General features: G+C 38.9%; 1 protein-coding gene and 2 pseudogenes across 1 annotated transcript; 2 read left to right on the plus strand and 1 right to left on the minus strand.

Annotated features, from left to right (window-relative positions):
- The first annotated feature begins 19116 nt into the window (after positions 1 to 19116).
- On the plus strand, positions 19117 to 24249 carry LOC121760453 (tRNAse Z TRZ4, mitochondrial-like). The gene is made up of 9 exons (XM_042156114.1): positions 19117 to 19233; positions 19278 to 19517; positions 20387 to 20610; positions 20707 to 20851; positions 21793 to 21882; positions 22360 to 22383; positions 22520 to 22884; positions 23053 to 23572; positions 23953 to 24249. Exons 1-9 carry the CDS (start codon positions 19117 to 19119, stop codon positions 24247 to 24249), a joined length of 2022 nt encoding a protein of 673 aa, XP_042012048.1.
- A 5097-nt stretch (positions 24250 to 29346) lies between these two features.
- Positions 29347 to 38690, minus strand: LOC121760454 (annotated as a pseudogene).
- A 3639-nt stretch (positions 38691 to 42329) lies between these two features.
- On the plus strand, positions 42330 to 54444 carry LOC121761598 (annotated as a pseudogene).
- Positions 54445 to 65805: the final 11361 nt, after the last annotated feature.

Raw genomic sequence — 65805 nt, forward strand, 5'->3', positions numbered from 1 at the left:
GGGCTAAGTGGGAGAAGACAATTATAAACGCAAGCAAATATATACAGAGCATGCCGGAAAAAAAACACACAACACAAAACAACAAACAAACACACATAAGAAAGAAAGAAAATAAAAGAAAAAAAATGAGAGTAAAGTTACTTGGTCAAGAAGGGTTTATTTCGGGGTTTGGCTCCCATGGGAGCCACACTGCGGTGGAACGTAAGGGCGGGTTACTTTTGCTTTTTTCCTCGCCGGCGACTCCGGCTTATCTGTCTCCGTCTCACTTGGTCTAGACACAGTCTTCTTAACTGAAACGGGCTTGGATGCAAATGGGGCCATTAGGGGCTTTGACGATAGTGGGGGATACTGGGGAGGGGAACTTCCTGGCCCTGGCTGGGTTGGCATGTGGCTGAGTTCAGCAGGCAATTTAATTTGTGGCTAGGGAAATTTCTCCCTCAGCCACTTTGTCATCATCATCATCAGGTTGACGGATTCCGCCATATGATCGTTCTGTGTAGATGACTTTCCCACCAAGATAGTGATGCGCCCCTTGAGGGCCTGCATCTCATCCCTGACGCCGCATATTTCCTGACGTCGGATGGGTGATGAACTACCACGCAGATTGTGGTTTGAAACCAGGAGTGAATTTCGGCGCCCCTACCATCCGATTGTTCTAAATCCCCTCGTCATCCTCCGCACGAGTGAAAAGTCCCATTCGGAGAGACCATTCCCGGATACTCATCTCATATTCTTCATTAAACAGACGGAAAGTGATCGCATCTGTATCTAAATCTGTGGTTGGCTTCAGCCGGAAGATGGAGAAAAACTCACGTGCCAGAGCAGTCGGTACTTCCGCATTGCTATGCCTTAACAGCCAGTCAAAACCTTTGGCCTCGCTGTATTTCCGAAATTCCTCATCACAAGCTATCTCCTTCAGCTCCTCAGAAGCATAACGTTTTCCAGACTTTGCAAGCTTACCTGTGCTACACCGTTCCTTGTAAGTCGCCGCCCGCTTGGGATCATCGAACTTCTTCATTACGTCTAGTAGTCCTTTAGTGATCCAGACTTCTGCAGGCTCAAAATTTAATTCCTCCTCTGGTTCTTCAAACTCGACCTCTTCAGATTCACTGGACTGGGCAGGGTTAACCGGTTCCTTCTCGTAAGGTACTTTCGCGGGTGGAGGAAGTGAGGCGCAATAGACTTGCCCTCAGCGGCCTTCTTCGACTTCTTGACCAAGGAAGTAGCTGTATGTTTACCCTTCCTTTTCCTCTCCGCCTCCTGGCGGCGCTCCTCCTCGTCGCTAGGTCCAGGAGAATCTACCTTCTCCGTTCCCGTAGCCGCTGGATCCAGTATTTCTCTATAAGTAGGTGGGGCTGTTTCTTCAATCTCGTCCAACAGGCTCCGGCGAGCCTGCCTCCTCGTTTCCCTTTTGTCCACTGGCGAAACTATTTCGTCTGAAACATTAGTCAGATCTACCACTAGATTTACCACCCCATAGATGGGTTCTAGTGTTTCTTCAGTAACGAGGCCCACTGCCTCCTCAGACAATTCGGGGGTTGCCCCCTCAATGTAAATAGGGGTTTCCCCCTCCACTAACTGTTCCTCCTCTTGGGCTTCACCGCCCGCAATCTTCACAAGGGTTTCTCCCTCATCAGCATTACTGTCAAGAACAGGGGTTTCCCCCTCCAAAGTTTCAACAAGGGTTTCCCCTTCGGTATATCTCTGATCAGAAACTAGGGTATCACCGCCCTCGAACCTTCCTGGGGTTTCCCCCTCAACTAATTTCTCAGAACTAAGGGTTTCCCTTCCGAAACACCGACAGAAACAGGGATTTCCCCCTCCAAAAAACATCACCAGAAATAACAGGGGCTTCCCCCTCAATCTTTGCAACAGGGGTTCCCCCCCAATATCCGTCATCTGTTCCAACCCCTCAGCGAGATCCACCTCTTGGCCCTGCTCTTCGCCTTCCGTGGTGGCTTTCTCCGGTACGGTTGCGGACTGTTCGACTACTGCATGTACAATAGAAGGTTGGGTAGCAGAATCTTCTGCAATCGGTAATGGTAGGGGTGTGGTGGTTGTGGTGGATGTCGACGCGGCAGGTGTGGCTTTCTCCACCATCGTCATGAACAGAGCGAAGGCTTTCATTGCCTTTTCTGGACCGCCAAACTTTTTCATTAACTCTGCCATAAATGTCGCCGCGTTGGAATCGACAGATCCGATGGGGTTCCCTGCATTTGGTGCGTTCTCCATGGTCTGATTCTGAAAATTTCACAAAGATCTTGGAAGAAAATTTTCTGGTTATGGCTAGAAAAAAGGTGGAGTCGCAAGAGAGAAGTTTGGGGTTTTTAGTGAGAGAGAGAATTCAGTTTTAGGAAATAAAGAATAAGGAGGGAAAAGAGATATTTAGGTAGGAATGGGAACGGTTTGCAGGTATGATGTAAGCAACCGTACCCCTTCCCATAAAGTGAACCTTATCTCTTCCCTCCCAAACTAACATCTCTCTGCCCATGTAAACGCTTCTTTCTCGCAATACCACACTTAGGCTAAAACAACGAAAATGAAACGCCAAATTCCTAGGTCAAGGATTCAAAGGTGACAAAGCAATTTCCCAAAAGAAATCTGGCATTCTGAAAATATTTTTGTAAGATTAGAATTTTTTCTTTGTTTGGAATTCTTAATTTAGGAAATCAATTAAACTATTCACACATTCGATTGGGTGCTCTTCCAGATCCCCTGGTTCAGTGTTATAGGTTCAAAAATGCATTTCCATTTACCTGACCCAGGAATTCGTCGAAAGCACTTACTCATCAGACCGATTAGGCGATAACAGAGAGTGCGCGTAGTGGCACTTCCTCCACTACGCACAACTCAGAATTATCCCTTAAAACTTTTACCCTATGACCATTTACAAGAAAAGGAGTAGAGTTTGAGGTACTGCCCTGAATTTCCACAGCTCCGTTTGCTCGAAGGCCAACAATAGTGTATGGCCCGACCCATTTGGACTTTAGCTTCCCAGGCATCAGTTTGAGCCTGGATTGGAAAAGGGGCACTCTCTGCCCTACTTGGAGTTCCTTGACCCGGAGATTTTTGTCATGCCAGAGCCTTGTTTTCTCTTTGTACCACATCGCGGACTCGTATGACTCCATTCTCAACTCTTCTAGATCTTGAAGTTGCAATTTCCTCTCTTCCTCACAAGACTGGGTCTCATGTTAATCTCCTTGACCACCCAGTATGCTCTGTGCTCCACTCCTACGGGAAGATGGAACATCTTGCCAAAAACCAACCTGTAGGGTGACATTCCAATTGGCATTTTGTATGCTGTCCGGTAGGCCCACAATGCATCTCCTAGTCTCTTACTCCAGTCCTTCCTTGACGGATTCACCGTCTTCTCCAATATCACCTTTATCTCCCCGTTGGAGATCTCGGCATGCCCATTAGACTGAAGATGATACGGCGTAGAAAGCCTATGGTGGACCTCATATTTCCTCATCATAGATTCTATTGTCCTGTTACGGAAGTGCGTCCCTTGGTCAGAAATAATTGCACGCGGCACTCCGTATCTATTGAAGATATTGGCTCTAAGGAACTTGGCCACTTCTTTGGCTTCACAAGACGTGGTGGCCCTTGCTTCTATCTACTTCGAAACATAATCTACAGCCACAAGTATGTAAGTATTTCCATACGAAGATGGAAATGGACCCATGAAATCCATCCCCCAAACGTCGAAAATCTCACAGACAATTACTGGGACCTGCGGCATTTAATCCCTCTTAGAAATTCCCCCGGTTTGCTGACATCTCTCACAGTTTTGGCAGAATTCGAAGGCATCCTTGTGTAACGTAGGCCAATAGAATCCACTATCGAGTACTTTTCTCGCAGTCTTCCTTGGTCCAAAGTGACCTCCACAAGCTAGGGCATGGCAATGATTCAACATATTCCTCTGTTCCCATTCTGGAATACACCTCCTTATTACTTGGTTGGCTCCCATTCTCCATAAATATGGGTCGTCCCAATAATAGTACTTGGCTTTTCTTTTCAGTTTCATCTTCTGGGCCCGGGTGATTTCTTGAGAACTGGGTACTTCTCCAGTGACCAAATAGTTTGCTAGGTCTGCGAACCAAGGTTCAGCGTTCAGTTGATACTTCCCTTTTGCAGAATCCCCTGGACCTGTTACTGCCATTATCTCTTCCCATCTGATGGGTCTAGCAAAATTTTCCATGTTATACAGATGTTCCTCCGCGAATGAATCAGGTATTGCTTCGTCTGTCTCTCCCTGGAAAATCCGACTCAGGTGGTCTGCTACCTTATTCTCCGTTCCTTTCTTGTCTCTTACTTTCCAATCAAATTCTTGCAAGAGTAGCACCCAACGGATTAACCTTTGCTTGGATTCTTTCTTCGCCAGTAAGTACTTAATAGCTGTGTGATCAGTGAACACTATCACCCTCGACCCCAGTAAGTATGGTCGGAACTTTTCAAAGGAATACACGACCGCCAGCATTTCCTTCTCTGTGGTATCATAGTTTTTCTGAGCTTGATTGGGCGTTTTCGATGCATAAAAAATCACATAGCTTTTCCCATCAATTCTTTGACCTAGCACTGCCCTTACTACGTAATCACTTGCGTCACACATTATTTCAAACGGTAGACTCCAGTCGGGCACTCTAATAATAGGCGCAGAGACTAGTTTATCTTTCGATAGCTGAAAAGCTTCATTGCACTCCTCATTGAAAACGAAATCAACATCATTATGCAACAGATGGGTGAGCGGCTGAGCAATCTTCGCAAAATCCTTTATGAATCTTCTGTAAAACCCTGCATGCCCTAGGAATCCCCTAACTTCTTTCTGATTAGTAGGGTAAGGCAATTTCGAAATCACATCGTCTTTTGCTGGGTCCACCTATATGCCCTTCTCTGAGACTACATGCCCCAGAACGATTCCCTTGGGTACCATGAAGTGACATTTTTCAAAATTGAGGACTAAATTCTTTTCCCGATATCTCCTCAACACTGTATCCAAACTTGCTAAACAGGAATCGAAAGAGTTCCCATATACGGTGAAATCATCCATGAAAATCTCGATACAATCCTCCAGCAGATCCGAGAAGATGCTCATCATGCAGCGTTGAAAAGTGCCTGGCGCAATTCACAGCCCAAACAACATCCTTCTATAAGCGTACGTGCCAAAATGGCAAGTAAATGTAGTCTTCTTTTGATCTTCGGGATCTACATAGATCTGGAAGTATCCACTATACCCATCAAGGAAACAGAAATATTGCTTACCTGCCAACCTTTCCAGCATCTGATCAATGAAAGGTAGGGGAAAATGGTCCTTCCTGGTCGCTTTATTCAACTTCCTATAATCGATGCACATGCTACACCCAGTAACTAGTCGAGTGGGCACCAATTCGTTCTTGTCATTCTGAACTACCTGTATCCCTGACTTTTTAGGTACCGTATGAACCGGACTAACCCATTCACTGTCTGGTATAGAGTAGATGATTCCCAGTGAAAGCAGCTTCAGAACTTCCTCTCTCATGTTCGGATTTAGCTTGCGTTGGGGATCTCTACATGCCTTCGCACCTTCCTCCAGCCTAATGTGGTGCATGCTAAGATCAGGACTGATCCCCACTAGATCTGAGAGAGTCCTTCCTATTGCCTTCTTATTCCTTCTAATTACCTCCAGTAACTCCTTTTCTTGTTCCTAAGTCAAGCTGTTGTTGATGATTACTGGAAATGTCTCATTTGCTTCTAGGTATGCATACTTGAGTTCCGATGGAAGCGTTTTCAATTCCTTCTTGGGAACACTTGTTTCCTGGGGCAAGGGATCATTTCATTTATCAGTTTTCATTCCCTTCCCAGACCTGGGAGTATTTTCCATACTAGCCACATGAGCTGATCCTCTTAACCTAGCTGACTTCGGATTCGTGCAGAACTCTGAAATAGCTTCGGCCAGCTCCTCATCTGTCAAATCTCTTGTGTTCATTGCCTCGCACCATCCAGCTACCTCTCTGTCAATAGAGTGACTTAATTCTGAATTAACCACCTACTCCTGCATCAACTCAGTCTCAAGATATTCCGGGACCAGGGGGTTAATAACATCGATAGCATGCAAATTTTTAACATCTAAAGGTTTCTTCATTGCTTCATCGATGCCAAATGTATATTTCTCCCCATTATAATCCAGGCATATGGTCCCATCAAAAACATCAATTATGGTCTTAGCGGTACAGAGAAAAGGTCTTCCTAGGAGAACACCGCTAGACTCAGCAGATTCATTATCACTCATTTTGATAACATGGAAGTCGGCCGGATACAGAAAATCATGCACTTTGACAATAACATTTTCTAAAACTCCTTCTGGAAAAATGCACGACCTATCCGTCAATTGGATTACCACCTTTGTATCTACCATCCCTACTCCTACCAGCTTCTTATAAATGGAAAGCGGTAAAACATTTATCAATGCCCCTAAATCACACATGGCATGCTCAATTCTGACATCACCGATTGAAATGGGTAAGGTGAACATACCTGGGTCAGTGCATTTTGATGGCATCCTTCGCTTCTGAATTACTGCTGACACACTTTCTCCAATCAGAATCTTCCCACTGGGTCTGGTCTTCCCAGCTATGAACTTCTTAATGAACTTACTGAATACCGACAATTTCAGAGCCTGCAAGAATGGTAAGTTGATCTCCAACCTTCCAAAGATATCCATAAAATCCACCGGTTCATCCTTCTTCTTCTTAGCCTCTCCTCGGTGTTGGAATGGTTTCACTTGTTTCCCTGGTCTGGTAGATCCTTCAGCCGGAAATTTGCCCGATTCCTTTCTCAGTACTTCATTTTCTACTTCTGGCTCTGGGCCTAGGAAAAATGGCTCAGCCACACTTGGTAAAGGCTTCTCCAAATCACCTTTTGGAAGGTCATCTATATTCCTAGAACCCCCTGCTTCCAAATTCTCGGACTCAGGAGTTAGATCCTTTCTTACATTGCCCTTCACGGAAGGCGTTTCTTCCTCCTTCCTCATCGCTGGACCTTCATAACCTCGCCCAGATCGTAAAGTGATTTGAATGATGTTAGCTCTGTCTGGCGGCCTTACTGAGGCAGGAATCTTCCCTTCGTTTTCTCGCATCTCGCTCAAGGATGTAGCGATCTGGGACATTTGTTTGGCCAACATATCCATTGCTGCCTTTTGTTCCAATTGAGCATCCTGGAGCTTATGCACCACGTCATTATTGGACTGCATATTGTTTTGTATATGCTGTTGAGAACAGACTAGGTCATGTACCGGTTCATCTAGATTCCTTGGTGGTTTAGAATTAGGCTGGCCAGAACTTGGTTCTGGACCCAGATGTGGACCAGTTCATTGATTCTGGCGGAAGTTTCCTTGACCTCCTGAACTGTTGTTATACTGATTTCCCTGCCCTTGGTAAGTGGTTTGGAAATTCCTTTGGTGTGGTGGTACATAAGAGTTCGATGGTTTTGGTTCCTGTTCCCCCAATTCGAATGATCTCCCTGGTTCCGATTGCTCCAGTTGCCCTGCCCTTCATGATTCCTTCCAGACCAGTTAGTCTGTCATTCTGGTTGATGTGTCAACTGAGTGTTCTGTTGTGGAGGTGGCTGGTTCGGATCGTTGTTAGACCATCTAAAATTTAGATGGTTCCTCCAGGGTGCGTCTCTCTGTCTTCCTGGGTTCCAAATCTCATTGGGATTCCAACTTCTCATCGCATTAACCTAGGCCTGGTACTCTTTCTCCTGGGGACCGTAACATTGCTGAAGTTGGGTATCTCCTAGTCCCGGAGGCTTATCTTTCACCTGTGCAGCTGGCGGAGTGGTTTTCTCTATTGCATTCAACAATGCTTTCTCGAGCCTATCTATTCTTGCCTCGACTCTCTCGTCATCCTGCTCCCTCAAGGCATTTGCTGTTCCTCTCCTTATAGCATTCCGCGGGCTGTCATATGCCTTTTTAGCCTCTATCAACTTTCCCAAAATCTTTTTTGCCTCGCTACCCCTCTTCTTCGTAAAATTTCCCCCGCTCGAGGAGTTCATCAAATCCTTCGACTCGGGGTTTGTTCCTTTATAGAACAAATAATAAATCTCTACCTCGATCATTCTGTGATTCGGGTAGGCATCCAGCAACCCCTTTAATCGTGACCAATATTGGCTCAACGACTCGTCGTAGTCCTGCTTGCACTCCACAATCTCCTTCTTCAGAGCATTTGTCTTGTTGGAGGGGAAAAAGTAATCTAGGAACTCCAATTTAAAGTCCCTCCATGTGCGGATAGAATCTGGGGGTAACCTTAATAACCACATGTTGGCTTCCCCCTTCAAGGCAAAAGGAATCGCGCGCAGGCGATAGTCCTCCTCCGTTGCATCATTTGGCCTCTTCTGAATGCTACACAATTTGCTGAATTCATTTAAGAACTCATACGGGCACTCATTCTTACGCCCAGAGAATGTTGGTAGGATGCCAAGCACGTTCGTCTTGATCTCAATGGCTCTGTGGCGCGGATTCATCACTATAGCTTGGGCTGGCTCGTAATCTAGATGGGCAGTGAGCGAACCAATCTCCGGATCTGGATATACTATGTGTGTCATGTCTCCGATTTCTGTCTCATCGGTATCTGTCTCTGAAGATGATTTGGGATCCTCCCTTCCTGACGAATTCCAATCCTTTTCACTTTCTGAACCAAACAGAAATGGATCTCCCATAGATAACCCCGATCTGGTGGTAACTGTAGATGCAGTGTCCTTGACTTTCCAGATAAACTGATCGTTCCTCCACCCAGACGAGTTACCTGTTAGGAATTCTTGTATTCATCTAATGAGCGCAGCGGAAATTGCAGACAAGAATAACAGATCTAGATTCATAATTACATTGTAAGTTGAGCACGTAACACACAACGAACTAAATCTTACTTGTTGTGTTGTTCTTCTTCTACGATTGTATCCTGCAAGTTGAATCCACTACTATCGAGGTCCACGCGTATTCTGATCCGATGCACGAACAATTCCTCGGTACAATCGTTCTATAGAGAAAGCTAGGAAATCTCTGTTGAACGTAGCGCCGCTTTTCTCTCTTAGAGAATTAGGTTTTTCTATATTGTGTTCTCTACAATAGAGGATATATATAATAGAATAATTGTAACATTGGACCAAGCCCAATAGAATTATTTCCTATTAATCTAATCTAGCCCATTAATCTTTCAATCTCCCACTTGGACTAGCATTAGATGTAATACACAACTATAACATTGTACCCTTGAGCGGATCATAATACACATATAGTGTGACCCTTTAGGCCCCCATTATCGACGACGATCTAATCGAAGTCTGCACAAAACTCCTAGACTGCGTTGGCAGCGTAGCTCGATATATGACGGACGTTTACGTGAATTCGGTAAACAAGCCTTTACACAAAGTTTATAGTAATATCCTTTCATTCACGAACCACCCGATTGAGCCTTAGATTTGTCATGTGTCATCCAAATAGCTCAATCACTTTATCTCATCTTTATTAAATGACCCATTCGATCATATTCAATTACTTTAATTGAATATATCTTTGCATTGGCCAATGACTTAATGGTCAAGTAATATAGAGAATTTGAGTGTTCTCTCGAAATTCTAATCGATGAATGAATCTCATTCTTGGCTCAACTACCATTTCCATTTATCTTATGATGTACCCAACACAAGTCCGTGTCTCAATCCTCCTTTGGGAGGCAAAGCATTGGACAAGATCAAAGCACACCACTCAACAAACAAAATGTGTAATGACCTCAGATCCAAGGACTATTACATACTTCATGCACTAATAAACTGCAGACACCTAACAAAACAGTTTAATAGTAGGGTATACCAATACTCTCCAAAATATACCATGTGTCCATCACGAGTATCTAATATCTCATAGTTGTGAGAACAACTATATTCTCGAAGAATACGATGCAAACCCCATGCTAACCTATAACATATCATCAATATCTCATTCTTGATGATCATTGGTTAGGGCTATTTTAGAATTATACTATATCATTAATGTCTCACACCATTAACGACAGTCATAATTCAAGGGAACAAATATTTAGAATAAAATCAAACATTTAAAACAAGTATTCCAATAAGTGCACAAAACCTATAGAAAATGAAATTTTCTTATAATGTGATCAAGTAATATTGTCTCAACACAAAATGTTTCTAAGACATATAAAAATGTAACTCCCACTGATTCAAAGCCATCTACCAAGATGCTTAACACCTAAGCTCTCAAAGTGCTTGTTGTGTTTTGCAATACATAACGGTTTGGTGAAAGGATCAGCCAAATTATCATCAGTGGGTACTCTTTCTAATTTTATGTCGCCTCTTTCAATTATTTCTCTGATCAGATGATATCTTCTGGGAACATGCTTGTTCCTGTTCGTAGCTCTGGGTTCTTTTGCTTGCGCAACAGCACCAGTGTTGTCACAATACAAAGGTATTGCACTATTGGCACTCGGAATGACACCCAGTTCTTTAACGAACTCTAACAAAGCAACAGCTTCTTTGGCAGCTTCAGATGCAGCAATATACTCGGCTTCGGTGGTGGAATCGGCAGTTGTACCTTGTTTGGAACTATTCCAACTCACTGCTCCACCATTGAGGACAAAAACATATCCAGACTGAGACTTATAGTCGTCATGGTCTGTTTGGAAACTAGCATCAGTGTACCCAGTAACTGATAACTTGGTTGTCCACCATAGACTAAGAAATATTCTTTAGTCCTTGTAAGGTACTTAAGAATAGTCTTAACAGTTTTCCAATGCTCCTCACCGGGATTTTGCTGAAATCTGCCTGTCATGCTAAGCGCATAGGCCACATCTCGCCTAGTAGAAATCATGGCATACATAATAGATCCTATAGCCGAAGCATACGGGATCCTTTTCATGTTGTCTCTTTCTTTGTCATTAGAAGGACAATCCTTCTTTGACAATACAATGCCATGTCCCATAGGAAGAAAACCTTTCTTAGAGTTCTCCATTGAGAAGCGCCTTAGCAACTTGTCTATGTAAGTGGATTGTGATAATCCTAACATCCTATTCGGTCTATCTCGATAGATCTTGATTCCAAGGATGTAGGAAGCATCACCCAGATCCTTCATCATAAAGGAACTAGACAACCATTCTTTCACGGATTGCATCATGGAACGATCGCTTCCCATAATCAAGATGTCATCAACATATATGATGAGGAAGACAACGTTTCCATTCTCGCGTTTACTATAAACACATGGGTCCTCTTTGCTTCTGACAAAACCAAACGATTTGATTGTTCTGTCAAAACAAATATTCCAACTCCTCGAAGCTTGCTTAAGTCCATAGATGGACTTCTTTAGCTTGCACACTGCATTCGGCCTTTCTTTCGATACAAAACCTTCTGGCTGTGTCATATAGACATCGCCTTCTAATTCTCCATTGAGAAATGCGGTTTTGACATCCATTTGCCAAATGTCGAAATTGTAGTATGCAGCAATTGCAAGTAATATCCTAATGGACTTGATCTTAGCAACTGGCGAAAAGGTTTTATCATAGTCAATGCCTTCGCGCTGACTATAACCCTTTGCCACTAACCTAGCCTTGTAGGTTTGTACTTTGCCATCTGCATCTCTCTTCTTTTTGAAGATCCATTTGCAGCCTATGGGGTAAACCCCATCTGGCAAGTCAACTAGTTCCCAGACTAAGTTGAAGTACATCGAGTCCATTTCAGATATCAAGGCTTCAAGCCACTTCTCTCGATCGGTGTCTGACACCGCCTCGGTATAGGTCTTAGGCTCATCGTCATCTAAATCAACTTCATCATCTTGGTTCTCAACCATTAGATTCAGTCTCTCAGGTGCACGACGAATCCTCCTAGGCCTATTGAGTTGGTTTTCTTCTGGCTCGGGCTGTTCATTCTGAATGTGAGTAGGTTCAGGAATATCACTATGATCTTCTTGAGGTAGAGGTGATGCAACTATTGTATCATCTTGTCTTTGATGCATCTCATTGTCTTGAGGAGGCTCTTCGAGAGTCCCTCTAAGGTCTCCTCTAATAGTAATTTCCCCTCCCAATAGATCATCAAAAACTCCCACTGAGTTATTGTTCAAACCATTTGACAATACCTCATTCTCAATGTTATCTTGTGATTCTTGAATTTCTTCAAGATCTACCATGTTGTGACTTTGTTCCTTTAAGACATAAGTGTCTTCAAGAAACTTCACATTCCTAGAGATTATCACCTTGTGATCTCCTGGGCAGTAGAATTCATATCCTCTAGTTTGTTTAGGATATCCCACAAAGTAACACTTCTCACTTTTAGATTCCAACTTATCAGTCATCAATTTCTTAACAAAGGCTGGACAACCCCAGGTCCGCATATAGTTAAGACAAGGATTTTTGCCATACCATAACTCATATGGTGTTTTCTCAACTGATTTAGATGGAACTCTATTCAGAATGTAAATAGCAGTCAATAAAGCATGACCCCAGAGAAATAAAGGAAGACTAGCTAAACTCATCATGGATCGAACCATATCTAATAATGTTCGATTTCTCCTTTCAGATACTCCATTCATTTGTGGTGTACCAGGAGGTGTCCAGTCTGACTGAATTCCATGCGATTTCAAGTAATCAAGAAATTCTCGGCTCAAGTATTCCCCTCCTCGATCTGATCGAAGAGTTTTGATACTTTTCCCAAGTTGTTTCTCAACTTCACACTTAAACTCTTTAAATTTCTCAAAGGCCTCGGATTTGTGTTTCATAAGATACACATATCCATACCTTGTCAAATCATCAGTAAAAGTAATGAAGTACGAATAACCACCTCTTGCTTGAGTTGGAAACGGTCCGCACACATCTGTGTGGATCAACTCTAGCACATCATTAGCACGCACCCCTTTCCCAGAAAGTGGTTTATTAGTCATCTTTCCTTTGAGACAGAATTCACAAGCACCATATGATTCACAATCAAATGAATTTAGATAGTCTAACTTTCTCAATCTCGCTATCCTTTTCTCATTGATATGACCAAGTCTACAATGCCAAAGATAAGTAGCATTATCCGTATTACATAGCTTAAGTCTTTTATTTTGCACATTGAGAATATTCCGTTTGCATTCAAGCATATATAATCCATTCTCTAAAGAGGCATTTCCATAAAGCAATCCATTAGTAGAAAACGAGCATCTGCCGTTTGCAAAATGGAAGGAAAAACCTTCGATGTCCAACATCGGAATGGAAATAATATTCTTTGAAATAACTGGAACAAAATAACAATTATGTAAATCTAGTCTATGTCCTGAGGGAAGATCTAATCTATAAGTTCCCACGCGTTCGGCAGCAACTTTTGCTCCATTTCCAACACGTAGGTCTACTTCCCCAGGCCTCACTTTCCTGCTGTCAATTAAACCTTGCACATTATTACAAATGTGTGAACCACAAACGGTATCCAATACCCAGGATTGTGAGTTATTCATAGACATATTTATCTCAATGACAAACATAGCTGAGCTCCCACTCATTGCACCTTGTGCCTTGAGTCTTGGGCAGTCTCTCTGCCACTCCGTGAAATTTGACCTAGTCAATTTGTTTGTTTCCATCATACACTCATAAGATAAGTTTGACATATTATCTGAACAGAAAATAAAACGAAAAGCAAATTAGAAAAGCATATAAAGATCACATTTGTATCACTAATCAAACAAGGGTTTATTGTATTGATTAGCTCCCACTAATTTTAACATATATTATGCCCCCAAACATAAAATACGAATTTATATCAAATATAAATTTTAGTGGTCCAAGATCCAAGTCTATATAGTTGTAGCCTCTGCGAGGGCTGATGGCTACAATAATATCACCAGGTAGGCCTCCAAGCCAATTGTAACAACAATTTTACAATTCTTGGTTTATTAATCTAATTAAAATGCGTCCATAAATCATTTGGATGCGAGGGCTACTCAAAATAATTTAGGCAAGTCAACCCCATCACACGATGCCAACCATGCATCTATGAATGAGCCTAAACCTTGTAGATTTAGAGTAAACGCGAGGGCGTAAAACTCGTGGTCGAAAAGACTAGGAACATCAAACAATTGTGATGGACGACACGTTTGTTTCAAAAACAAGACTTATATTTTATGGGGAAAAGTGTGATACTAGTTTTGTGAATATAATATCCCATATTAAATTTCAAACAATTACTGGGCGCCGCCTACCCAGACATAGTATAACACAGACTACAAATACCGGGCGCCGCCTACCCAGACAATAAAACGGTCTCTAACTACTATAGTTAAATAAATAAGCATAAATCAAATAGGATGCTTATCACAAAGGATATCAAATAATGCTCAACAAATAAAATCAAATTTTATTCTCTAATTAAATGTGGATTTAATTATATTAATTCTAAATTAATATAATTATACATATTTAATATTAATTCTAAATTAATATTGTGCTGTGGAGTATATATTATCATTTCCAGATGATAAATATGTCCTAATTTGTTAATCTAATTAACGAAATTAATCCAATCTATATAATTCTAAATTAATAAATTTGTAAATCAAGTAATGACTCCAAATCATCATCAAGCACATATGTTATTCATTATTCCAAAACAATAATATTAACAAATTCTTGCTCATTAATCCATTAATCCAATTAATAAATTTATCATCTAATATATACCAATTCCAAACTAATATAAACAGATATTTAATATTAATTCTAAAACAATATTAAAACACATTTACTATTATTATTCAAAATAATGATAGTAAATAATTTATTTGCTTGATTAATTATGAAACAAAATTAATTATGAATTGAGCCCCGAGCTCTGATACCACTGTTAGGAATTCTTGTATTCATCTAATGAGCGCAGCGGAAATTGCAGACAAGAATAACAGATCTAGATTCATAATTACATTGTAAGTTGAGCACGTAACACACAACGAACTAAATCTTACTTGTTGTGTTGTTCTTCTTCTACGATTGTATCCTGCAAGTTGAATCCACTACTATCGAGGTCCACGCGTATTCTGATCCGATGCAGGAACAATTCCTCGGTACAATCGTTCTATAGAGAAAGCTAGGAAATCTCTGTTGAACGTAGCGCCGCTTTTCTCTCTTAGAGGATTAGGTTTTTCTATATTGTGTTATCTACAATAGAGGATATATATAATAGAATAATTGTAACATTGGACCAAGCCCAATAGAATTATTTCCTATTAATCTAATCTAGCCCATTAATCTTTCATTACCCCAGTGTCCAAACCGTGAGCCTCTGCTCATAAACTTCAAATAAAGGAAAAAGAAAAATCAAAAGTATATACGCCAAAATCTCTAAACACAATCACAAATTACACCATCCATCCCCGGCAACGGCGCCATTTGAAAAGTAGCGATGTGTGTGCGTTGCGTTCTATTATTCTGGGTCGAGCTTCTAAGTCCAATGAATCCATTAGATCACTAGGTCTAGGAACTCAAGGGAATATAGAAGACTCAGTCGTTGGACACACAAATCTCGTGTTTCAAAGATCCCTCAACCCGTTATACTATAGACTAGTATACAGAAGCAAGGGTCGATCCCACGAAGATGGACACGTAAGAAAGCATCTAAAGACTTTGGTTTAGAAAGCGGCTGCTGCCACCCAAATTGGGTTGATGTTAACTACTATTAGACCAAGGCACAAAATCAAACACTAGACCTATGAACTGTAAACATCATGCTGGCAACGAACATCAAAATAACCAACTAACTTCGTAGACTGAGCGAACAACTTCCTAATATAACCAAATAAAAAGCGAGTAACAGTGGGGACTATATTCCAGAAATAACAAGTACGGAAGAAAAGTTGCAACTAACTAACTAAGGATTTAACTAACAGTAACATGCGTCTCATCGGATGAATCAAATACGAATATGAAGAAAACAGAGCACATACCCAGATTCGAACAGAATATAGAAGTTCGGACGTCGGAAACTTGCGACTAGCCGGAAATAAAACAGATCCACATATACTAGACGGAATGAAATGAACACACGAAAACTAGGCATAAATCACGATCACTTTGTTTCAGATTCAACGCCGGATGCTTAATCCACTTCGGATCCAAGCAATCTGATGCCAACAACAACCAAAATCAACTCCATAATTCCCGATTCAACAAATCTACTCCGATCAACACTAGATTCCAGTGAGTCTTTTCAAACTCAGTGAAGTGACACTAAAGCTGTGAGTGTGTGCGATGTATTATTCTAGGTCGAGCTACTAAGTCCGATGGATCCACTAGATCACTAGGTCTAGGAACTCATGGGAGCATAGAAAACTCAGTCGTTTGACACACAAGCTCGTGTTTCAAAGATCCCTCAACCCGTTATACTATAGACTAGTATAGAGAAGAAGGGGGTCGATCCCACGAAGATGGACACGCAAGAAAGCATCTACAGATTTTGGTTTGGAAAGCGGCTGCTGCCACGCAAACTTGGGTTGAGGTATAACTACTTCTAGACCTAGGCACGAAATTAAACACTAGACCTAGTAAACTGTAAACAACATGCAGACATTGAACATCCTTAGAACTACGTAATTTTAAACTTAGTTCCTAGACCGAGCCAACAATTACAAACTATAGCTAAACAGAATGCAAATAAAAGTAGGGACCAACTTCCAGAAATATCAAGTACGGAAGAAAAGCTGCAACTAACAAACTGAGAATTTAACTAACAATGAGATGCATAACTTCAACTAAATCAAACACGGAGATGAAGAAAACATAGCACATACCGAGATTCAAACCAAATGTAAAAATTCGGACGTCGGAAACTTGCAACCAACCTGAAATAAAATAGATCTACATATACTGGATGGAATGAAATGAAAACACGAAAATTAGGCATAAATCTTGATCACTCTGTCTCAGATCTAAATGTCGGATGCTTTATCCACTCCAGATCCAAGCAGTCCGAACCCAACAACAACCAAAATCAATTCCATGGTTCCCGATTCAACCAGATGTACTTCGATCAACACCAAATTCCAACGATTTCACCCAAACTCAACAACCAACACGAAACTCAAACACCTAATTCAGTAACCAACAAGCTCAAAGTAAACGACATCCATAATCGAAATCAGAAGCTCAAAGAAGGAAAATATAAATTTCATAAACTACGAACGATTTAAACGGAAACAAGGCCGAGCTTCGAGCAACGAAGCTCGGTGAAATCCACAACAATAACTAAAATAAAAGCGAGTAATTGTTTCTTCGCCCTCCGCAAGGACGGTGTTACACCATAAATTCTGGAAATCAGAAAACAACTGTGAACCCAGACGTGACCCCCTTCTAAACCCAGAAAATCCCCTAAGTGTGCAGAAGTGTGTGAGCTAAGAACCAGAGGCCTCAGTGCCAAAAGTCCCCGAGCATTGCATGCTCTCTTCCTTATATAGATGTGTTAGGATCTTCTAGAAGCCTTCGCAGAAATCTCCATTCTGCCCTTCAGCTTCACGATCCCTCCGTCTAGTCATTTTCCTCCGAATTTGCTCACATATTCGCCGCAATTGCATGGTCCTTGTAATTCACCTTCTTTGTTCCTTGACCTGGCGAATTCTTCTGTACACCTGGCTTAAGACATGTGTTAGACCCTATAATTGTATGAATTCAACCCCTAGACCTATGCATGAAATTAGCTTTATCACTCAGCAACCAACACGAAAATCAAACATCCAATTCAACAATCACGACTAGCTCAAGATATATGACATCCATAATCGAAATTAACAGCAGCTCAAATATGTAAAACAGAAATTTCATAAACAACGGAAATTCAACAGCAAACAGGGCCGAGCTTCGAACGACGAAGCTCGGTGAAATTCACGACAGTAAAGTAAAATGAAAGCGATTAAATTGTTTCTTCGCCCTCTGTAAAGACGGTGTTACCCAACTCCTGACTAGCAAAATAAACCCGAGAATACTCCACAAAGAAACCCAAAAGTATGTAGAAGTGAGTGAGCTAGAGCTACAATCTGGTCATAAGGCCTCCACCGAGAAGGTCCCCTCTGATTGCATGCTTTCTTCTTTATATAGTTGCGGACATAATCTTCTAGAAGCCTTCGTAGAAATCTCCATTCTACCCTTCAGCTCCTTGATTTCCTTCGTCTTGTAATTTTTCTTCAAATTGCTCACTTATTCGCCAGTTTCCTTGGACCATGCAATTGTCCTTTTCTTTTCCTGGATCTGACGAAAATCTTCTACACAGCTGGCTTAAAATATGTGTTAGACCCCGCAAATACAAGAATTTTACCCTATAACCTATGCATGAAATTAGCCTTATCAAGACGCTCCTGAGCGCAATCGAGAAGAACAGTCCACCACCTTCCCCAACTAGGAGCTATAAGGGTGCAGAGCAGGGAAGTCAGGGGCTAACCTACGATCAGCCGAATGACTTTGTCAATATGGACTCACTGCTGCATGGTACTATAATTCGAGTGAGAATTGGATTCCAGGGAGACAGCGGGACGCACCATGGAAGGACCGTCCAAATTTTCGATGGGGAGATGGAAACCAAAATCAGAACCAAGGACAAGGTCAGAACCAATACAACCCCCACCCGAACCAGAATCTCAACCGTGGCCTAGCGAATCCCGACCACCAATTCAACTGGTCAGAAAGAAACCAACATCCCCACAACCAAAACCTACAGAACCAAAACTCAAACCCTGTTTATGTACCACTCCACCAGAGGAACTTCCAAAATTACCAGAATCAACATAATCAAGGTCCCCAACATCAGCAGAACCAGAACCAGTTCCAGAGCCAGAACCAGAATCAATATCACCAAGACCAGTACAACCCTCTTGCCCAGTACAACCAATACCCACCTAACCAGAACCAGCAAAACTTCCAGAATTACTAGCACAACCAAAACCCCCAGTATAGCCAACACCAAGGACCAAATCAGTCCCAATATCCTAACAGGTCAAGGAGATCTATGGAGGATATGATGGGAGAACTGCTCGCTTCGCAGCAGGGTATCAAAGGTGAATTGCAGTCCAATAATGAGGTAGTGCAGGGGATGCAGAATGCCCAGAAGGAGCATAAGGCGAACATGAATATGATAAATAGGCAATTGGCCCAGCTGGCGAATTCCATGGGTGAATTGCAAGGCAATTCAGGGAAACTCCCGTCTATAGTTCATGTGCCTGAAAAGGCAAACGTGAGCAAGGTCACATTGCGGTCCGGTACTGTCTGTAATGGACCCAACTGAAGAAAACTAGTGGAGAGCCTAGTGGGACAAAGTTACTGAGAGACGTTGCCTCGGAAGAAGAGCTCAACAAACCTCTGCCTCAGATACAAGATCCGTTTTTCTTGGATGAAACACTATTGGCAAAGGATGAAACCAAAGGCGTACTGCCCAAGGAAGACCCTCCTAAAGAAACAGAACCCATGAAAGAAACTCCAGCCCAGAATGTGCCCAAGAGAGACTCCGGAAAGGCTGGGGAAGAACCGGTAGACGAGGCGAAAGGAAAAAAACCATTCCCTTACCGTTTCGTGACTAAGAGGAAGAAGGAGAACCCAGTAGATTACTTGTCAATTTTTGGAAAGCTGGATGTCACCATACCATTCCTCCAAGCCGTGAAGCTACCCCCGCTTGGAAATTTATCAAGGAGTTCATAGCCGGGAAAGCCCAGGAGGATGGAAAGATCATGGTGGAAGGGATAGCGTCAGCCATTGTGCAGGAGAAGCTACCACCCAAGAGAGCCTATCCAGGTATGTTCACTTTACCTATTACTATAGGAGATGTAAAAATCGAGCATGCAATGTGTGATCTGGGAGCATCTATAAATGTTATGCCATTATCAGTCTATAATCGGTTGAAGGGAGTGAAGTTGTCAAACACTAGGGTGTTAATCCAACTGGCTGATAGGTCATGTATAAATCCTGAAGGTGTGTTAGAAAATGTATTGGTGAGAGTGCATAATTTTACTTACCCCGCTGACTTTTATGCGATCAAGATGAGTGAGTCTGAAGCTAGGGAGTCTAGTGGTATATTGTTAGGGAGACCGTTTTTTAGAACGACTAAGACAATCGTAGACATGGCTGAGGGGACAATTTGCATTAATTTTCATGGAGAGAAATTCAGTTTTGATATCAATAAGGCCATGAAGAAACCTATCGATTCTGAAAATCTATGCTATGTTGATGTAATTGACCCCCTAGTCCAAGATTTTCTTGAGACCGAATTATTGCAGGAAAAACTCCAAGCATTAGATGTGTATGGACAGGCTGATGTAGAAGCAGCTGCATGGTGCTATCTGATCAGTAGCCAAGGGTTGACCGATGAAGAGATAGAATGAGCGGTTAAGGACTTCTGTTAGAAATCAGAATTTATTGGAGCCGCAGGGGCTCAACTACCAGCCAGTACAGAGGAACTTTCAGATGGTGAGTTAGAAAAGGAGGGGGATACTGCAAGGAGCCTTCTACCCACAGACACACTTCCCCCACAAGTTGAGTTGAAGAAACTACCAGCAAACCTGAAGTATGCTTTCCTCGGGGAGAAAGACTCATACCCGGTGATTATCAGCAGCAGCCTTACGAAAGAGTAAGAGGCGAAGTTATTGACTGTGCTAGTAAAAAGCAAAAGAGCAATTGGATTGAGCCTTACAGATTTGATGGGAATACACCCTGATGTCTGCAGGCATCACATCAAGCTAGAAGAGGGAGCAAAAGCACATCGAGACTCGCAAAGGAAGGTGAACCCTAAAATGTGGGAGGAGATATTGAAGGAAATCTTGAAGTTGCTGTCGTTGAGAATTATCTTTTCGGTGCCCGATAGCGAGTGGGTCAGCCCCATTCACATGGTTCCCAAGAAGTCCGCGATTCAAGTGGTTCAAAATGAGAGGAATTAGTTGATACCAGTAAGACTAGTCACTGGTTGGCGGATGTGCATAGACTACCGCAAACTGAACGCCGCAACCAGGAAAGACCACTTCCCCCTACCGTTCATCGATTAGATGTTGGAGCGACTGACTGGGAAGAAGTACTTTTGTTTTTAGATGGGTACAGCGGGTATTTTCAAATCTACATGGACCCTGAAGACCAGGACAAAACCGCCTTCACTTGCCTATTTGGAACTTACGCATACAGACACATGCCATTCGGTCTGTGCATCACTCCGGGTACATTTCAACGATGCATGATGAGCATATTTTCCAATCTGATCGAGGAGTGTGTATAGAGATATTCATGGATGACTTTACAGTCTATGTAGACTCTTTCGACTTGTGCCTTCATCACTTGGACGTAGTTCTGAAGAGATGTCAAGCAAAAAGCCTAGTCTTGAACTTTGAAAAGTGTCATTTCATGGTCACAGAAAGGGATCGTCCTAGGGCACCTGGTGTCAGAGAGAGGTATCCAGGTGGATTAAGACAAAGTGGACGTCATTTCCAAACTGCATTTCCCTACTGACCAGAAGGAAATAAGGGGTTTTCTGGGGCAAGCAGGATTTTATCGACGATTTATTAAGAACTTTGCCAAAATTACCCAACCCCTTACCAGACTTCTTCAAAACGAGGTGGAGTTCATTTTTGATGAACAGTGCAAGGTTGCTTTCAATCTTCTTAAGGAAAAGTTGATATCCGCACCAATCATCCGGGCTCCTGACTGGGACCATCCTTTCGAAGTGATGTGTGATGCCATCGATTATGCAGTGGGAGCTGTTCTGGGTCAGAAGATCGAGGGAAAAATGTATGTGATCTTCTATGCATCTAAAACATTCAATCAGGCTCAAAGGAATTATGACACCACTAAGAAGGAGATGTTGGCCGTGGTGTATTCATTCGAGAAGTTTTGGCAGTACTTGTTAGGATCCAAGGTCATCATCTATACTGACCATGTGGCCATGAAGTATCTGATTACCAAGAAAGAATCAAAGCCCCGTTTGATCCGATGGGTACTCCTGCTACAAGAATTTGATTGGGAGGTGGAAGACAAAAAAGGAGTCGAGAATAAGGTAGCGGATCATTTGAGTAGGATAGTACAAGATGGGAGTAGCGAGGAGGTACACGACCGCTTCCCGGAGGAACACTTGTGTGAAGTGATTTTTGCCGTCAGAAAAATTGATTGGGAAGAAGTGATGAAGCTTACTGGCCAGAATGCAACAGCAAAAGGGGAGGAAAAAGTAGGGCAGGATCTATGGTATGCGGACCTAGCCAACTACCTAGTTTCAAGAGAGCTTCCAGAAGTGCCAAATGTCACCAAGGCTCAAAGAATGAAGATCAGAAGTGAGCGATTGTTTCCTAATTAGACGGTTCTCTGTTTTTTACTCGTTATCTCGGTTCTATTCAAACAGATGTTGGCTGAGAATCTTCTCAAGGTATGCAAAATCTCTACAACGACACCCCCTCTTTTTTTCCTTGCGTCGGATAGATGGTTTTTGCCATATAAAGTGAAGCAATTATGGCTCATTTCTACTTGTTGATGATGGCTCTGTACCCTTGCTATATATGTAGTTTCATCTGCGTCCCTATGCGAATATGGGGCTCGACAGATCAAGTATACCGAAACTAACATCTCATTCCGAGATCATTCAAGAGCTATTGTCAGAAATTCCGGAGGCTAGAGACGCCTCCAAGAATGTGACCCGTTTATTGTCGGGTTGCGCTAGTGTGACCGAGGAACCATGGTTGCTCGAAGATGTTGTCCCTAGCTGTCTCGAATATATAACCAGAGAAGATATGGAGATTGTTCTTCTTGGTACCGGTTCTTCGCAACCCTCAAAGTATCGAAACGTTAGTTCGATTTTCATCAATTTATTTTCCAAAGGAAGCATACTCTTAGACTGTGGTGAAGGAAGCTTGGGACAGCTAAAGAGAAGGTCAACAGTGCACCCCTTTTCTGCATTTAAGATTTTTTTATCCCCAAATTCATCTATCTAAACAATAAACCAAATCAAACATTCTTTACAAGTAATCTAAATCACCTCCACCCCATATCAGCTAAAGAGATCGTCTTTCTCTTACCCCGTGTCATTGATATGTTGCAGATTCGGAGTCCAAGGTGCGGATGAAGCTATAAAAGGTTTCAAATGCATCTGGATTTCGCACATCCACGCTGATCACCACACGGGCCTTGCAAGTATCCTTGCTCGACGACATGATCTGTTGAAGGGATCACCACACGAGCCCACCCTTGTCGTTGGCCCGTATCAGCTAAATTGGTTTTTGAGCGCCTACCAAAAGCTCGAGGATCTGGACTTGCGGTTTCTCGACTGCTCTCATACAACTGAAGATGCATTGGAGGCTTTTGATTCAAACGAAGGGAACCCTAGCAAGGGCGTCGATTCATCTCTGTGCAAGATTCTCGGAGAACTTGGATTGGAAGCGCTGGTGAGCTTCTCTGTCATTCATTGTCCTGGAGCTTATGGCGTCGTGCTGCAGGCTGCGAGCAGGATCAACAGTGCCGGTAAAACCATTCCCGGGTGGAAAGTCGTCTACTCAGGTGACACCAGACCTTGCCCGAAACTTGTTTGGGCTGCCCGCCGCGCGACCGTGCTCATTCACGAGGCAAGTCATGACACTACTATTACTTCTACGTGGCAAATACTTACGTACATCCAAATGTATGGTGCACATTAGTATCTTATTAGAAATTAGTTAAGGCAGATGTACCGTGCATTTGGATGTACGATGCACATTAGTCTCCTATTAAAAATTAGTTAAGATGGATCTACCGTGCATCTGGATGTACGGTGCACATTATTCTCTAATTAGAAATTAGTGGACTCGTTAGTCTCTAATAATTTAGTGAAGACAGATGCACATCAGTCTCTAATTAGAATTTAATGAAGACATATGCACTTTGCATCCGGATGTACTGAAAGTGTGCCTATTTCAGAATGCTCTCTGTGTTCTCGGTTCACCATTTTATTGACTCCCGTTTGCAGGCGACCTTCGAAGACGGGATGATGGATGAGGCGGTGTCTAAGAAACACAGCACGACGATTGAGGCAGTGGAAATAGGGAATTCTGCGGGCACGTATAGGATCATACTGACTCATTTCAGCCAGAGATACTCGAAGATCCCGGTGTTCAATGAAGCGCATATGCACAAAACGTGCGTCGCGTTTGACATGATGAGTGTCAACTTAGCGGATGTTCATGCACTGCCAAGAGTGCTGCCATATCTCAAAGTCTTGTTTAGAGATGAAATAACTATTGCTGATGACTCTGAAGATGTGTAAGCTTAGATACTGCGCTTGTTGCTTACTTTTGATATTTATTTTTTATTTAATGAAGCCACTATTTTTTCATTTCACTTTGGTATCTTTACCTTTTTTCATTGGTGCAATATGTAAATACTGTCAAAGTAGCAAATCAAGGGAGAAATTAGCTCGATCAATGGAAGGAGAAGATTGAGGCAATAATTGAAATTATGTAAAGAATAATAATGAATATTATTGCCTAGAATAGATTGATATTATTTTCATAGATAGCTAATAATCCTCCCTATATATTTGGGGCTGTAAATCATTGTACAATCAAGCAATATACACAAAAACCTTCTACTCCCAAATCTCTGCGTTCCCAATGTCGATCGATGCGTGTTCCGCCTCTCTCGATTACCATCGTTAAGAAATACATTGGTTTTAAAAAATTGATTTTGAAGCCGTTATTATTTATAATATGTAATTGATTCGGCCATAATCTCATAATATCAAATCATTTTCGAAAAGTACCTAATATAAATAAGAGTAAATGCTATACTGTCTTATTGTTTTATAATATGAAAATGTGTTAATCTCAGGGTGATTAAAACAACACTCAGCGTCTCCCTTCTCAACTGTAGCCAAAACAATACATAATCAAAGTCAAGAGTTTGGAATTCTTTATTTTTTATTGCCAAAAGAAAATATATTCATGTCTGGATTTTTAAAAGATGTTAAATATGTAAATTGGAACGAATGACCAAATTATTAACTGTCGACAAAACTATTAGGCTAACTGAAATCCACTGTCAAATTCAAATCACTTTTCTTCTTTTTGTTGGTAGAAAGTTACTACTATAAGTTAAGGGTGATAATATACATAGAGATAATTTGCAAATGCAGTATGATATGGAAAACTTTTCCGACCTGCCGGATTCGAACCGGCAACCAAGGATGTGGCAACATCAGGTGGCAAGTCCTGATGCAGCGATTTATTCCTCACTCTCCCAGTTGATGATAGGGTCTTCGATTTAGTGAATCTCGCTGAAAATCATCTCCAGTATCTTTATCTTATTTGATTTAGTATCTTTTATTTTAGTTAGTTAATTTCCATATCTTTTGTAATCTTTTATTTTAATTATTTTGCTTGACTAGCAAGATAGGTTTAGAGTTTAGAATTCTATAAATTATAGAATTCTCTAGTATTTTGATTCATTGAGAAATAAAGTTAAAACTTGTTCTCATTCTGGTTCTGGCGGAAATCGCTCCCTAGCACCTCAACTAGGGTTTATCTTGTTCTTCGTAATCGTTCTTGTTCTTCGTTTTACTACAAATCTTTGGTGCTCTAGTCTGGTAGATCAAGGGTCTATCAACTGGTGCTTCCATTGTTTACTCTTCCTCCATCCAAATCTCTCAAAACTCACGACTCACGACAAAATCCTCACAATCTCAATCCATACTCCAATCATCATAGCCACGCAGCCACCACTTGTTTCCATGGCTTTTCTCCAGGAATCTTTACAACAACATGCTCTCCGTGAGATCCTCGTGGACTTGCGCCAACTGGTTGCTGCTCGTGGCGAATTTCTAGCCAATTTCAGACGTCATACACTGACCGAGGAGCCTCCGGACAGCCTTGACGAGCGCTCACCTCCACATTCGTCGTGGCATACTCGGCCGCCGGACCAGCAGCCAGTCGCAGAGCCTCCGCGGTGTTGGATACTTCCTCCGTCAATCACACACCCGCCGCTGGGATTCAAGGCCGAGCCCTTGCCACTCCTGAGAGTCGATCCTCCTCGTTTCAACGGACAGAATGCTGTCGAGTGGATTAAGAATATGCAGATATATTACAACCAACGTTACACGCCTCTATCTGATCGTCTATACCTTACAAAATACTTGTTCGATCACCCGGCGTCGGATTGGAGGGCATACTGGATGGATAATAATGCCGGAAAATGCTGGGATGATTTTCTGTTGGCAGTCAAGCAGCAATTTGACCCTGATCCGTGTGCAGACAATGTCGGTCCTGTTCGGAAGCCTCACACTGCCACTTCCGACCCGCTACCTTGGGCAGAGGCTCCGTCACCGGCAGTTTCTTCCACTGCCAACGTCGTTCGAGCTGAGATCCTTTATAAAAGGAAGCCTTGCTCCGGCTACAGTCTGAAGGAGATGAATGACAGTGGAGAAGGTTCTACAGATTCCAGAGAGCATGATGATATTCTCGAGTGCCGAACATCAGTCGGCATGGTGAAGCGAGCTCCAATAATTGTAGGGGACGGTGGTAATCCTAGTCTGCTTCAGAAGCAGAAATTTCCTTGCTTCGATGACTCAAGTGGTGGTGATGATGCTGCCCACATGAGCCAAGAACCAATGAGTAAGCAACGGACACCATACGTCGAGGGTGAGACAGTTTGGGCAAGTCAGATTCCGGTCAATCCACGACGACATACATCTAAGGTCCCTACTAGTGCTGCCGAACACTCATCTAAGGTTGTGAATGCATTCTTTGAGGATCATGCTGTTGAATCACCGAGCACGGATGTTAAGCCCATGTGCTTGACAGATGTTTTCCTTGAGAAGAACTTGATGTCGCTGGCGATGAAGTTCTTCATGGAGAGTTTGATGTTTCTAGAGGAGCGGGTATCGTCGCCTTTCTTTCCTGCTTCAACATTCGCTACGACTCGTACGAGACAGGGGCATGAAACTCTTTGCTTTGGTGCGATGAAAGGAGTTCGTATTTTTGACCCTGGAGATTTTGAGAGTATTTCCACCTTGGACAAGACACTCGTGTTCTTAATTCATGACCCACCTTGAGGGCAAGGTGGTTTTCAACGGCGGGAGAGTTGATAGGGTCTTCGATTTAGTGAATCTCGCTGAAAATCATCTCCAGTATCTTTATCTTATTTGATTTAGTATCTTTTATTTTAGTTAGTTAATTTCCATATCTTTTGTAATCTTTTATTTTAATTATTTTGCTTGACTAGCAAGATAGGTTTAGAGTTTAGAATTCTATAAATTATAGAATTCTCTAGTATTTTGATTCATTGAGAAATAAAGTTAAAACTTGTTCTCATTCTGGTTCTGGCGGAAATCGCTCCCTAGCACCTCAACTAGGGTTTATCTTGTTCTTCGTAATCGTTCTTGTTCTTCGTTTTACTACAAATCTTTGGTGCTCTAGTCTGGTAGATCAAGGGTCTATCAGTTGAGCTAAGGTTGGGCACTAGTCGATGAATCAAAATTCTCCATTTTATGATAAGTCTCAACTATCATCACTTGTAAACTGACTATTGAGGGTAGTGATTTATGTTCTTTGACAAAATATAGTATTTTCATAGTCAAGTTTTGAAGCATTTGATGACAGCCCCGTGGATCAATTCATAATTGAGAACATGAATAATATATACTATTTGTTGATGAATATATAAACTTATTCATCCAAGATTTGAATTAATGGTTGCACACTCAGATTTACTGAATGAAGAACTCAAACAATTAGTATGACAAAAAAAACCAACGAAATTGTTGGCCTAAGATTCTTTTTTTCTAAAACCAATGTCTCATTCATTAAATTTAGTGTAACATTTATTCAAGTTACCTTGATATGGTTATTTAATAAAGAAAGGATAATGATAAAAAAACAATTTTAGTACGTATGTAAGAAAAAGACAAATGATGCTTATTCTTAGAAAAACATAAGAAAAAGGATAAATGGTACTTGCTCTTAGAAAAACATACGGTAAAACTACACACATTGTGTGAATAGACGTATTAAGCCTTAATGAAAATTTAATGCAGCTACCCAATTATCCCATATTGCTAAATTCTCATTGTGTTTTCATGAAAGTGGGTATTTTTTATACGTTAAAATAATGGATATCATTCGTCTTTGCTATAGTAAATTGAGTACTTACTGTGATTATGTCGTAATCCAGCTACTTGGCAATATTACTCACTATGTTTTTATAAATGTTTATATCTTAATTTATTTATTTCCATAATTCCAACTATTTTGTTTAGTTGGGGAAGGGGGTTTGGGATTTGTAGCCTATATCTCTCACACACCCTTACAAATGGAAGAAATAATCAAAGAGTTGTTTTTTGCTTCATGAAATGTAGATTAGTTACAAAATGAGCGTGTCTGAACATATTGAAAGCACCAAGCAAAAGTAGATGATGGACAAAGATCATAACTCGAGATTTCATAAAAAAAAAATTGGGTTGAAATTAGTTAACAATACAATTTTCCACTTGCATAAATTATTAGACCGCTTGTGTTTATCTTTGTTGGACAAAGAGGTAAGAAACAATTTTAAAATCCATTCTCTTGAAAGAGCATGAAATAGGTTGAATACTAAACTAACCCAATAAACCAACGACGATATTTGATAACTCAAGTCTATTGAGGGGAAACTAATAGTTATTCTACGTATAGTGAGTTCTCTTATCACACTAGACACTACCCCATAGCCCATTCCCTCTTTCAAAGCAACTCGGAAACCTAGACCCAAAAAAAAAACTAAACCCTTAATTTAAAATGCACCATTTGGCATGTAAATTACCGTATAGAAGTAGAGAAAGACGTACCAGCACGTCTTGACAAAAAATCTGCTAGGAGTTGCGCATGTAAACAGACTACTTCATTCTCCGTGCGCAGTACCAAACCGAAAATTTTAAAGGAACAGTAATTGGGATTCACACTTTCTTTAAATCAACCAAAACGCTATTGTGTATATTAGCCTCTATGATCAAGATTCGCAACGACAAAATTATATTTGAAAATTACCAAATGCGTCAATTCATCGCAAGTAGCCTACGGTATATGAAATGGGGTAAACTTGTGGTAAGTTTCTTCATCTGTAACTCCGAGGGAAAATGTCAAATTGAAGAGTGGCTGGACTCATGCAAATTTCAACTATCCATGGAAAAAAGGAAGTCACTAGTCATACAAGGATCTTGCACATAGTGATTGAAATTCAGTGAGAAATGCTATGCAATGGATTGATAGGGGAATAAGCTGATAAAACGCAGACACAATTACTATAAATTTCAGACTACCTTTACTGTTTCATCAGATCTATTAGAAAATTTGTTAGCATTATTGTTGCACAACTGCCCATATAAAGCAGAAACTTCTACAAAAAAAATGATGTGTATAAGTTATGGAATATTTGAAAATTTACCAGTATTTTTGTACAAGGCATTGGATCCCAAACTGTTCCCGAAAGAAATGAAAAGAACAACAATTTTCAGTTCTTGAGAAGAGAAACTCATCTGCAAGATATCTACAAGAATAATCAAATGGGTTGAGTTGGTAGTGGTCATCATTTTTTACTACCGACACAAATGGAGACCTGGTACACGCCTTGAGTAATCTTTGCTGAAGCAGTTCATGACCTGAAAAGAGAGAATAAGTAGGATCAACCATCTAAATCCATGGAAGATACATGACCAGAAGTTGACCGTTTTTGGTTAATTATATATCAGATTATCTCTGAAGAAATGGGATGGATGAAATAAGTTTAGTCTGTAGCTCCTCGAGAAAAAGGGGTCAGTGGGCTTATCTAAATTACGAACTGTTGCCCAATTTTACAATGCATGTTCCTTCCCAATTTGAACAACAAACAAATATTGCAGTTCGTGGATGATGATCCCTCATCACATGCAGGAAACAAGCCATCAAAGGTAAAGGAGCTGAACTACAACTTTGGTTCATTCTACCTGTGATGAATAAGGGCATGAGCTAGTGAATTCAAAATGGATAAAGAGACTCAGAAATTACCAAGACTTTCCCGAAGCAAATGCCACCACTAGTTGCAGTTGTGATAGCCCCAGGTAAGAGAAGACTGTCAAAGTTATTCCAGTCATTGATGGTTACAACACACCAGTAAAATATTCGTCCAGAATCAATTCAATGAGCCACGGCACCTACAAGATGAACCATTAGCAGGCCAGTTAACAGAGATGCCATTGTATTACAGTTAAACAAATATTAGCAGCAGACACAGATCAGTTATTTAGAACAGAAAATATGGATTAGAGCTAGTAGCCCTTTAGAATCCAAAATCCAAAATAACACTATTTGCTAAAACCTAATTATGGCAGACTTTCAAGATATTAGCGTATCAATGCATTCATGCAAATAATCAAGTCTTTTAAGTAAGGAGGTCTAGTTAGCAGAGAAGTGGATTTACTAAATCACATGTAGCTTATCAGAACATCAAGAGATAATGACATTGTAACAGGATGGCATAATTCTAATACATCAACGATTTCAACCTTGAGAACAATGATAAATTAAACAGGTCAAACATGCCTTCACATCAAATAAGTAGCACCTGCATAACAAGACAACTAATAACAAAACCTGTTTTTGAGAAGTTTGCTTATAAATTAAAATACAGAAAACAGGTCCGAACAAATATCAATAGAATTCAGTTTTATCTGGACATGTTAAAGTAAAGTTCAACACCCAAGTCATGCTCAATGATGCAAATATTTGAGTGTGATGGTAGTACAGTGTAAGGATAGAAGCCTATGAATACAGTAATTAGTACTAATTTGTATACTATCTTACCTTTTAGAACCACAGTTGTAATTGTATGTGAGTTCTTCGCCAGTAGTGATATGACACTTTGAGTATATAAAGATCTTTTTCTGCCCCTCCACACTTATGACCTTTGTATAGCAATTAGGCTGAGATCAACAAAATACCAATGCTGTCTAATTTACGGTGACTCCGTCACACTAGTGACTCAATGCAACATATTTATAACCTTTAGCAATAGTTACCTCACAAGAATGGTTTATAAATCTAGCAATCCCTCCACGTTTGGTGGCATCAACCTGCAAGTAAAATGCATCTAGTGATATTTCTCTCTGTGACTTCTCATCTCACCATACCGGGACACTAGTATCATGTCATTCTACATGAGACATTTCATATGTAGATATTAATACTGAGCAATTAACCAGTGCAGGTAAGAAGGAAAACTAGCAAACATTGACAGGAACTAACTGAACAACGAAGGAAGAACCCCTAACAGATCAATTCACCATAACATGAAATGAGGGAACATGAATATGAAAGGGAAAAACTGGACAAGGTAAAATGACAATCTCAGAAATCAATATGGCAATGGCGTGAAGTAATAGTTACATCAGAGAGTAAACTAATGAAGTGTGTTGTCAAAAATCTATGATAAAGGATGAAGAAAAAACCAAAAAACCATAATTAGCACATATGCCATCAAATGTTTATAAGAATTATGATGTTAAGCTAAGCGAATTCAAATATTAATATATAAATTACCACATATCCGTCATCTAATCTGAAAAGATAACTGCTCCCAATTCCCATTTTTTCATATTGGCGCTCTCGTGTGTCAGATATCTAGAGAGTCAAGTAAGAGAAAGGTGTTAAAGCAAAGAAAAAATCGACTTGGACAGTTGGACTGAAATGACAACGACAGATTCCAGAGACATTTTATACATTCCACATTGTAATGGTGCCATAGTGCACTTTTCACATCCCAAACTTTGGACTTAGGTTGAAAACTAATCACAGTAGTAAGTGTTCTCGTCAGTGGTACAATCAACTCAAAGAAAAAGCTAATTTTCAAATAAATTCAAGATCTGTCTTTAAGTTGCTAACATCTTCATGAACCTTTACCATAAAATGTAACTTAAAGGAAGACCTATTGACAAGCCCATTAACAAGAGAAAAAGTGGAAATCTTACACTACGGCGAATAAGTTCTCCAACATATTCAATAACAAAGTCCTCTGCCTCAATTGGCTCTAGTGCAACAAGACCCCAGTCATGTATCTTGCTTCGTTGGAAACGTAACCGTTTCTTCCTCGCCTGGCCCAGGAAAATTATTAATTATTGATTTATACAAGGGCTCAGGAAATAACACAAAGATTAATGAACGAAATACCTTCAACTGTGTTGCTTTAAGAAGATCAGCACCCTCTGCAGCAGCAAGAAGGTTACGCAACGTGGCCCTGTTTGTTCTTGCAGAAAGTCCCTTAACACTGGATGAATGATTTCCATTGCATTCAGAACTAATATAGAGAGAACGGATATGATTTCCTGTTACACGAGCCCTTTCAGCTGGACTAGCTTCAGAAGCCCATTCACGCCATTCCCACCCCCGTGCACAGCCATCAGACTGTGGACAAGGTCTCGGCGTCCTAGTCTTAATTCTCTTAGTCTGGTGCCCGTCAACTTGTTTAGGCATGGCTTCTTTTTGAGTGCCATTTGCTAGTTTCTGGAACTTACCAGGTCGAGAATGTTGTGAATGATTATTCAGACTCTTCCTTTTAAGTTTTGAGAGCTTATTTGCTGCATGGAAGAACCAAAGTCAGTACGTATAGCACAAACGTTTTATTAATGGACCACTGCTCACCAACTTGATTTAATTTTATAGATATGAAACTTGGAGAAAATAAAGAAATCTAACAGGATTGAGTTATGAGACCAACATTTTGGTACTGTTGAGGCACTTGTAATCTGCTCAAGGTTATAGTGGTCCTTAGTAGAAAGGGATGGATTCTCTGTCTTCTTGCCTGAAAGATCTTCAAACAAATAATTTTGTAAGCATTCATGAAGAGATCATCAAACACCTTTAGCACCAGCTCTAAGACTTGTGAATAAAATATAGTAGGATACCTTGAAGCAGAGAAATAACTATATCGGGCGCCTGTCTGCAAATATGACGGGCTGATGCCTTTACCCGACGTACACTAGCAGTAGTGTCAGGTTTTGAGCCCTTTTTCTCTAAATGAGGAACAGCAGTGTCAGGTTTTGAGGCCTTTTTCTCTAAATTGGGAACAATAGTGTCAACTTGTGCAGGCTGAACTACTTTTTTATGTGTGCGACTTTTCTTTGACTTTTTCGGTGCTAGTTTTGGATGGCGATCTTCTCCCTTAATCAGAGCCTTGAAAAACGGTTCTAACTTTTTACAACCCAATTTACTCCTCCGAGAATATACATATTTTCCGGTTAGTAAAGTTGCATCAGAGAATCTCCCAGCACCATAAGATATTTCTATATCCATACAATCTGCAGATCCCTGATAGAGCAAAATAAATACACTAAGCAAACAGATTTACCTATTCAATTAAGTTAAGAAATTCAATAATCTGGAACTGTGAAACCTACATTGTTTCCTAATTCATGACTCCTCAAAGAACATGCCACTGTTATAGGTTTTTCAATGAAATCATTAGAATATGAAGGTCTCCATGTTCTCATGACAGAGTCATATATTCTTAACCGGCTTATCATCAGTGCTACCTGCAAAGAGGTTCTCCTTGTGTGCTCGTCTACTTTTGACCCATTTACTTGAGAAATTGGTGATAAAGCACAATGTTCAGTCAATTCCTCAGATTTAGGTGGTCACAATTCATCACTAACTGCTACATTGCTAGCATTTTCGAGATGTACAGGCAAATTCTGAAATTGCACCCTGGAAATGTCTAGTGGACCATTTATTACTCTATCTTCTTCAGATAGACATGGGCACAATTCATCTACTTCAATATTAGTAGGATCATCTGAATGTATAAGCAGTTTCTGAAATGCAACCTTAGGCACATTTTCCATGATAACCTCATGACTGAGAGCAACAGTTTGATGCAATGGATGCTTTTTACTTTGAGCTAAACCTAGGTGGTCATCTGACCATGTAGGTGATGAGCAGAAAGCAACCTGCCAGGATTTGGTTATACAGATTAAAATATGATTACATAGTACATACATATCAAGAAAGAAAAAAACAAAGCACCATGAGAATGTTTTTTTCTAAAGAATTGGTGGGCGCACAGACGATTGTATGTGCGCACATGCTCGTATGTGTGACTCAGAGGAAAGTGCTTCAATAAAATTACCTAATTAATTGGACCATTTTGAGGAAAATCAATTACTTTTTTCACTTCCTCGTCCACAAGTCTTTCAAAGTGATGTTCTAATGACAACTTTGAGGAAGAGTGAAGATCATTCATTGCATATTCCAAGATGGCTCCCATTTCATCATAAGAAGTATTATGGCTTGACAGTATCTTATTAGAAGATTCCTCTCTTTCAGAATGCTGAGAAACTGATGGTGATTTTGCTTCTATATCCGTGGAAATTCTTTCTGGTCCAAAACCTGGAGGGCAATCTACCTCAGAGCTAGAGGAGTCCTGTTTGTGTACTAGCTGTCAGAAAATAAATCAAATTTTAGAAAAATACATAATACAAGGACTTTAAACAAAAAGATGTGAAAAATATCAATACATACAGAGTCAGCTGGTAGCTTCTCAATTGGCTGGGAGAATTCTTTGTGAAAGCGTTGTCTAGCAACATAACCAGGATCATACCAGCGCCTTTTCCTTCGCCAAGAAGATGTATAGTCAGCTACAGGATCATAACAGATGGCATTCCACATGACTTCCAAGCAAGAATAAAAAAGCGTCCTGCTAACAACTGTATGTGCAGCACAGAAGTTTTCGAAACTTCCAATTGATTTCATGCTAGGAGGAGGTTTCATGGTGTCACCACCATAACATATTTCACTATCAACAGTATGCTCTACTTCTACTTCATCCCAAATGGCATGGTCCTTCTCGGCAGGGTTTTCAGGCCGCCACTCATCTTCCATCTGAAGAAACAGATTTCACAGATTCAATGACTGATACATTCTTAGGATTCTTCTGAGTTCTCTTCATGGCAAGAGAATCAGAAACTATGGACATAACTATCTCATCAAGTAAGACTTTGCGGGCTGTTTTCATAATTCCTGAGTGAAGCTGTGAACAAACTTCATCAGAAATCTCAGACACCAATTTCAGTGCTAAGCCAGTTCCTTCACCATTATCATCATACGTGGTGACAGCTCTAATCCTAGCTTTTCTCCAGGTGTTCAGCAGTGTTGCCAAATTCAAGGGTTTAAATTTATTTTCAGTATGATACACCTGCAAATGCATACCATGAGAGTGACAAAAAATGATGACACAGCAGCTAAGATTACTTATAAAAAAACAAAGCAACAAATACAAATTTGAGGATACATATATATAATAATCAGTGTTATTCCGGTCCAAAATATATTGGCTGCTTTCCTCCCCAATACTCTTTTTCCATATTAATTCCCTTCTATGTCCTAAAAAATATATTCCACTATTCTTTTTTTACCATCCTGAAATTATAGTCCACTTACCTCAAATTAAGTGTTAATTTTCCACAATATAACCCTATTCAATGTGCTTTGAAATGAACTATCTTTCATTTCGGATGAGTAAATAGGATTATAATAGGACGTTCTTATGTATATATACTGGCATCTAGCACCAAGAGTAACTACAAATTATTCCAATATGAAGATCGTAGTTAGTTACCATCACAGAATCGCGCATATATCCATACTGACGCCAGGAATAAAGCTCATTAAGCGAGTGTGGTCCCTGTCTTTTACCCTCGCCATCCTCAAACAGCCAAGAAGACTCATCATCTCCTGTCTTTCAGCAGAAAAGTAAAACATGTCAACAATTTACGATCGCAATGCTTAACAACACAACTCTTCATCTCTTTCCGCACATACCAAAGGAAATCTTTTATCTGCATCACTGTTGTTCGGGATGGAGCCGTGGGCATCATTCGTAGACTCCTTCACATTCAAGTAAACAAAACCAGTGGCAACGTGGTCGGGGAATTGGTTAAAGTAGCTGAGGGGCACTGCATTGAGGAGACTCCCATTGACAATCGGATAAACGGGGAGCTCCCCTGGTAAGAAACCAGAACTTATACCCTCGTATATTGAGAAAATTCCACGAATGTACATCATGGGAGATGATATCCGCCATTTGTACCCGGAAAAAAAACATTTCCAGTGATGGGAAAGCCGCGTGAGCCTCTCGCGTGTTTGCCATGGATACACGCGTGAGCTTCTCGCGTGTTTGCGGATACACGCGAGAGGCTCTCGCGTGTTTGATAAACTCCCAAAGGTCGGGTCTTGTGAGGAAGAGGAAGAGGCCGTTGCCGGCTCGAATTCCCGGGCTTCTGAGGAACTCTCCTTTGGAAAAGGGATGAAATGGCCTCGAGTTCATCCGATTCCCACGATACATCTCCATCTCCGTCATCAATTGTATCAATTTCATCACAATCGGAATCCTCGACGCGGTGAATTAGAGGGTGGAAGTTTGGCGGTGTAGCAGATTAAACACGCGAGAGGCTCTCGCGTGTATCCGCATGTATCCATGGCAAACACGCGAGAGGCTCACGCGTCTTTCCCATCACGGGAAATGTTTTTTTTCCGGGTACAAATGGCGGATATCATCTCCCATGACGTACATTCCTGGAATTTAGCAACTGTTGCTGAATATAAGGGCCACACATCTGCACGTTTTGATTCACATACATCCACCCGCTCAAAAATGCGGCGGCAGCATTGTGAACTCCCGAAACTTGGGCGCTGTCCCCATTCGAATTCAATTCGCTACTCATCGTGGCCCCAATTTAAGACGGATAATAATCTACGATAACTACAAAACTGCGATTTGTGGAGTTTGTTACCATTATTCGGCCCCTTCCTCACAAGATATTGGCTTTTAACAATGAATCACCTCAAGCTCCAACGCGAACGAAACTGTTAACTGATTCCGTTTGATTGATTTTCCCTTGAAATCGGAAATACTTAATTAGATAATTTCAATTGATATCCTTCCCGATTCATGAGATTGAAGAGGGGGTGGAGTAAAAAGCTTACCTCCGTTACAGAATGCAGAATTGAGCTGCGAAGGAAGCTAAATAGGAGAGGGAGAGGGAGAGGAAGGAGAAAATCGGGTTTATAGGGTACTTTACATTTAAAATAATGTAAATGTACTCATTTTGTTATCTCTTCAATATATGGGAAAAACGCCACCCACATTGGCGTTTTTTATTAGTGAAGACGCCACCCGCATTGGCGTTTTATCATTTTGAACCGTATGTCGTCGTATTTTATGGAAATACAGGTAAGTTAAAAAACGCCGACATGGTTGGCGTGTTACAAAAAAAATGCCGATGGGGTTGGCGTGTTTAGTAAATTAGATACGCTGAAGGGAATGGAGTTTTTATATAAAGACGCCATCACGGATGGCGTTTTTCAATTATAACACGCAAGAATGGAGATAAGCTGAGATGCAAGAGAGAGAAAGTCAACAAGTTTGTAAAGACTTCAGCCAACCTCGAAATTGTTTTTCATGGTTGGTGGTTCACTGCAACAAATCACACACATATGTCGGCTATAACAAAGTAACTAAACTTGCTTCACTTATGTAAAAGGCCATTATCGTTAATATGGTTATGTACATCCTCATCTAATACCTACAAGGAAAATATATCCCATATTCTATCAGGGCTCAAGGATATGATTTGTCTATGTCTGATAAATGTGGGGTGAGTGTCAATGCCACCATCTTATATGACACACAAACTATTCCACAATAGGAAAAGAGATCAAATAAAGTATAATTGTTCAGCCCATCAACAGAAAATTCTCATAAGAAAATGTGCACCGCAATCCTCCCTGCTTTCTCGAATAGTAATATCTAGTCACTTTGTCCTATCCCTTACTTCTATTTTATGATCCTTAATTTTCAAGCCTCGATAGAACAAATTACAGCTGAATGTCCATACAAGCTGAATGTCCATACAGTATTCCGAAAGCATGAACAAGGAAACGCAAAACAAAAAGAAGCTTACAATGCCTCTGTAGAAAGCAATCTGAGGAACTGTGTACTTTGTCCCAAGCTTGGACTGGTCATCCTCGACATTGTTGACAACGCCGTAATACACATGGCCATCATATTGGTTCCGGCATGCCCGCAGTTCTAACTGAACAAAGCTTAACTCTGCATTTATATTCCTGAGAAACTCATTGAACAGTTTCCGCTCTTGTTGCAGCCGTGACCCTAAGATGAATTTTTTTACTATTCTGAAATTCAAGTCTGAAGGTAAACATATTCACCCAAATCAATCTAGTTTTAGAAAGAATGCAATGCACCAAATCATTCAATGTAAAAGGAAAATATATCAGCAGATTCATAAACAAGCGGCAAACTTGCACTAACAGGAAAGTGTAATTCAGCATACCGATACGAAATTCTTAGAAAGATTAAAATTTAAAAAAAAAATTAAAAAATCCGAAACCCTAGGAAAATACTTCTTCAAGTTTATCATCAATCACGGTGTAATATGAGAGAGAGAGAGAGAGAGAGCTGAATCTAACAAAATAATAAGCGAAGAAAATACTCCACATATTTAACCTGAATTTTTCACAGTGAGTTGCGAGAAAATAGAGAAGAAGTCGTCTTCCTTGAGCTGGCCTCGCGACAGCAGCGACTGTATTAGGGTGTGGTGCAGCCAACTCAGCGGCGCCGTTTTTCTTTAACGATGAGAACAGAAATGGCTTCTTCTCCTTGTCGCGGAAAACAGATACTATTTCACTTGCAGAGAATTGTTTTATTTTTAATACTAAGATGCGTGATTAAAATATATGGAGTATTAATAATTTTATTATTTTTAAGTTAAATTCAAATTAATAATTTTACGAAATTGAAATTCAAACAATCAAATAACTTGAATAAAATAATAGTAGTATTATGACCATCACTAAATTTCGAATTGGCGGGAAAATGTTAGTAAGTACATTTTCTAGAGCAACATTATTGACAAAAGAATATTTAAAAATCAATTGTAGAGTATGAATATAGAATTTACAACTTTTAAAATTTGGAGATGCTGTTGATCAACCCCGTGCCTCTCGCATGCAAAGCAAGCACTCTACCATTTGAGCTACATCCCCCTTTATTTTGTTAGTACAAATTATAGTTACATAATAGGATAGCAAGTTTATTTGAGTAATTTTTCATTTACCTTGACTCGAACCTCAATAACTTATTGAATAAAAGGGAAATATTTTATAATTATCATGTAATTTCATCATCTTATTACTTTAAAAAATAATCGTTAGTTAAATAGCGTTAATTAATTTTCTCATTACATTGAAAGCCGGTTTAATTTGTTATTTAATTTAAGTATATCAAAGAGGTAACTAAATAAATGCTCGATCGATGGTAATCAATCTTCTACTAACATAGATGACTACTCTATATAACTGATGCGGAAACTAAATATTTTTTTTAATATACTTCACTAACAACTAATGCAACACCGTTTGGTAACATATTTTACTCCAATAATTTCAATAAATTATCTTTTGATTAAGTTTGGCATATTACCTTAAAACTTATTAGACCAAAAACATTTATTTAATAATACATCAAATTATGCATATTCATAAACATGTTAATTTTTGTGCCGAGGTTATATATAGTCTCAAATTTCAATTTCTACCTCACCCTAATTTTGAAAGGCGTATTACAACTTAAAACCCTAATACAATGAGGGTTTATTCCATCATGCTTTTCATCACCATGGTTTCACTAATATTCCACCCCTCGCATTCATCCCCCCGGCTACGGTTTTCCGCCGCCGTTGTCCCCAGTCATGGGCAGAGGCTGTGAACCACCGCCTATGCAAGCTCTAAATCCGCCGAGGCCGCCGAATAAGTGGTACTGGTGCTACTACCACCGGTGCTCGTTGGGTACAAGTCTCAAAGCCTCTTCAACTTTAATGATGGGATCAGTTTTTCTAGCATTACTTAATTATTAAATAGAATTAATTTAAGTAGTTAACTGGATTAGCAATAACTAATTGCTAACTAGGTTTTGATTTATTATGTCATTTTCTTCCTTGAACACTTTTGATTTTTATATTGGATAATCTAGTGTCAATTGCTACTTTGCAATCTTACTTACAAAATCTAAATTTGTGTCACTTTGTTTATAACTTAATATGCTCAATTATGAATTTTAATACTATTGTAAATTTCGGAGTTGTTGTTTGTATTTCTGCATATTATAATCTCATGTCAATTGCTACTTAGTTAGATTTCGTTTTTTTTTTCTTTTTTCTAGTATATAGTATTTTCAGAAAAACCATCACGGCAACCTGGTTGGCAAAGAACTAGGGCAAATAACCATCTATCGATTTTGTGAGATACTCTTACTATTGTTTAGCGTCTTGTAATGAGAAAAAAAGTAAGGTAGAGAGAAAACGATTTCCTAATATCGCTAGACATAAAACTGGTAAACATTGGGGACCATATTCCAGAAACAGAAAGTACGGTAGGAAAAGCTGCAACTAACAAACTTAGAATTTAACTAACTATGACATGCATCTCATCAGCTGAATCAAATACTAACATAGAGAAAACAGAGCATATACCCATATTCAAACAAGATATAGAAATTCGGACGTCGGAAACTTGCAAACAACCGGAAATAAAACAGATCTATATATACTAGACGGAATAAAATGAAAACACGCAAGCTAGGCATAAGTCTCAATTACTCTGTTTCAGATCCAACATCGGATGCTTAACCCACTTCGGATCCAAGCAATCCGAACCCAACAACAACCAAAATCAACTTCATAGTTCCCGATTCAACAAGATCTACTCCGATCAACGCTAGATTCCAACGATTTCACCCAAACTCAGCAATCACAACGAAGTTCAAACATCCAACTCAGCAACCACAACAAACTCACAATAATAAACATCCATAATCGAAATCGACATAAGCAGAGAAATTACGGAAAATAGAAATTTAATAACCAAAAGCAATTCAACAGCAAACAGGGTCGGGCTTCGAACGGCGAAGCTCGGCGAAATCCACGACAGAAAACTAAAAATGAAAGCATTTAAATTGTATCTTCGCCCTCCTTGAGGACGGTGTTACCCAACCACTCACTGACTAGCAAACTATAACCCAGAACTACCCTACAATTCCCTTATGAATACCAAAGTGTGTAGAAGTGAAGTGAGCTACGAGCTACGATCTGTTAATGAGGCCTCAACCGAGAAGGTCCCTCCAGATTGCACGTTTTCTCCCTTATATAAGCGCGGACATAATCTTCTAGAAGCCTACGTAGAAATCTCCATTCTACCCTTCAGCTCCTTGATTTCCTCCGTCTTGTAATTCCTCTCCATAATGCTCACTAATTCGTCAGTTTCCATGGACCATGCAATTGTCCTCTTCTTTTCCTGGACCTGGCGAAAATCTTCTACACACCTGGCTTAAAACATGTGTTAGACCCCGCAAATGTGTGAATTTAACCCCTTAACCAATTCATGAAATTAGCCTTATCAACCACCTTAGTAGAGAAAAAAAAAAGTTTCTAAAATTGAATGCGTATATTCTTGTGAGACACATGGAGTACAAAATTAATCTATAGTATTTCTTAAAATATGTGTCAATAATTAATCGGAGACGTAGGGAATACTAGACCAGTGAATAATCATACTCAAGGGGTTAATTGGAGACGTAGGGAATACTAGACCAGTGAATAATCATACTCAAGGGGAAGGTAAGTGAAAAATGATTAATTATCTTTAAATATCATTATGTTTCAAAAATAAATCAATACTACAGTATTACTGAATATCATGCTATGCAGTAAACTAAAAAGGAGAGTTAGAGGTGCCCACGACCACAATCCGGTTTTAGAAATTGCCGAACCAGAACCGAACCGCGAGGATGTATCGCGGTTTCGGTTCCGAATCGATGTTTTTTCGACAATTTTTCACGCTTCCGAATCACAAGCTTTCGCTGGTTTTTTGCAGTCCTGGCTCGGTTTCACGGTTTCGGGTAGTTTTTTGCAGTTCCGGCACGGTTTCGGTGTGGAAATTTTCGAACCCGAACCAAACCACGGTTCTAAAATCAACGATTTTGATTCGAGTAAATTCTCATGGTTCCGGTTCGGAACAGTAACCGCCGGTTACGGTTTTACAGTTAATCGCCGTAACCGTAAACCTTGAGCACCTCTAAGGAGAGTATCGATTTTATATGTATATTATTTTATTTAAAGTTAACAAAATTAGAAAAAAATATTCTCGAGACTATTTTCTGTGAGCATTATTTAACAATCATTCGTTCATGTATAGAGGTAAAACAACAATATATAAAATAAAATAAATACAAATAGAGTAAAATAAATACGAAATACTACTAGCCTATATTACTGGAGAACTGCTGTCCAGCGTTAAACCCTTCTCTCCAGCGCCTCCTCTCCAACGGCGTTAAACCCTCACAAATTCTCCATCGCCTCCTTCTCTCCTTCCCCCTCGCAAATTGCTCTCCGGCGCCGGAATTCTCCAACTCCGCCCACGCCTCTATCTCTCCCCCCTGCTTCTCCATCCAAAATATTTCAAACTTGAAGCTCCTCCAACGCCGCCAATGGGTGCGAGCACGGGAGTTAACGAAGAAGAGAAGGTCGTAAAATCGGCAAGGCGGCCGCACCTGGCGGAGGAGAAGGACTATGAAGCTCTACGAGAGATTTTCAGCCACCATATTGAATCATTCGACCATATGCTAGACAACGGCCTCTATGCCATGATGCAGAACGTCAAACCCGTCGAAGTCCTCGATCCTGCAACCAAGCTCAAGCTTAGAAATATCCTTGTGATTGATTTATAATCATATTCCGTTGAGTTTTAGTTGAGTTTCAAGTTTGGGATTGATTTTTGGTTGCTTTTTCTTTTCTATGATTAAATATGACATCAAAATTGTAGCTTGAGGTGGAAAATTGTTTTCTTGGTCATGTTTTGAGCTTACTATGCTTTGCTATAGTTCAAGTTTTTATCCTTATTGGTTGATTCTTAACCCCGACATACTTTGGCTCTCTGATCCGGAAATATTTGAACCTCAAAAGGAGTTTTCCAGGGCTATGACAGATCCATTATATCCTTCTGAGGTATGCATCGTTACGATTTGGTATCTATATCCAATCAAACCCTATGCCAGAGGCTAATGCTATATCTGTGTGTGGCTGGAGCAGTGTAGGCAAGCAAAACTCTCGTATTCTGGGACATTCATGGCGTATTTGAATTTTCAGTACGGTAATGGAGGAGTCATAAGAGATAAAATTAGTCTTGGGCAGTTTCCTATCATGTTAAAGGTAATTGATATGATAGCTTGATGCCCAATCTTACATTGGGGATGTTTCATGTTTGTTAAGCTCTATATTATAACTTGAGTTTACAGTAAAATTATCTTTTGTTTTTAACTAGTATTGATCCTTATTTGACAAATACTCTTAGAATAGAAGAGAGAAACTCTATGTAGTAGTACCTTGTTTGACCATACTCGTAGAAGTTGTCCATACAAATTATGGTTTGAATAGTAGTACTCCCTCAATCCTCTAAAATTAGAGACTTTATGAAAGAGATGATTTAAACAGAGAGTAATAAAAATAGGTGATTATCTCTAAGACATAGTGTGATACTCCTTAAGAGCAAGGCATGTAAATTGGTTTGATCTCTAGGTGTGAGCTCTCATTGAATTTGTTAACGCTTCTAAACTTGAGTACTTGACACAACACTTTTGCTTTTGTGTAGTCCAAAAAATGTCATCTTAGGGCGGCAGAAACTCCCAAGGAATTGGTTTCACTCAAAGAAGAGCCGTCAGAAATGGGAGGGTAAGTATGTTGCCCCTTTAAATGAATCTTTAAGTTCTGGACATTATGTAACCTCTTTACCGTATGATTGTGTTTTCTTCAGATACTTTATCCTGAATGGACTTGAGAGAGTTATTTGTCTTGTGGTACTCCCAAAGAGAAATTATGTAAGTAAAATCTCTTATCCCCTAAGTGTACGTTGCTGTAGAACTTTTTTATTGTCTATTCACCTTCTTGTAATATTACATAGCCAACGAGCATGGTGCGGAATTCTTTTTGTGAACGGCGTGAAGGTTATACAGATAAAGCAGTAGTCATAAGGTTCTTTCCCTTTCTATCTCACTGTTTTAATTTGTTATTGCTTCAAGGTGCATATTTAGGAATCTGATTTAGTAGATGTAGTGGGGTTTTGTATGATGCTTTGCTTTGTCATTTTTTGTTCTTTCCCTTTCTATCGACCATCATATATGTCAGAACTTGATGCTTAAAATTTGTGTAGCTTTTAGTCGACAGCCTCATTGGTCTATCTCATGGTTATATTTGGTTGTGGTAGGCATGTTATGGGCTTTTATTATGCCAAATGAAAAAAGGTAATACCCGTTTGGGTTCCATCTTATCTGGGTATGGTACATACATGCTCACTGTTGTTCTTCAAATTCACACGCTCATTGTTTTTCTAAACTTCTATGAAGACTCCCTGATACTTTTCCAGTCGCAAATCTGTTCCCCTATGTATAGTTCTTTTGAACTCTGATATTTTTTGGTATTCTTTATAACGTTCAGATGTGTTAGAGAAGACCAGTCTGCCGTGTCAGTTAAACTATACTACCTTAATAGTGGGAGTGCAAGGCTTGGGTTCTGGTGAGAACTTTAGTACTTAGTGGAATTTTCTCATATGGTGAAAGTATTTGCTTCCTGTTGGAATCATATTAAAGGTAATGTGCATTTCTCTGATTTACTCTTGAAGATTCACTGCACCTGTCGTTTTATGTGTTACAAATAAGTGTAAACTTATACATGTCTTTGGTTTTCTATTCATTGGTGGATAACTTTCAGCTCGTACTGTTTGTAAATGATTGACTAATGACTATGGAGTAAGTAATTTGGTAAAGAATCATTTTATTGATTATCATTTCTGCAGTATGGTGGTCAACTGGTCATTTTAGATTGAATGGAATAAAAGAATCATTTGAATAAATTTTGTTTCTGATTTAGATAAATATGGGATTTGTAACTTTATATGAGAGAGCTTTCTCATAATGCTTGCCATGACTCATCCCTATGCACTCTGCACTATGTTCCGTACGAAGTTATGATTCCTGTCCTAAGGTTGAAAATCAACTATTGATTTGGCTTTCGTGCAAGCTATGATACTTCTATAGGCTAGTTTAGGAAATCAGAGACTGGGTAAAAGGATAATGGATTAGTGTAGGAACACTGCGGGAGCGAAATTAGGGGGCAATGCAAGACGATTAATAGTTAGGCCAGATGTAAATTGTTGTAATTTTTATAAAATTATTAAACCACAAGATCTGTTAGTTAGTATTAACACATGGTCTCGGAGGCTCTTGGAAAGTTTATTGGCAAATCGTTGCTACTGCTTCTGTTTTCCTCACATTCTGCTCTATGTAGGCTCTGACTGAGACGACTGATCATGAAATCTATGTGAGTTTAACATCCAGCTACAATGAAAAGTATGATCGAGGAAAGGGATCTGTTGGCACTCAACTCATCGGTGAAAGAGCAAAAATTATTTTGGATGAGCTTCAGCATTTCTCTCTCTATACTCGCACTCAGTGTATACAACATATTGGTACTGAGCCATAATTACACTCTGTTTGCATTCCACATGAGCTTATTGCATTTGTGTTCTAAGGCTTTTGTATTACCAGGTGAGCATTTCCAGGCTGTTATGATGGGACTGGAAAAACAAAGCTACTCTGATGTAAGTTCATGTCTTCTATGGCAATTTTTCTTGCTGCTCTCCCTAAAGGATACAAAGTAGATCAAATTACATATCTCATGCATTGAAACCTTTCATATTAGACTCGGAAATCATGTATCCGAATGTGCTATCAAGCTGCTCGCATCCTCTGCTCTCAGTTGTGTCTGCCTTGGTTTTGCAGGTTGCTGATGCTGTGTTAAGAGATTACATATTTGTCCATCTAGATGACAATATTGACAAGTTCAATCTACTCATGTTAGTGTCTCTTGTTTCTGCCTCGTTTTAGTTTTCTCGTAGACAGATTTTTTAAGATTATCTGCTGTTTTTTTTATTTATTCCATATTTATATTGACTCACATGACATTTTCTTGCTGATTCAGTTTTCAATTTAGTTTAATGCTGCAGAAATTGTTTTCTTTGGTAGACCAGACGTCAGTACCGGACAATCCTGATTCTTTACAACATCATGAGGTTCTACTGCCTGGCCACCTAATAACTATTTATGTCAAGGTAAAAGCTTTGGTTTTTAGTACCCATGGAGACATTTTTTTCTGGATAAATTCAATATCTATCTGGTTTAGGATCTGTATGAACTGTTTTACTCCATCCTTAAGGTCCTTTCTATGTAATTGTTGACGTATCACTGGTTATATAGGACCACATGTTACAATTCCAACGGTAAAAACTAAAAAGAGGACTATTATCATAATATCATTTCTCAGAGAAAGAATGTGTGGAACTGCTCTGTGAATCGAATTGTCATGGATGCCATAGTAGTACTTCTAGTATGAGCGAGGAACTATTCTCGGAAGTATTCATGTTCACTCATAAACTTCCATTTCACATGTGCCTTGAGTTGCGAACCTGTTGCAGACTAGTTATACTCCTTTTTAAGGATGAGCAGACAACCCTGATAAGGAAAACAGCATAAAATAAATCCCTTGTTTTTATCCTCTACTGATTCTGTAATTAATACGGAGTATAACTTTAATTGAGTTGTAATTGGTACTCCCTCCGTCCCGCTGAAGATGACCCACATTCCTTTTTGGTTTGTCTCAACCAAGATGACCCATTACTAAATCTGGAAACACCTATATCCTACTTTATTCCCACTCTCTTTCTTTACTCTCTCCACTTTACACACAAAATAAAACTGCATAAAATCCCATGCTGCCAGGAAGGGGTCATCTTCCCTGGGACGGAGGGAGTACTAGGCAAGTACCCTGGAATTGTAATTTTGCCACTGCCTTTAGTTTCTAAGAAGCTTTGTGTTGGTAATATGTAACTGTTTTGTTATCCTCTTCATTTTTCTAAACAGTTGGTTAAATTGTCCTTGAAGCAGTGGTTTGTGTTTTATTACCTAATTGGCTTATTTGCTGTAACATTATAAAGAAATTTCATCAACTATCTCCGAGAATATTTGTTCTGTTGATTTCTCTAGCATCTTTCTGGTGTCCTAGTTTTTCTTTGGGTAATGTGGCTCATTATTTATCGTAATTTGTACAGGAAAAATTACAAGATTGGTTACTGAGGGCAAAACGATTACTACAAGACGAAGTCGACAAAGACAACAAAAATTTTGAATTAAGCAGTGGTATGCTACACTTCCCATAGAATATAGCTTGGTGTCCTTTTGATTTTGTTGTGTGGTATCTGTGGTTTTATAGATATGTAGCAATACATTTATACAGATGATAAAACTTCCTTGTAGTCTTTCTAGAAGGTGTAAATTGCCAGATAAATCATGGTCTTTGACCAATTTTGCAAATTCAACATGGATGATAGATTTGCTACAAACAATTAGTAAACTTTACGGGAATAAAATGGATAATAGATTTGCTAAGAATAAAGTGGTGATGATGTCATTGTAATGTTTTGAAACTTCCGTGTAATATGCTGATCAGTCAAAAATTGTCTATGATAATGTCGAAATTATCTGCTATTGTCATTTGAACTGTTATGGAGTCTTGTGCTCAGAGCTTGAGGATATATTAAGAATTGTAAGATATCTTCTTGTCCTGACATTTTATGTGCTTTGAATATGTTAATGGCAGTGACAGATGCTAGGAAAGTCATTGATAAAAGTGGTCCGAAGCAAATTGGGGCAGCTATTGAAATTTGCTGAAGACCGGAAGGTTAAACACACAATCAGGTCTAGATTTACAGCAGGTACAGAAGTAACAGGACTCGCCTTCATTATTGTATTAAGTCGCAGCTTATGCACATTAAAAACATTTGGAATTTAGTCATGTACCATTTCATCTAAAAATATATCTTGTGATTGTTATTTGAGTATCATATTGTGTCAATATAAATTTGTAATTTTTCCCTAAATTACTGGAAAAGATGAGCAAACTCTGCTTGTTGAAATAACAGTCTTTCCTTTCAAATGTTTCACACATCACACATGCTGAATATTTATAGATAAATTGGTTTACCATGCCAGATAAGATAAGTACCACATATCTTCGCAATAGAAATGGGGAATAAGATTATTAATTGGTAAGTTGATTGTTTTGATTCGAAAGGATACATGAATAATTTTATTAAGATTCTTCACTTCATATGTAGTATCTATCAAACTTTTGGTGTTTTTATTATCATAAGCGTGCTAAAAATGTCTTGTGCAATTTCTTGACTATAGAGAGTAAGCACCAAACCATTGTAAAATCACATGGATACATTGTATGCTTTGTGGGCCATACTTATCTCTGATATGAACTACTATTACTTAGAACATAGTGTAGAACCTGGAGTATCTCTAACTTCATTAAGCATTACACCAGCCTCTTTTGTCTAAAATTTTGCTTTTGAGGCTGCATTTTAGATCAGATTATATATCTTTGTTACGTTACATATGGCTTGTGCTGGTGGGAATCACTAATGAAACAAATCCCAGCCCTTCTATTTGACTATGGGGCACTAGATGTCACCTTACTCTGATTATTTTATTGATTCTTAACTCCATGAAACATTACTAATTTTCTGTTGGTCTTTGTTCTATTCTCGGTTGCTACTTGCAGAGAGCTGGGATGACAGTTATGGCTGAGAGATTAAACTATCTGCGTTTCATTTCACACTTTCGAGCTGTTCATCGAGGTGCTGCATTTGCTGGGCTTCGTACAACAAGCGTTCGGAAGTTGTTGCCTGAGTATGCGCTACTACCCTATTACTTGGAGATTCTATGGATATATTTTCTCTGCATGTTCTTCGTCTTCTTCATGTCGTTTATCTGTTTCCTACTTAATGATATATGTGCGGTGCAGATCTTGGGGCTTTATGTGTCCTGTTCACACACCCGATGGTGAGCCATGCGGGTTGCTGATCCATATGACTTCTTCTTGCCGTAAGTACTCACTTTCAATGTATATTTCATCTGGGGGTTAAGAGTTATTCTTTCCACTCAGTGAATTGGAAGGTCAAACATACTGGAATTTGATTACTAGAAGTATATGAAGATTTAATCAGTTCCAGAATTGCCATTACTATGTTTCTAAGAAACTATTCTGTATTGAGTCTAATGACAGTCACAGCAGATAGGAACAAAAACAACCAATCGGCAGCAATTTAGAATTTACGATACAAGATTGCTTATGAATGAGTTTTATAGGCTTACTACTTTAGTGATTCTTCTGTGGAAATAAATTGAATGTGATGGCATATATTACTCTTTGGCAGGGTTAACTTCATATTATGATTCAAAAGGGAAATTGAAAGACTTCCTAGAAATCCGGAAGTCAATATCAAAAGTTTTGGTAACCATTGGAATGACTCCAGCATTGCCGAAGCTTCTGCTAGCTGGCCCTCCCGAAGTACTTCCTGTTCTTCTAGATGGTCGTGTAGTGGGTTCTATTGCTTCTAATATAATAGAAAAGGCTGTCTCCCATATGCGGAGCTTAAAGGTAGAAGCTTCAGAGGTGAGTTATTCATATTTTTTCCTGATCTATTTTGTTTTATTTTGAATTGCACCATTTTATTCTTTAAAATGTTGCAGATAAATGAAGATCCTGATGTTGATTATGTTCCTTTGAGCGTGGGTTCATAATTTTTCCTGATCTATCTGTTTTATTTTGAATTGACCATTTTATTCTTTAAAATGTTGCAGATACCTGAAGACCTTGAGGTTGGTTATGTTCCTTTAAGCATGGGTGGAGATTACCCTGGCTTATATTATACCTGTTCACATCTGCATCTAGATTTGTTCGTCCAGTGCAGAATCTCCAAATACCTTCTGAAAAAAGCAATAATATTGAGCTCATAGGTCCCTTTGAGCAGGTGGGTAGAAGCTCTTTGTGACATTGCATTGCCTGTCTGTATCTCTGTGATACATGAATAGGCTGAAACTTAAATTTTCTTACTTATCTGCAGTATCCTCTATCAAGATTTTGCAAGCTGTAACATGTATGTGTGCTTGTCTAGGTTTACATGGAAATAAGTTGTCCTGATGGAGGAAATGGTGGAAGGAAGGATGTTTTTCCTGCAACTCATGCTGAAATTCATCCAACTGGAATATTGAGTGTTGTTGGAAATCTTACACCTTGGTCTGACCACAATCAGAGTCCTCGTAATATGTACCAGTGCCAGGTTTTTCATCTCTACGAGGATTAATATCTTGCCCTTTCCCCATGCAAAGTTTGCATTTTTAAACTTTTCAATAACTTGAACAGATGGCAAAACAAACAATGGGCTTTTCTTGTCAATCTCTAAACACTCGAGCTGATCAAAAGCTGTATCATCTTCAGGTTAGCCCTCGTTCTTTCATGCCCTCCAAATTGGTGGCTGTGAATTCTTCCATGTGCTTTCCTGTGATCCTTAGCTTATGAAAGGGTTTTATGTCTTGTATTTGAACATTTTTGGTGATCCTGGTTACATTGAATTCAATTGTATATTAGTTTAATTCTAGAAATAGATGTTTACAAAATGGCTGTTGTGGTTGACCCAACTTTGTTTAGCATAAAATTTGTATATTTTTGGCGCCTCTGAAGTATATATGCATTAGTATAGTAGTTAGCAGAGTGATCAGGTTGCCCATTTGCAAGGTCGAGCACTTGAGAGTTTCAGCAACTATGAATCTCAATCCATTTTTATACGTAATTCGGAATTCTTCTTTGGCCGGAAAGCGTTTTATATATTCTGCAATTGGTTTTACTTTCTAGAACTGCTGAGAATGAATTCAAAGAAACTGGAGTTGTGATATTAAGATCTTTGCCCTATTATCGTGGTGGTGAATTAGTGTATAGAATATAGCTAATGGCTTAAACAAGCAAGAACTCCTTCTTCGCAAATGGAAGGACACTTGCATACTCTAATGTGCAGCGGAATTATCATTCTGTCACTCCATCAATCCTAATATTATGGTCCATTAACTAATCAGGAAGTTTTTTCTTTGTATTAATTTCTTACTCTAATGTGGTTTATGCCACATATTTGGGTTAAATGTTGGGGTATTTTCTCAATCATTCTTTTTTAGGACATGGAATGATGTCTATGGATGTCACACAAAGTTTGGTATTTTCCCAAATATTTTTATTTTAAGTTGTAATTGAGAAACTTTATTGAATAACTTGTGCAAGTTAATTTTATTTTAATTTTAATAAATTGAGCCTTCTTGCCTAAGGAGTTCACTTATTCTATATTACTGATGTGGAAGTATGGTTGGTGAAAATGCATGTCAATGCTTAAGTTTCACTTTCTACTGTAATTGTGAGTCCCTTTCTACAGACCCCACAAACACCAATTGTGCGGACAAAGACATACAATATCGATGATTGTCCACTTGGAACTAATGCAATTGTAGCAGTTTTAGCATATTCCGGGTAAAATATTGTTTCTTCTTTTCCCGGACCACCTATTAGAATATGGTTTCATTTAATTTCTTCTTTATTTCAGATATGACATGGAGGATGCAATGGTTTTAAATAAGTCATCTGTGGATCGTGGCATGTTCCGTGGATACATATACCAGGTCTACCCAGACTTTATCATCTTATTTACTGAAATGCAATATGTTAATATCTTAGTTTGAATAGGATATCTTTTAGAATCTACTACAAAAATGCTTAATAGAGTTCAGAGAACCACTATTTTTCTGTGTTTTGAGAGCATTTAGTTTATCGTTAATCTCTAACAAAGGTAGAGATGGAACAATTGTTTTGTGTAAGTGAGTTGGTTCAGCCGCAGAAAGACATGCCAAAGGTATGAGGCTCAAGCCCGCCATGCTGCGACCATTATAGTTTCTGTTTACCTGATCAAATAAATAGAAAGGCATGGATGGAAAGAGTTAACAATGTTCAATAGGTTATGATGTTATTTGAGTAGGTGTCTTTGCCCATAGAAAATAGTTTTGTGTTGTATGGATTTGATATTTTCTTGTTACTTTCACATGCTAAAATATTTTGAGAATGTAATTTATGTTTAGTCGCGAGGCTCGAGGTTGATTAAACTTTTCTACACTGAATGAGTTACTGAGGCACAATTGTGAAGTAAGATGGAATCAAAGTAAACCCCAGGGCTCTATTAAAAAAAATGTCAACTTAAAAAGATTATAATGTGTTAATAAATCATCCTTAAAATAAAAAAAAAAGTAAATAGCAATTCATATGAAAGATGAAGGGGTTGCTTCTGTAGTGCCACTGCCAATATTCTTTTAGAAATAGTGAATGGTTACAAGTTCATATAGATTAAATGTGTCACACTAAGTTGTTGCTTTCGAAATTGTGCTGCACAAAATTCAGATTGTGTATGTACCGATGGTGAAGATTGCATAGCACCTTTTAGCTAGGAGGAGTTTGCTGCTGACATTTACGATAATTTCATTGCAGACAGAAACAGTTGACTTGGCTGAAGATAAGTTCAGGGCAGATTGCTTCCAAAGATCATTTGGGAGAAGCAATGTGGATAAATCAAGTCATCAGTTTATTGACTCTGATGGTCTACCATTTGTTGGGCAGGTAGATAGTGTATAGGCGTATTTCCTTCTCAGCTAGCTAAGTGAATCTTACTTAAGTTTTTTGTAATTTCAGAGCATAGGTCCTGGTGATCCATATTGTAGCGTTTATAACGAAGTTACAAGTTCAGTATCAACTAATAAGTTAAAAGGTTCAGATCACGCATATGTGGACTATGTTGCTGTTGATTCAAAAAACAAAAAACACTTGCAAAAGGTAAGTAGTACACAATTTCGACTTATAAAATATTCTTTGTTTCTTAATATATCTTCAGATAAAGGTTGGGTACATTTTGTTGAAATATCGTGTTCAGTTTTCATCATGTAAATTTTAACATATCACTTGTTACTGTTTGAAAATCCTCATATCTGCCTACTAGTAGTATTCCTTATGGTAAGCTTGTATTACTCTGATAACTGGTTTGCTCATTCTTTATGCAGGCAAATATTCGTTTTAGGCATCCGAGAAATCCAGTTATTGGTGATAAATTTAGCAGCAGGCACGGTCAGAAGGGTGTTTGCTCTCAGCTTTGGAAGGATACTGACATGCCTTTCTCTGGAGCCACCGGAATGAGGCCAGATCTTATCATCAATCCTCACGCATTTCCTTCTCGGATGACAATTGCTATGCTTTTAGAATCAATTGCTGCTAAGGTATGTGCACGTAGTGAGACATCTGATGTTCGATATCAGCAGACCTTGGCCTGACTTGAGTATTTTATCGTGTGTGGTTGCAGGGAGGCGCCTTGGATGGAAATTTTGTGGATGCTACACCTTTTTCGAGCTCAATGAAAAAGTCTGACGGGTCAGAATCTGACAGTTTACTAATAGATGAGCTTGGTTCGCAATTGGTTAAACGTGGATTTAATCACCACGGGTTGGAGGTATTGTACAGTGGCGTTTATGGGACGGAGCTGACATGCGAAATATTTATTGGGCCTGTATATTATCAGCGTCTCTGTCATATGGTTTCCGATAAATTTCAGGTACGAAGTTCTCTCTCAGAACACAATCAGTTGGGAATTTCCTACTGGCTCGGTTCTCAAATGTCATATCGTATTTGTTTGTTCCCAGGTTCGTTCCGCAGGAAAAATTGACCAGGTGACAAGCCAACCTATCAAAAGAAGGAAGCGCGGTGGTGGTGTGCGTTTTGGGGAAATGGAACGTGACTCCCTTCTAGCACACGGTGCTGCATACCTCTTACACGATAGGCTCCACAAGAGTTCCGACTATCACATTGCTGACGTGTGCTCCCTCTGCGGAAGCATCCTGACGACATCACTAATCCAGTTGGATCAGAAAAAAGTACGCGAAATGATTGGTATGAGGCTGCCTAGCAATGCTCCGAAAAAGGTTACGTGTGTTTCCTGCAAGACTAGTAAGGGCATGGAGACCGTTGCCATGCCATACGTTTTCAGATATTTAGCTGCGGAATTGGCAGGCATGAACATCAAAATGACACTCGAACTAAGTAACTGAGCCGGAGCTTGAGTCACAAGTGCTACAAGGGAACCTTATGTTTCCCGGAAGCAGTATTATTACACCGTTCGATGATGGCAGGAATACGATGCAGTGTGTAGAATAGATGAGCATTTTTTCTGCTTCAACCTTGCTTGCCTCATTGTCGATTTTGTTCTGGATTCTCAATTCAGCATGTCCTGATGTGTAATGAGGTCCAAATTTTTAGTGTAACATTGTAAACTCTTGAGTTTATTATGTTTCGATTTATTCTGATGAATTATTCTTGTATCGTAATTTTTTCTGGTGATATTTATAAAATTGTTGATCATTAATGTTATTACATGCTTAAATGTGTATGGATCTAGAAAGTCTTTTAATATTTCTGGTTTCATTTCATTCTTAACTTGATATGTTCCAACAGTTTGTTGTTGTTATAAGCACGCTTTAATAACCTCATTAAATTATTAAATGATATAAAAAAAATGAATTTTATGATAGTGTGACTAGAGTATATGAACATGATTTAGGATTATAGCTTCTTGATGATTGGATAAACGATATTCAAGGGATAATTATCTGTGTGTTTGCTAATAATAGCATTTCATGCCTAAAGATTAATCAATTTTCATTGATTGCTTCTAAATGTATATTTATTGGAATAATATAATACAAACCACGTTTTGCAACAGAAGTTTATAATGTGCATCTTGATAAGTCAACTTTGGGTTGCTTGTCCCTTTTGTTTAGATATTAATTAATCTCATGTATGGTATGGTACCTCCTACAATCCAAATATTAGTATAAAATAAGTTACTTGATATTTTTAAAAATTGACTACAACAGTGCAATTATGTTGATATCACATTTTGTAATTAATTAATAGTGATCTATGCAGCTTATATTAGTTAAGCATTATAAATTTAAATCATATGGTATGTTATATGTACTGATTGTACATGTGATTGATAATTCAAAATAAAATAATATCAAATCATAGCTTATGTTATCTTCCTGGCTAGTTCCTATATTCGATGGTAGGAGTATAATCTAATAGTAATCCCAACGTGTTTTTCATTTCATTTCATTTTTTCAGAACTTACAAGAATTGGTTAGTGGAAGTAATATTTAATTATGAAAACAGTCAAAAGGATACATGTCATGACGTGTTTTCCATATCATTCTTTTAATAAATCTCTGTTTCACTATGATTGGCTAGTAGCATAAATTATTACACTTGTTAAAAAAAATTATATTTTCCCCATCATGCTTTTGGTTTATTTTTTTAGAATTGTCAAGTGGGTGTCAAAGCTATATAAATACACTTCTACACAATTCTACTACAACTGCAATCATCAAAAGTGGTGAAAGTTGAACCCTAAACTTCCTTCACTCATAATCTCTCTAAACATGCTAAGTTTGCTCAAAATGTTGAAGAGGAATAACATGGCAAGCATCACTCCTTCTCAATCATCAATCTCCGCTTGGGAATCGGCGGATGCCGGCCGTGCTAGATGGTTTTACGGCGGTGACACGGAGAGCACAAGGAAATCTAATCCCGAGCACGAGGATTGTGCAACGAGAAGAGCAAGGGAAGCTGAGAAGGCCGAGAAGATTAGGCACATCATTTGTTGGAGTCCCACTAGATAGATTTTTATTTCATATGTTTAGATTTAAAAATACAGATCATTTGACATTTTCTGAAAAATTCAGAATTCATATACTTAGATTAAGAATTAAGAGCTCGGAAGAAAATATTAAATTTTCGTGTAGTTACTAGCAAAGATGCTTTTAATTAACTACTCAATCATAAACATGTTAATTTTTTCCTCTAGGTTATATATAGCATTTCTATATAGTATTATGGCCACGCCATAAAGATAAATAAATAGAAGTGTGTTAATTTAAGGGTTCCATCCATAATGCTTTTCATCATCTTGACTTCACATATATTCAACCACTCGCATTCATCCAACTACGATTTTAAAGTAGTTAATTGGATTAGCAATAGCTAATTAATTACTAATTAGCTATTGGGCGAGTGTGTCGATTTTTAGGACTATTAAAAGGCATAGCATAGTAATTATGTTACTAACAAAATGTAACACAAATTTAAATTTTGTAAGTATGCTTACAAAGTAACCATATATAAAGATGAGAAAGTGCACAAGACAATAAAATGGGTTAGCATAATAAATCAAAACCTATATAGGCAAAGCAAGAGGATGGAAGAAACAACAAAAAACACACGCAAAACTAGTTAAACACTTCGTCTATCAAGCTAAGTTTATACCTTCTGATTCTTTGTGTCTTCATATTTCTCGCTCACTCTCTAATGCATCTCTCAACTCATCATAAGTTTGGCCCGGAGAGAAGGGAAAATTGGTGCACCAACTTGCAACTAAGCTCTTAATTAAGTTGTCGATCAAATTGGGTATAAAGCCTTGAAAGACAGGTTTTATTTCTAATGTCCCAAATGGATTACGCAATCACATAAAATGGGCGATCTACTTCCTCTTCTCAATAGTCACATTTTAAATTACATGCTTTCTACATATTGATTATTACTATAAAACTACAAGGATAAAAAATATTGGGCGAGTTGTTGATTAGTTTGTGACTAAATGATTCTTTAATTAAGACTTATCTCTTTACTCACCTAAACCCTACCTAATGAAATTAAGGGTGACAAAAATATCATGACTTTGAGTAGTATTTAATTTGATTTCAACTTTTTGGATTTTTAGATCAAACCAAATTTATTGTTTTTCAAAATTTGTACTCCCATAAATTAAATCCTAACACAATTACTTTTAGGATAAAAATAAACCAATTTAATGTTTAGCATTCAAAATTATAAAATATACTAATGTTTGAGCCAGAATCATGACATAAGGGTGTGTTCGTTTAATATGAATAACTGTATTTGAGGCATGCAATTTTTATCACTCTTGTGTTTACTTATATTTCATGCCATATGATTATCAATTTTTTATTGATTGCTTCAGAATGTATGTACTTATTTATTAGAATAATATAATACTCCTACAAAACACGCTGCAGTTTAGCATGTATGTTTATAACATGGATAATAAGTCAACTTTTTGTTGCTTGCCATTTTGTCCATATTAATCTTCTAAAAACCCAAATGGAATATAAGTTCCACGATTTTATTCAAATTGACGACCAAGTGTAATTCTATAGTTCCTCGGTTTTATTTACATTGACGATCTAAGTGTAATTTTGTTGATAAAATATTTTTTAGTAATTAATTACAGTATTGTGATATGCGTAATTCATCTGATAACACGATTTGAGTTTTATTGTGATTGTAATTAAAACTCATACACAAATTATTCAATTGAATAACAAATAAAAAAATACAAATTATTTAATCTTCAGAGCTACTCATTTTGTTAGTTTACCTACGAGATGTACATTAAAAACGATCCATTAATTACTTCAACTAAACAATTATTAAAATATTCGATGGAAGTTAATAGTTATTGCAACGTGATTTTAATTTCAATCTGAATAGTTGTTTAGTAGAAGTGATAGCAATGAACAATGGGCAAAAGAATACGTGACCTAACATGTTTTACATTTAATTTTTTACGAATTTATAAAGAATTGTTTAAGAAATAGTTAGTGGTAGACTGGTAGTAACATTTAATTCATAAAGAATATTGCAACGTGTTTTTGACCCCACTCTCTTAATAAAGTAGTCCATATGTTTTAATATGATTGGCATATGATTGGTTTGTAGCATAAATTATTTCACTCGGTGTACTTATATAGTTAATTATAGTAGATTTAAAAAAAATTAATATACGCCCTAACATGTTTTTCATGTCATTTTTCAAGAATTATTTAGTGGAAGTCATAGCTATATAAATGCACCTTCTTATTCCACACAATTCTACTACAACTGCAAATATCAAAAGACTTTCTTCACTCATAATCTCTCTAAATATGCTAAGTTTGCTCAAAATGTTGAAGAGGAATAACCTGGCAGCATCCGCCAGCAGCATCACTTCTTCTCCGCCGTCGATCTCCGCTTGGGAATCAGCCGATGCCGGCCGTGCTAGATGGGTTTACGGCGAGAGTACAGGCAAATCTGATTCCGAGCATGAGGATTGTGCAATGAGAAGAGCAAGGGAAGCAGAGAAGGCCGAAAAGATGATGCACATCATTTGTTGGGGTCCCACTAGGTAGAGTTTTGTTGCAGTGTAGATATAGCATAATATGATAAGAACACATATTTTAACTTGTCTCGTACTTCAAAATAGTAACATTAGTATTTGGTGTGAGTAACTGAAGATAACTTATCTCATATTTGTCTCGATTGTACTTCAAAATAGTAACATTTTTCTTATTCTAATTTTATATTTTTAACTAATAAATACACTTATAAATGAGTAGTATAGTAGTAGTATTTTTACTTAAAACAATATGCAATTCTTAGCCCCAAAATCGTGTTAGATAAGAAATTGATTCTGTGCAATGGATATTGGTAAATTGATGTTTAGAAGTAGTTGGAACAAAATCTAATAGTTGGGCCTACTCCATCTAGCCCAATTATACCTATTAAATGAAGCCACTTTGAGAAGCCCAAAATAAGTTCATTCTCATTTATGTCTTCGAGCACCCTTTCATTAAACAAACCATAAAGTAATTAATGGAGAGAAATGGGTGATTTAAACGTACCAATTACCCTCCGCTACTGTATGGATCTTGTAGTTGTAGGCCATTTGAGAATATTACTCCATCTATCCTGAAAAAAAAATAAGACAAAGTTATACATGATAAGATTTTTAATGTCCAATTGGTAAAGTGAAAGATAGGGGGAAAAGAGTGAAAATAGTGTTAGTGGATTATAGGATCCACATTATTAGTGGTGTGTAGTTGGTTAAAAACTTTCTATGTAAATTTTGTCTGATTTTGGAGAATGGCAAAAAATAGTAACACTAGTCTATTTTTTTAGGACGGTTGCTTAAGAAATAATACAATTATCAATTTTACCTTATTTACTACACCCTCCGTCCCAAGGAAGATGACCATTTCCTTTGGCGGCACGTAGTTTTATGCAATTTTATTTTGTGTGTTGTTTCCATTTATAGTAATGGATCATCTTGGATGGGACAAACTAAAAACATTTATCTCTATAAGTTGTGATCCAATCAGGTCTAGGACTCTAGGTGAAATACCATAAGATCTCTCTCAATTTTGGATGAATTTCTCCGAGTTGAAAGGTGAAGCTTGGAGCATTGTCTCTTTCCCTAATTCCAATTGGCATCACCATTTCACTACACGTCTACAAAATCAAATCGAAACAAATAGTAACATATAGTTTTTGGGCCAAATAACTCCACAACCTCCTATTGATAATCGACCATTTCTTTATGACAGCACGCAATGTCTCTGGTGATAGCGAAGTAGCCGGTGAAAATTCGGCCAATAGAATCAGTGCCGGCGGGAGCGTCGTCGATCGTTTGACACATTCTTTGCACTTGTTGTTGCGTTTGCATACATATGGACTGAAATTTGCTATCCACTCTATCTAATACTAGCTTGAAATAAATTTTTTGGAAATTGGTCAGAAAAATTAAAAGATTTAACAAAAATTTGGTATTTCACCAACTTTTTTAATCGTGCGGATTTCTCACACTAAAGTTTTTGGTATAAGTTTTGCCTACGTGGAATACTGACACTAATTCTAGAGCATCCATATTATCATCAGTTTCATGATCCCAACAAGATGGAATATAGCTCCGGCTATTACACGTAGGCGAAATTTATGCTAAAAACTTTAGTGTGGGAAATTTGCACTATTCAATAAGTTTGGTGATTTTTAATCCACTTTTAAAGGTTGTGAGAAATACTAGATTTTTGTAAAAGTTCATGGTTTTTTGACCAATTTCCCAACCTTTAAAAGTGACCTTAAAAATCACCAACTTATTGAATTCTGCAAATTTTCCACACTAATGTTTTCAGCATAAGTTTTGCCTACGTGGAATGCTGACAGTAATTCTAAAACATCCATACTATCATTAGTTTCATGATCACAACAAGATGGAATATAGCTCCGACCATTGCACACAGTTTTTTGAAATTTCACGTAAGCGAAATTTATGCCAAAAACTGTAGTGTGGAAAATTTGCACGATATGTAAATTTGATAATTTTTAAGACTACTCTTAAAGTTGTGGGAAATACAAAATTTATGTGAAAATTCTTAGTTTTTCTGAACAATTTCCCAATAAAATACTACTGCTAGTGCTACAACCTTTTGTTTTTAGGATGAGAAGAAAAAGCTAATCACATAGTCTTAGTGTTTGAATTAATCGTGTATTGCCAAAAAACTACTATTATTATATTATCATTAGGGTTTTTGGAATCACAAATCAATTTTGTGATGTTATAGTCCTCTTTTTGCATGTGGTTTGTTTTCCCACTTTGATAATATTTTCTATGTATAGAAGGGAATATCTAGATTACTTACTAGGTGTATACATCTCTATTAATGAATTTATTTGCAAAGAACTTGATTTTATTTTTTAAGGTAGGGATAAATAAGTCAAATCACTTTCTCTCATGCAAACTCACCCACTTTCACGTTATCTCATTTTTAAAGCTAGCATGATGAAGATCTGAGTGAATATGAAGAGATGGCCTTATTAAGAAACATGTCCTAATCATTTTGATGTTGGAAAACATGCACTATTACAAGATATGTAATTTTATTTATATTGACTACTCCACGTCACATTTTATCCTCTTTTCTCTAATTTCAATCTCATTTTATATTTTCCATTCTATCTAATGACAGTTAGAAGAATATTTTTTTTTCAGTTGTGGACTTTTGCTTACGCATAATAATGACCAAATTACCTAAGTACATACGTTGTTGTTTTCTCTCCAATTAATTCAAGCATGTACTTATGCTATTTTAACTACTCACAAACTATTGCTTTTGCAATGTAAAAACCATTCTACATGTTGAGAAAACCGGGCAATTTTCTCTCAAATAGTGAAATGAACCGATTCAGTAATTTCAGAGTTAACCCAATGGGGTCTACTCGATAAAATTACTTCTCCAAATAAATTCTTTGGAAAGACTGGCGAGGACACTGTCCCTCTTAAATACCAGATTCCTAACAGAATTTATCAGTCGGTGTATTTATCACAATATAAAAACACCCAAAAGAACCGTACAAAACACTACTACCAAACCCGCAAATAATATTGAATACAATACTACTACAGAAAATAAACCCAGAAATAAATGCGGAACAAAATAGATAATAAAGAAAGAACACACCCGGAACTTTGATAACGGAGTTCGGCGAAATTGCCTACGTCTCCGAGCACCCTCTGCAGAGCCCACTTATATATTTAAATGGAGAAGAGTACAATTTTGGGATATTTACAAATGAGGAAGGAGTGCTCCTTTTATAGGTAGCAACTTCCCCCCAACTATTGCTAACCACCGATGTGGGACAAGGAATTTTGACAAAAAGTCAAAGTTTGTAGGCAAACTTTAACAAATCTCCACCTTGGCAAAATTTCAAATCCCGCGGAACACAAATCTTCTCCATCAAAACAAACGACTCGCGGTGCTTTCATATTGGCGCAGTCAAGCGCCAGCTCCAAGTCGCAGAATATTAACCAAGTCCAAACAATGTTCAAACTTGGCTCTCGTCACCACCTTAGTCAACATATCTGCAGGATTCTCCAAAGTCGGAACCTTTCGGATTACAATTTCCTCTTCTTCGAGAATTTCCCGCACAAAATGATAGCGAACATCAATGTGCTTCGTCCTTGCATGAAAGACCTGATTCTTTGCTAAATGAATAGCACTCTGGCTGTCAGAATATACTTCAAGTTGTTTCTGACCAACACCCAATTCTTTCAGCAACCCATGAAGCCAAATTGCCTCATTCACAGCTTCAGTAATGGCCATGTACTCTGCCTCTGTCGTAGACAAAGCTACCGTTGACTGCAAGGTAGACTTCCAACTAATTGCCGCACTCGCTAAAGTGAACAAATAGGCCGTAGTAGATCTTCGCTTATCCAAATCACCAGCATAGTCGGAATCACAATATCCAACTGCAAAATGACCAAGTGATTTATCCTGCTCAAACAACAAACCAATATCTACAGTATCTTTGATATACCGCAGAATCCATTTCACAGCTTGCCAATGACCCTTTCCTGGATCATGCATGTATCTGCTCACAGTACCAACAGCCTGTGAAATGTCTGGTCTTGTACACACCATTGCATACATCAAGCTTCCAACTGCGTTAGCATAGGGAACCTTCGCCATATATTCTCGCTCATCTTCCGTATTTGGAGATAACTGAGAACTAAGTTTCAAATGAGGAGCAAGTGGGGTACTTACAGGTTTGGAATCATCATTTATACCAAAACGTTGTAGTACTTTGGTCAAATATTGCTTCTGTGTCAGCCAAAGCTTGCCTCCTTCTCTATCTCTTGTTATCTCCATGCCGAGAATCTTCTTGGCTTCCCCCAAATCCTTCATCTCGAACTCTTTACTCAACTGAGCCTTCAATCTGTCAATTTCAACTTGGCTCTTTGATGCTATCAGCATATCATCAACGTATAAGAGTAGGTAGATGTAGGAACCATCTTGAAGTCTGCGCAAATACACACAGTGGTCGTATTTGCTTCTTGTGTACATCTGATCCTTCATAAACTTGTCAAACCATTTGTACCACTGTCTTGAAGACTGCTTCAATCCGTACAACGATTTGTTCAACTTGCAAACCCAATTTTCTTTACCAGCAACCTTGAATCCCTCCGGTTGGGTCATATAGATTTCCTCCTTCAGATCACCGTGTAAAAACGCGGTCTTCACATCAAGTTGAGCTAGCTCCAAATTCAACTGCGCTACCAAAGCCAACAAAATTCTAATGGAGGAATGTTTTACAACAGGAGAAAATACCTCATTGTAATCAACTCCCTCCTTCTGGGCGTAGCCTTTAGCTACCAATCTTGCTTTGTAGAGAACATCATCTCTGTCAGGAAATCCCTCTTTCTTTGCAAAAACCCATTTACATCCAATTGCCTTCTTGCCTTTCGGCAATGGTATCAGCTTCCACGTCTTGTTCTTCTGAAGAGATTGCATCTCTTCTTCCAAAGCACCTCTCCAACCATCGCTTTCTGAACTTTCAATAGCTTTCGAAAAGATACATGGAACATCATCAACAACTGGAAGCGCATATGCTACCATATCCGTAAATCGAGCAGGTTTCTTATTTTCCCGCCTCGTTCGCCTAACTGCAATTGGCTCTGATTGTTGCGAAGGTTCTTGGGGTGGAACCTCTTCACCATCTGACTCTTCTTCTTCCATAGGAGAGTCATTTGTGGTGTTCGTAGTTGGGATCACAACTGCTTCTTCGAACTCCACCTGCTTCGGTGTATACTCCACCTGCTGCGAAGTATCACCACTATTTGGATTTACCTTATTCAACATGGAAGATTCATCAAAGGTAACATCCCTACTTACAATCGTCTTCTTAGACTCCAAACACCATAACCGATATCCTTTAACACCAGCACTGAAACCCATAAACAAAGCCTTCTTTGCACGTGGATCCAACTTTGATTCAGTCACATGATAATATGCAATAGAACCAAAAATATGCAAAGAATCATAATCAGTTGCAGGTTTACCGGACCATACCTCTAAAGGAGTCTTGCCATCAATGGCAGAACATGGCAAACGATTGACAATGTGTTGAGCGTATGAGATGGCCTCAGCCCAAAATGTCCTGTCTAGCCCAGCATTAGACAGCATACGAACTTTCTCCACTAGTGTTCGATTCATACGCTCTGACACTCCATTCTGCTGTGGTGTATTTCTCACTGTGAAGTGCCGAACTATGCCACACTCCTGGCATACATCTTGGAAAGGATCACTCTTGTATTCTCCACCGTTGTCTGATCGGAGAACCTTGATCTTCCTCCCCATCTGATTTTCAACTTGAGCTTTCCATTTCAGAAAAATCCCAAGGACTTCATTTTTGCTCTTCATAGTGTACACCCAAACTCTCCTGGAAAAATCATCAATAAAAGTGACAAAATAGTGTCTACCTCCAAGTGACGGAGTCTTGGCAGGTCCCCACACATCTGAGTGCACGTAATCCAGAATTCCCTTTGTATTATGGATTGCAGTGCCAAATTTCACTCTTCGATGTTTTCCCAGAACGCAATGCTCACAAAACTCTAATTTGCAAGACTTCGTACCTTTCAATAATCCTTGCTTAGCGAGAATTTGCAATGATCTCTCACCAGCATGTCCCAATCGCAAATGCCAAAGCTTCGTCGCCTCTGCATCCTTCTTATTACTCGAAGTTGCAGTTGCTACTGTCCCAACAACTGTACTACCTTGGTAGTAATACAAATTGTTCTTCCTCACACCTTTCAGCATCACCAATGCTCCTGAAGTTGCTTTAAGAATTCCATCTCGCATAATCACAACTAGGCCTTTAGATTCTAGGGCCCCCAATGAGATGAGATTCTTCTTCAACTGGGGCACGTACCGCACATCCTTCAAAATTCTAGTGGATCCATCCTGATTCCGTAGCTTGATTGAGCCTATCCCGGCTGTCTTACATGGACTGTCATTCCCCATGTAAACAAGTCCGCCATTGAGTTCTTCGAAATCAAAGAACCACTCCCTGATGGGACACATATGATAGGTGCAACCTGAATCCAATATCCACTCGTCTGGATGCGATGTTGAAGGTGAAACCGTCAAAGAACAATCTGACTCCGCATCATTTTTGCATTCAGCAACATTTGCATCTTGCGAAGCCTTTTCTTTCTTCTTCAACTTTGGGCAGTCTTTCTTCCAATGTCCTTTCTCATAACAGAAAGCACACTCATCTTTGGCAACTCGCCTTTTCGATTTGGACCTTCCTCTTCTCTCCTTTGATCGGCCTTGTTGACGACCTCTTGCCACTAATGCTTCATCTGTAACTGCTTTGCCTTTCATTTTATCTGCCTTTCGCAATTCAAGACTATACAAAGCAGAACATACAGTATCTAAAGACACATTCTCTTTACCGTGGAGTAATGTGGTCTCCAGATGTTCAAATTCATTAGGTAGAGACGACAACAACATCAATGCCAGATCCTCATCCTCAAATTTCACATCTAAATTTAGCAGGTCTGCTACTAATTGGTTAAACAAAGTAATGTGTTCATTCATAGTGGTACCTGATCGGTATTCAAATCGGAACAACATTTTCTTCATAAGGAGCTTATTCTGACCACTCTTCTTCAGAAATTTGTCCTCCAGTGTCTTCCACAATCTATGTGCAGAAGTCTCATTCTTGACAGCATACTTCTGCTCCCTGGACAGACACGACCGAATTGTTCCACAAGCTAACCGATTTATGGTACTCCAATCTTTATCATCTATATCTTCTGGTTTCTTTTCTTCAATGGCAATGTCAAGACCTTGCTGGAAAAGAGAGTCTAGAACCTCCCCCTGCCACATACCAAAATGACCAGTACCGTCAAATATCTCCACCGTCAATTTCATATTTGACAGTGGAAACCTCGACCACGATGACGAAGAACCAGCCTTGTTTTCTTGATCATTACCCGCCATTACAGACTCAAAATAAAGTATTCAATATTACAAACAAATAGAACCAAGGACGAACCTT

Source organism: Salvia splendens, chromosome 13 (assembly GCF_004379255.2).
Source record: "Salvia splendens isolate huo1 chromosome 13, SspV2, whole genome shotgun sequence".
Classification (NCBI taxonomy): domain Eukaryota; kingdom Viridiplantae; phylum Streptophyta; class Magnoliopsida; order Lamiales; family Lamiaceae; genus Salvia; species Salvia splendens.

Excerpts from the sequence above, each read along its gene's own strand:
- LOC121760453 (XM_042156114.1), top strand. The coding sequence starts at position 19,117 with ATGAATATGATAAATAGGCAATTGGCCCAGCTGGCGAATTCCATGGGT. Across the intron at positions 20,611-20,706 it reads AGCAGCAGCCTTACGAAAGA|GCATCACATCAAGCTAGAAG; the intron begins GTAAGAGGCGAA and ends TGATGTCTGCAG. Across the intron at positions 22,384-22,519 it reads TGGCTGAGAATCTTCTCAAG|TTTCATCTGCGTCCCTATGC; the intron begins GTATGCAAAATC and ends CTATATATGTAG.